The following is a 72089-nucleotide window of genomic DNA, read 5'->3' on the forward strand; positions in this document are numbered from 1 at the left end:
CCAAGTCTTCTTCATTCTTCTTTCTATCTTCAATATCCTTACATAACCTCATAGTCATATCTTGCATTTAATTCTTCATACTAGTGTTCTCTTGCCTTAACTTATTTGCAATGTCTCTAAGAGTTTCCTTTTCATCATCATCATCATCATTCTGCATCTTCTCATGAAGTTATTTTCTTTTATTTTGTGCTATAACAAGGTTTTCTTGAAGTCCTTTAATGAATTCCTTAGCAGTCCTCAGATCATCTTCAAGTTTGATATTCTTTAATTTTTCTGCATCAAAATATTCAAGAGCTCCTTCCAACTATTTTCTTAAGTTCTCCATCTGTACCGGTGTCAAAATCTTCCTCAAGCTGTTAGGCTTTTGAAAATAGAGAACCAGGCTCTGATACCAATTGTTAGATTCAATGACAGTCCCAAATACATTGAGAGGCGGGGGGGTGAATCACTATCTAACCGAATAGTAGTATATTTAAACGTATTTATAACTTTGCAACCCAAAACAGTGTACTGGTAAATAAGAATTATTGCAGTAAACACAAATAATAGAGGCAACATAGAAACACACCATAACACAAGATATTTAACAAGGAAACCCGGTGTGGGAAAAACCTCGGTGGGATTTGTGACCCACAATATTTACTCACTGGCCAATGAATAAATACTACTTACAATAGGGGTCTGCACATGCAAGGAGGCCAATATCCTAGAGCTCACTGCTCAATGAAGAGTCACACTGACTAAAAAATGGATAATTAAATCCAATACAATGTAGTGCTCAAAACAACATCTCTAATGCCAAGTTCAGTAACCGATTTAAGCTTAGATAGATACCTTATCCAAAAACCTTCACTGCCACTAAACACTTATTTTTTACCATACATATCTCTTTTTCACTACTCTCAAAATGACCTATAAGATCTCATACATATATGAGTCTTTTAAAATATACCAAGTCGGCTTACAAAAGATAATTATATTACAATAAACAAAAGTTCATCCCATGTCGGCTAGAGTGCTGGTATGCTTTATTGGCGATGTAATCTAAATGCTAGTGAAGTGCCTGTCAGTGTTGGTGTCTTTCAATGTATGAAGTTTGTGATGCTAGGCACGTAGAAACCGATTGCCGATGAGTTTCCAATTGGTTGCCATCAATGACAACATTAACTATTCTCATAAGAGTGTAGAATACCAACATATATAAAATGGATGTCAAGTCTTCTTTCTTGAATGGTAATCTAGAAGAAGAAGTCTACAAAGAACAACTGGAAGGTTTTCTACTCCATGATGATGAAAATTTTGTATGCTAGTTGAAGAAATAATTGTATGGTTTAAAGACGGCTCCAAGAGCTTGGTATTCAAGGTTGGATAAGTATCTTAAGGATCAAGGTTTCATAAAGGGAAGTACAGATAGTAATCTCTACATAAAAATAGATGAAAATCACTTGGTTATTATTGTTGTATATGTGGATGATATAATTTTTGGAGGCAACAAGGATATTATCTTGTGTAAAGAGTTTGACAATCAAGTGCAATAAGAGTTTGAGATGCCAATGCTTGGAGAGCTGTCATATTTTCTTGGTTTGCAAATTTCTCAATAAGATAAAGGAATATTGATCTCTCAAACAATGTATGCCAAAGATATGTTGAAGAAGTTTCAGATGGAAGACAACAAACCAGTAAGTACCCCCATGGTGACCTGATGCAAGTTGAGCAAGGTTGATGAGTCACCGGAAGTGGATCAAACCTTGAATAGATCCATGATTGGTAGTCTGTTATACCTTACTGCCTCAAGACCGGATATTGTGCATGCAATATGTATGGTGGCAAGATTTAAAGCTCCACCTAAATAGTCACATGAGAATGCAATTAAAAGAATCTTTAGGTACCTACAAGGAACACTTAATTATGGCTTATGGTATCTAAAGAAAGGATATTTCACTTTATAGGACTACACTAATTTTGATTGGGCAGGATGTATTGATGACCAAAATAGAACAAGTGCTGGTGCATTCTTTTTTAGGTGACCAGTTAGTTTCATGGCACATTAAGAAGCAAGATTCAGTCTCCTTAACTACTGCCAAGGCAGAACATATTGTTGCTTCTACATGTTGTTCTTAGGTGTTTTGGATGAAGAAAACTCTCAAGGACATTCAAATAGAAATATTTGACCCTATTTCAATCCGATGTGATAACTCAAGTGCCATCAATATTTCAAAGAATCCGGTTATGCACTCTAGGACAAAGTACATTGCTATCAAACACCACTTTCTCAGAGAGAAGGTTGTAGAGAAATAAGTGAAGGTAGAATATATTCCTACAGGTGAACAAGTTGCTGATATCTTCATAAAACCTCTACCGATAAACACATTTGAATATCTAAGACACAAGTTACGAGTTTTCTCACCGGCTTTATACACTTGAATGTGTATGTAGATCTTTGGTTCAGGGAGAGTTCATAGCCATACATTTTTTACTCTTGGACCATATGCTATACTCAGGGGGAGATACACATCCCCAACTTGTTTGTGATTTTCAAAGTTGTGTCAGGTGTCTCTTCAATTCACAAGACTGGAAGAATTTTTAGTATTAAAAAGGAAATCAGGTTTGGGACTTTGGAAAGTTGTCTATTTAATTTTTATATCTACCAAAATATTAATCAACTTGACCAAGAGAGTAACTTCACAGGGGGTGAATGTGCTCATCAGTCCATGTTTTTGGTTTTTTTTTAGTGTCTATTCAATTTGTACTTCAATAAAATCACAAATTGGACCGTAGGGTGAAAGGGAAAAGTAGTATGGCCTATCAGGAGATACAATATAGTAGTTTATGAATAACCTACAATGGGGGAGACCCCAAAAAGTTTTCCTAGCCCTTTGTCATTGCTGTCAAAGGAAGAGAAAGTTAACAATTGGAGAATGAACTGTAGTTGGAGATGGTTCATATTGTAAGCCTAGGTTGTGGAGGTTAACCCGATAATATGAGTGTTGCCATCAATGCCAAAGGGTGAGATTGTTGGCATTATATTATCATTGATGTCAACTGGTAAGTATGTTCAACCAGTTTACAAGAAATTGTTACCAGCATTGGAGATTGTTCACATGTTGATGTTAATCTAATTGGGATGTCAACCGATAAGTTTGTCAGCCAGTAAAGAAAGAAAACCCAGTAAGTGCAGTCTGATATAACATGATCTAACCAACAGAATAGTGAAATGCAAAATATGAAGGTTAACCAGTTAGTGTATACTAGTAGCATGTTTGGTTGGTGACCAAAGTTGAACCGACACAATCAAGTGAGATGGATGCTCATAGAGATGTCACGTGGACTCTAGGTGGCAAACGTGTAGTGGTTGGTGAATGGTGCGTTAGTGAAGTCGTTGCCAACTAAGTCCATATTAAATGTCAAATGCAAAAATCATGGATCAGTTGCAGAGGATTGTGTCTCAAAGAAGATTGAAGGGCAGAGATTTGATTTTTTGACATCATGATCGAAGCAGGATATTTGATTGTCTTGTTGATCTAGAGAAGAAAACTGCTAGATCATTTATTGTGATCGAAAAAATGAAGACTGATGAATAGAGTCCAGTTTGCTAAATAGAGTAAATGTTTATAGGAAGAATAAAAATAGGACATAGATTTTTTTTGTACTATTTCAAATTGTTGATTCAAGAAATATTCAAGTCGATTCTATATGGATCGAGGTCAGTGAAGAAAGCCCTAAGCACATGAAGTTTGAGTTTTTGTTTTGGCGAGAAAGCATATATGTAAATATGTAGATAAAAAAACTTAAGCATGCAGAGAGAGAGTATGCTTGATGAGAGTTTTATGATGAAGTGAATATATGTGAGGGAAGAGTTGATTAGTCTAAGTGTGATGGAAAATATTGAAGTGACTGAGTGCTGGAGAAGAACTGGTAAGGAAGGTTTAACTGACAAGGGTTAAGGTAATCAGTAAACTATTATAGAGTATAACAGTCTATTAAACCAACAGTGGTTGAACTGGTAAGAGATCAACAAAGAGTGAAGGAGATAAGAGAGAGTTTTAGAGAAGATCCCAAAAGGCTGAAACTGAGTTGTAGAGGGCTAAGAAAGTAAGAACAAAAGATCGATAGAAGCAGTGTGACAAATAAGAGTTTAACTAACCGAGTCAATAGTTTCCAAGTGTTACAAAGCTCATTTGTAACTAAGTGCTTATCATTGTATTGATTTTAAATCTCATTGCATTTCATTGAGTGGGTGCTTGGTGTAGGGGTTGGTGCTCAGAATATAATAGTGGTTGGTGCTCCTTGTGTTGGTGCCCTAAACATTGTAAAACTATTATTTTACTATGAGGTTGGATTGGAGTAGTAGATCTCCAACAACATTTCTTGCCGATGTTTTTCCCACATTGGGTTTTCCTCGTATATCCAGTGTTATGTGATGTTCTCTTGCATGTGATTACTTGTTAGTGCTTTTATTGTTCTACTAGTTGCACACATTGTTTGAAATTGTTTATATCACCGATTCATCCCCCCTCTCAGTGATATCTTGTGTTCTACACTTCATCTATGCCCTCCATCCTCATCATCATCCTCCTTGTCTAATCCTAGTATTGGCTCTCTTGGTTCTATAAGGAATGGTAATGGATGTGCCCTGAAATAAGCTTCATAGTCAGGTGTCATACCCGCATCTACCACATCCCTCTACAAGTCGCAAGGCATAGGAACAAGTGACCAAAACTCGATAACTGCAACATCATATGACAAGGTTGACCCCAAGTGTAACTGCTCATGAATAGTATGGAAAAACTCTCCATAACTCCTTGACATTTGTTGTATTCTACCTAACTATCTAGAAACTCAATCGGGCATATGTCTATCCAAAATATAGGACATCTACCCAATCACTCATCTAGTCCTGAAGCAAAAAGGTAGCTCTATATCATACTCAGGCCAAACCTCACATACTTAGGCCAAACCTCATAGTCCAAGTATGGCCTCCATATAATAGTATCAATGTCATCTATCACTTGGTGCCAATACTCCACCTTCCCTAGCTAAGGTTGAGAAGTGATCATTAAGTAATAATGGAAGAAGGCATTCTCATGACCTTTGAATCTGAAACAAACTAGTTTGGTCATCTCTATATGTTCATATGCCCAAAATTGTAATAGTGTAACCCCGCATCTGAGGTCTAATTCATTGAGATATACAAACTAATTCAACTAATGATATAAATGTGAAAGTACACATGAACCCCATGCAAACCTCATGTTCTATACCATCAACATCTCTAGAGCTCTCCCCATCTAGTAGCCAAACCATGTGTCATCCTGCCTAGACACAGGAATCCATTGATAGTCTCACCAAAAGCTGTCACTTGAATATGTCCACTCATTTACATGTTCTCCCAATTAAGGTGTCCTCCTCTAATCTCTAGATCCAAATCCCAAAAAATGCACCATAGTGTTGGCATATTGGCATAATTGTTGATGATATTGATGAACCAGTATAAGGAATGTTGGTGATGATATAGTTGAGATGTTGTTTGATGACTTGATGATTAGTTTGTGTTACCACTGATGGAAACTATGGTTACATTGTTTTATCATGTTATCTAAGTTGTCTATGATTGACCAGAAAGGTATGGAATGGATTTGAAAATTAATTGGCAAATATGACTTTAATCGGTAAATAGGAAACTGTATTATGCTTAAGTAATTGGATCTTGAGATTGGTGAAGAATTTGGTGTTGCGGTTTGGAATATGTGTTTGTAATATTGTAATGAGGTTATGATCAAAACTACATCATGTTTTGGCTATCAAAAGTCATGTTTGTAATTGACTGATGTATTTTCTGTAGGGTGTAAGAACCAATATTCAAATATTATAACTGGTAATGATTTTGAGTTTGATGGTGTATCACATTATGTTTGTAAGATGGTGATGACATAGTTGTATCCATGTGAAGTGTTTAAATGATGTTTTGGCATGTTCAAAGAGTGAATTTCTTGGGAATGAGTGAAGTTATTAGTAGATTAAGCTAAGGGTTTGAAAGTGTATTAGATCGATGTGCGGTGCTCATTCAATGACTATAATTGATTTCAAATTGATTGTAATGAACCACATGATGATATGTAATGAGTTGTAAAGATCTGTGATGATCCATGATATAAATCTTAGGGTTTTGTAGGGTAAGTATATGATGATTTACTATATCGGTGATCAAAGGAAGAAGTGTGTGGCCAAACCAACGTGTGTGTTTGCAAGAGAGAAGCAGATTGGAGCATAAAAGAATCTATACAAGCAAGAGTGTTATTTTTAGATCATACATCTATTTTTCCCTAATAGTTACAACAGACTCAAAATCCCTTAACCAGGTAGGTCTTGATAATCTTGATTGTATAAATCCCTTCACTGGGTGACTCATTATCTTGGGTTCTAAATAATTTCACAAGGTTACTCCTAACAGAGTAAATCTCCTAACAGGGCCGAGGAAAATCCCTTAACTGGGGGACTCCTAACAGGGTCTTCTCCTAACCGGGCATATTTGTAAGCTCCTAATTAGGCTAGGCTCCTAACAGGGTGCATTCTGAAAGAGTGCAAAATTCTTGTGGGTATCAATTCTCACCGTGGTTTTTCCCATTTGGGTTTCAACGTGAAATTCTTGGTGTTCATGTGTTGACTAATTTCTTATGTGTGGAGTTGATATATTTCTATTACATGCATGTTGATGAACACTTAGAAGAGCAGTTTGATGAATCTAATTAGTAGTGTGATTTTAGTTGTTACCAGTATTGTTTATGAGTTGTTTGAAAGAAGTGTTTGGTGGTTGTTTAAGTTTATTTTTATTACTGATTCACCCACTCTCTCAGTAATAATTGATTCCTCACAAATAAAAATTGGTATTAGAGCCTTGGTCTTTTGTGTGTAGAAGCTTAACCGCTTGAGGAAAGGATCCAGAGGAAAATGATGAAGGAGGGTACAAAGTTTACTAAGGACAACTACACAATATGGAAAGACAGAATGGAGATTTATATTAAAGGTATGGGTTCTCAGTTTTGGCAACATGTTACTACTAAATATGTACCCCCTACCAGTCCTCTAACTCCAAATCAGCTTAAGGAGCAGAAGGAAAATAATCAAGCATTGGAAGCCATTGTAAGTGCATTCTCTGATACTTAATACATTGATGTAAATAGATTAGAAACTGCATCTAAAGTTTGGGAGAAATTAGAACTAATCTATGGTGGTGACAAACATATTAAAAAAGATAAGAGAGTCTTAGAAGTAAATTTGATGATATGAGAATGGTAGAAGGCAAAAATATAGCTCAGTATGGACAAAGGATTAAAAAGGTTGTCGGTGGTATTAAAAGTGTTGGAGGAAAGATTGAAGATGACACTGTTGTAAGTAAGATGTTAAGAACTCTTTTACCTACCTATTCTATAAGAGTATGCTATTCAAGAGTTAAGGTCAGTAAGTAGTGATAAGGTTGATGAATACTAAGAGGGGGGGTGAATTAGTATGCCAAAAATCTTTGCACTTAAACACTTTGCTAGACTAACAATAAACTAGTAAAATAGTTTAGCAGACAAACCAGTTAACACACATGCAAACCAAATAGTAAATAATGCATTTACCCACAGAAGCACAAGCACCATAACACAAGGGATTTTGATGTGGAAACCCAAATGGTAAAAACCACGGTGAGATGGAACTCACAAGTAACTATCTGCAGAATAGGAACCAGACCAGTTAAGGTCTTACAATGTTCTTTACCAGAACAGATCTTGTTAGGAATCTCAATCTCTGTTAGGAGATAAGTCTGATTAAATACTACCTTGCTAGAGGATTTAAGATCCACAGATGTGAACCACCTTGTTAGAGGATTTACAAAAGGCTTTTTGGGCCTACCCCATTAAGGGCTACAGACTTGTCGAAGATGTGAGTAATCAACAAGTGAGTGATCTATCAAATAGCATAGATTGCTTGGTTAGATCCTTGATAACTTGTTCCTAATGCATTCAAGCATTACTTCAGTCTTCAATACTTTCACACTCTCCAAAAACTCATCAACCACCTTAAACCCTAGCAACAACTTCAACCACACAACAACCTAAAACCCTAGACATGATGTCCTTATAAAGGAATCTGATTTCATGTCGGTCCAATAGGATTATAATATAATTTCCTAGGTTCAATGTATCTTGACACATTTGGTAACATGACACAATATGCACCGCCAAAGTGTCAGCACCATCAAACAATAGGTGGATGGTAACTCATCATAAAATGTCGGTTGGTAACTCATCACAGAGTATTACCGGTTCATACAAAATACTAGTTTAACCAAAATGCCAGTTGCCGGTTTAACAAAATGAAGATTGGTAAAATGTGTAGTGCTGCTTCTCTCCTTTGTACCGCTTGAGATCCTCGAATCGCTTGGGGTCTTCATGCCACTTAAGACCGGTGAACATTTCCTACAGAAAACCGATAGTCTAAAGACTATACTACATGATACCGGTTGGAACAAATACCGGTTGAGCTTTAACTCATACAAACAAAATGATCTCAAGACAAGTGTGTGACCATCAATGACAATCACAGCATAAAACATCAAAATTGCCAACAATCTCCCCCTTTGGCATTAATGGTAACACTTAGGAAAATTTTGACATCTAAGTGTTTTACAACAAAATTATGCCATAGACAAAATTACTCCCCCTAAGCATATACACTATCCTTGATGGAATTAATAGTCATTCCTTGTGAGTCACTCATTGAACTAGTGAGCTTGGACATCTCCATTTTATTGAACTTTCTTAGGGCTGGAACTTCCCTTATATTGCAGAAACTAGTGATGACATGAATAGATTGAGGAGTGATATCACATGTTCTCTCCAGGTACATCTTGTCACCATGAACTCTACTCAGAATGATCCTAATATGGTCATCTATGAAATCCTCCAGGAAATAGATGACATTGTGGAGTTTCTTCTTCTCCAAAATACTATACTCTGTTTTTATCTTTTTATCCTTTCCACAAAATAAACCTAGCTATGAATGGATTGCTAAGGACCCTAAGTCTTCAATCTTACAATCTATATAATCTGAAATTCCTTCTTCTACTATAACCCCAGCTGGTACTTGTGATAAAGTATTATATTTCGACTTTCTTTGAATGAAATCCATAGAGTCGACAGTTGCACTAGAACTATCATGAGATGTGGAAGCCATAACAAAATAGAAAGCTCAAAAAATACCTTTCAAAACATGAGAATTTAGGGCTTTGCAAATTCCATTTTGCCTTCCACTTCTTCGGTTGCACAATCACCACTTTGTGTTCTTCTCTTGACCATTTGCAATTTGAATGTGAATCTCCTTCCCAGTTTCTCAATCTCTCAAAATTGCAGCACAAATCACCTTTTCTTCGCTCTGCTCTTTGAAAACTTTCTTCACTTTGAAAAAGATAAGTGAAAAATGATTTCAAAATCCCTTTTAAATAAGTTCCTCACCTACCACAATTAATGCTCCACTATTAGGGCATAAACCCTAATTTGCCTTTTACCATTTTTGGTCGTCCGTCACAATACAGGTATCAAACACCAGTTAAGGTCTTTTACTGGTGTAAACTGGGGGTTCAAGACATTTTTCCATTTGCTCCCCCTAAGCTTTTCTGATGCTTAGTTTGTTGGTTTCGATATTTCCACACCAGGTGCAGAAACCGGTTCTTCTTGTAACACCACTAGTTTCTTCTTCCATGTTTTGTTCATATCCGATTGAACATTGTCAATATCAATATTTCCTTTCAGAGTGACTTGTATATCATCAGATATGTTCTTTCTACTTCTGTAGAATCTGGCAATATGACTTAGTTTGTTGCAATGATAGCAAACTAATCCAAGTGCTCTCCAAGGTCCATTATTCACGTTGCCATTCTTCCTCCTACATGTTGCAGTAGTGTGACCATTACCATGACAAATCCAACAATTTTCTTTCCATCCAATTGCTACTTGATAGCCACTGCTACCTGACTGATGATTATAGGTACTAAACCGATTGGGATTCCAGTTCACAAAAGATTTCGGCCAACTCCTTGATTCCTCTGAGGATACCTTTTGGTGTTGTGCATGACTGACCTACATTCAAATGTTCTATGCCCAAACTTGTTGCATGCATAACAGTTACCATTGAATCTATTGGATCTAGGATTATCATTTAGAAAATAAGGAAAATTATTATAGGCTTTGCTCCTACATACATTGGCAGTATGTCCTTCTTTAAGGTAGTTAAAGCAAACAGATTTGAAGTTTTGCTTACCATTACCTTTGAATGTCGGTTGCTTCTTTGATGCTTCAGCATTTGCACTAGAGGTCTCACCTTCCTCATGACCAGAATAACCAAGTCCATCAGTATTCTTGATAGGTTTGGCAGATTCAAGCTTTTGTTCTAGCTTGACAGTACTCTTGTTGAACTTAGCAAGAATTTCCTTTGACTTAGAGAGCTCCTTGGAAATAGCAGCATTTGTTTCCATCAGGTTTTCATTCTCAGAGATGGCTATGTTCAATTCTCCTTGCATGTCTTCCTTTTCCACTTTTCTCACATGGAGTTGAGTGGTTAGAGCACTGATCTCTTGCTTCAACTTGGAGATCTCATGATCTTTGTCCTTCACTAGATCTTCAGCCTTCCTTCGGGTTTCAAGCTCTTGACACATTCAGATAGTCAGTCCTTCCAACTCTTTTCTCAGGTTGGAGTTTGATTCATTCATCTTTTCTACTTCTTGAATTAGGGCTTCCATATCCGCTTCATCAGAAGAACTATTTTCAGATAGCTCCATTAGTTTCTCACCATGTTCTCTCCTTTTTGCCTAAGAGGCCTTATATTTTACCATAAGCTCATCATAGGCTTTCTCAAACTGAGTGAGCCAATGAGTAAGTTCCCTCAATGTGTATTCCCCCATAGCTCTTTCCAAGTGGTTAAACTTATAGAAAGGTAGGCTCTGATACCAATTGATGAATACTGAGAGGGGGGGTGAATTAGTATGCCAAAAATCTTTGCACTTAAACACTTTGCTAGACTAACAATAAACTGGTAAAACAGTTTAGCAGACAAACTGGATAACACACATGCAAACCAAATAGTAAATAATGCATTTACCCATAGAAGCACAAGCACCATCACACAAGGGATTTTGACATGGAAACCCAAATGGGAAAAACCACGGTGAGATGGAACTCACAAGTAACTATCTGCAGAATAGGAACCAGACCGGTTCAGGTCTTACAATGTTCTTTACTAGAACAGATCCTGTTAGGAATCTCAATCTCTGTTAGGAGATAAGTTCGATTAAAGACTACCTTGCTAGAGGATTTTAGATCCACAGATGTGAACCACCTTGTTAGAGGATTTACAAAAGGCTTTTTGGGCCTACCCAGTTAAGGGCTATAGACTTGTCGAAGATGTGAGTAATCAACAAGTGAGTGATCTATCAAATAGAATAGATTTCTTGGTTAGATCCTTGATAGCTTGTTCCTAATGCATTCAAACATTACTTCAGTCTTCAATACTTTCACACTCTCAAAAAACTCGTCAATCACCTTAAACCCTAGCAACAACTTCAACCACACAACAAGCTAAAAACCTAGACATGATGTCCTTATAAAGGAATCTGATTTCATGTCGGTCCAATAGGATTACAATACAATTTCCTAAGTTCAATCTATCTAGACACATTTGGTAACATGACACAATATGCACCGCCAAAGTGTCGACACCGTCAAACAATCAGTGGATGGTAACTCATCACAAAATGCTAGTTGGTAACTCATCACAAAGTATTACCGGTTCATACAAATTACCGATTTAACCAGAATGCCTGTTGCTGGTTTAACAAAATGAAGACTGGTAAAATGTGTAGTGCTGCTTCTCTCTTTCATACCGCTTGAGATCCTCAAACCACTTGGGGTCTTCATGCCGCTTAAAACCAGTGAACATTTCCTGCAGAACATCGATAGTATAAAGACTATAATACATGATACCATTTGGAACAAATACCGGTTGAGATTTAACTCATACAAACAAAATGATCTCAAGACAAGTGTGTGACCATCAATGAGAATCACAGCATAAAATATTAAAATTGCCAACAAAGGTCATTGTTGATTCTCTTATTGGTAAACTGGCTGTTGGCATTTTTGATGTTTATGTTGTGATTGTCATTGATGGACACACACTTGTATTAAGATCCCCTTTATATGTATGAGCTAGAGCTCAACCAGTATTTGTTCCAACCGGTATGTTGTAGTCTAGTCTTTAGACTAATGATTTTGCAGAATGTGTTTCCCTATCTGAAGTGGCATAACAACCCCAAGTGGTTTGTAGATCTCAACAGGCACAAGGAAGCAAAGTAGCATAACACATTCTTACTAGCCTTCATTTTTACCAAACTGGCAACCAGTATTTTGTATGAACTGGTAATACTCTATGATGAGTTACCAACCGACATTTTGTGATGAGTTACCAAACCCACCGATTAATTGACGGTGCCGACACACTGACGATGCTTTTTGTGTCATGTTACTAAGTATGTCTAGATTCATTAAACCTAGGAAATTGTAATGTAATCCTATTGGACTGACATAAAATCAGATTCCTTTAAAAGGACATCATGTCTAGGGTTTTAAGTTGTTGAAAACTTTAGCTGAAAGGATTTATGTTGTGGCTAGGGTTTAAGGTGGTAGTTGAGTTGTTGAAGAGCGATATTATCTGAGAAGATCAAGTTGTAAACAAAAAGAGATAGAGAAGACTAAAGTAATGCTAGAGTGCATTAGCAGTGAACTATACTTGATCTAATCAAGCAGTTTGTGCTATAAGATAGATCGAACACTTGTTGATTACTCACATCTTTGACAAGTCTATAGCCCTTAACTAGGTAGGCCTCAAAGCCTTTGTAAATCCTCTAACAAGGTGGTTCACTTCTATGAATCTAAAATCCTGTAACAAGGTAGTCTTTAATTGGACTTATCTCCTAATAGAGATTGAGATTCCTAACAGGATCTATTCTGGTGAAGAACATTGTAAGACCTTAACTGGTCTGACCTTAATCGGTCTGGATTCTATTCTGTAGATAGTGACTTGTGAGTTCCATCTCACCGTGGTTTTTCCAAGTTGGGTTTCCATGTCAAATATCTTGTGTTATGGTTGTATTGCTTTTGTGGGTGAATGCTTTATTCGCATTTTGGTTTGCATGTGTGATAACTGTTCTATCTGTTAGACTATTTTACTGGTTTATATTCAGACTATGTAAGTGTTTAAGTACAAAGATTTTTGGTATACTAATTCACCCCCCCCTCTTAGTATTCATCAATTGGTATTAGAGCCAACCTTTCTATAAGCTTAACCACTTGGAAAGAGATATGGGTGAACACACCTTGAGGGAACTTACTCAACAGGTCACTCAGTCTGAGCAAGCCTATGATGATCTTAAGGTCAAATACATGGCATCTCAAGCAAAAAAGAGAGAACATGCAGAGAGGCTAATGGAGCTATCTGAAAGTAGTTATGAAGATGACGCTAATATGGAAGCCATGATTGAAGAAGTAAATAAGCTGAATGATTCAAACTCCAATCTGAGAAAGGAGTTAGAAGGACTAACTATCTAGTTTAGTCAAGAGCTTGAGAACTGAAGGAAAGTTGAAGATCTGGTAAAGGACAGAGATCATGAGATCTCCAAGTTGAAACAAGAGATTAGTGCACTAACTACTCACTTTCATGAGAGCAGACTGGAAAAAGAAGGAGTACAAGATGAACTGAACATAGCCATCTCTGAAAATGCAAGCCTAGTGGAGGCAAATACTGCTATTTCCAAAGAACTCTCTGAGTCAAAGGAAATACTTGCTAAGTTCAGCAAAAGCATTGTCAAGCTAGAGCAAAAGCTTGAGTCATTAGACCAGTAAAGAATACCAATGGTCTTGGTTTCTCTGGACATGAGGAAGGAGAATCCTCAGGAACAAATGCTGAAGCATCAAAGAAGCAATCGACACTCAAAGGAAAAGGTACGCAAAAATTCAAACCTGTTTTCTTTAATTGTCTTAAAGAAGGACACACTGCCAATGTATGTAGGAGCAAAGCCTACAATAATTTTCCTTACTTTATCAACAATGTACCTAGATCCAATAAGTTTAATGGTCATTGTTATGCATGCAACAAGTTTGGGCATAGAGCATTTGAATGCAGGTCTGTGATGAACAACACCGGAAGGTATCCTCAGAGGACCCAAGGAGTTGGTCCTGAACCTTTTGCAAACCGAAACCACAACTAGTTTAATGTCTTCAATCATGAGTCAAGAAGTAGTGGCCATCAAGTGGCAATCAGATGGAGAGAAAATTGTTGGATTTTTCATGGACATGGACACACTGCAACTACAAGCAGAAGGAAGAATGGAAATATGAACAATGGACCTTGGAGAGCACCTGGATTGGTTTGCTATCACTACAACAAACTGGGTCACATTGCAAGATTCTGTAGAAGCAGAAAGAGTATATCTGATGATATACCGGTCACTCAGAAAGGAGAAGTTGATGTTGAAAAATTTTAAGCGGACCTGAACAAAACCTGGAGGAAGAAACCAACAATGTTGGAAGAGGAACCAGTTTCTGCACCTAGTGTGGAAATATCATAACCGACAAACTAAGCTCCAAAAAGGCTTAGGGGGAGCAAATGGCAAAATATTTTGAACCCCCAATTTAAACTTCTAAAAGACCTTAACTGGTATGTGGTACCTATCGCTTGGCAGAAGACTAGAAATGGTAAAAAGGCAAATTAGGGTTTACGCCCTAATAGAGGAGCATTAATGGCGGTAGGTGAGAGACATGTATAAAAGCATATTTCAAATCATTTCTCACTATCTGTTTTTGAGCAAAGAAATTTTTTTCAAGTGTAGAGTGAAGAAAAGGTGATTTGAGCAAAGATTTAAAGAGGTTGATAAAACTTGAAGGAGATTCAAATCCAGTTTGCAAGCGGTCATGAAGAACACAAAGCAGTGATTTGGCAACCGACGGAGAGTGGAGTGAAGCAGAATTAAGAAGCCCTAAATTCACATTGTAAAGGTTATTTTCATGTTCTTGAAAATACTCAACAATGGCTTCCGCATCTCATACCAGTTCTAGCACATCTATTGAGTCGGAAAGTCTTATTCAAAGGAAATCCAAGTATAATGCCCTATCACAAGTTCCGCTTGGAGTGATAGTAGAAGATGGAATTTTTGATAATATTGATTGTAAAATAGAGGACCCAGGGTCTTTAGCCATTCACACCCAATTAGGTTTATTTTTTGGCAAGAACAAAAAGATCAAATCGGAGTTTAGTATCTTAGAAAAGAAGAAACTCCATAATGCAGTATACTTTCTAGAAGATTTTTTGGAGGATCACATCAGGATCATCTTGAGCAGAGTCCACAATGACAAGATGTACCTAGAGAGGACGCATGATATCATGCCTCAGGCAATTCATGCAGTCACCAGTTTTTGCAACACAGGGGAAGTGCTAGCCCTGAGAATGATAGGCAAAATTGAAATGGTCAAGCTCACCGGTTCAACAAGTGACTCACGGGGTATGCCAGTTAATTCTATCAAGGATGATTTGGTGAAATACACCTACATGGTGATAGGCTACAGAACATTTTTAGCCAACAGGATTAATTCTGTATCTACTATAGCAGTAAATGCCACTTATCGGATGATTAAGGAGGATGCATCTTTTGACTTGTGCACCGGCATGTAGAGGCTACTCCTGTTAAATCTAAAGGCGATCAAATAGGACAATGCATTGAGGTTTAAGTTTGGACAACTACTGATAGGGTTGTTCTTCTATTTCCAAGGTTACTTTCCTAGAGTAGGAGATGTCCAATGGTCTCCTGACCAACCGATAACCAAGCAGATCAAGGAAAGTATACAAGTCATTGGAGCCAGTTACCTTGAAGTACTGAACAAATATTTTGATGAGTTCAGAAGAAAGATGAGTCAAAGGGTAAGGATATTAGGTCATATAGTTAAGAAATACGAAGATGACATCTATTTCACCATTTAGGTGGACAAATGCATAATGGAGGTTGTTGAGCCCAAAATGGAGGAAGTGGAGCCAATGGGCTATGAAGTTATGTATGATATGCTAGAAGGGTATGCCTCAACCCTTATTGCCTCGCCTCTTGATCCAAAGGCTAAAAGGACCGGAACCTACTTGGAGAGGATTGCACAGGCTGAAGAACCATCGGTTAAGAAAGGAAAAGAACCGGCAGCAAAGAAAGCCAAAGCAGTGCCTGTAGCATCGACACCAGCTACTACTACAACTCCAAGAGTGACCAAGCGATCACCGGAAAAGAAGAAACTAGAGCTGACACCGGCAAGAGTCTTTTGAAAGAAAAAGGAAGACGAAGACAAATGAACTAGATTTTGAAGAGACCAAGTCTGATGAAAAGTCAAAGAAGGCCAGACAGTCAAAGAAGATGAAGAAGAAGGAACCAGCAACGTCTGCACTGGTAAATATTTATATCTCCTCATATAAACCTTTGACACATTGTCAAAGGATAGTAAAGAATGTTAGGAGAAAATTACATCATGATTTAGTAGATTACTATGATGAGAAGAAAGAAGAAGTATTACAGGAAGTTATTCTTTATTTATGTAAGAATTACTGGTCGCCTTCAGATATTAAATCTCAGACTCCAGATTCGTTATATAAGGCATTAGATAGTAAATGGCACATTGCCATAGAAAAAGAATAGGAGATTAGGGAGAAATTTTTTGCACACTACTTTTCCAACCTCTCAAACTCAGAATTATTTGATGTAATGGATCAAAATAAAGGACTCTTCTTCACAAGGAGAAGAAGACTCTGGCTGTTAGAGGGAAGAATTGATGATGTTGAAAAAGACACTCATCAACCTATGCATCATGCCATTCAAGCTCACAAATTTCGCATGACCAACCTTCAAGCAGAAGAAGAAATGGTCTTATCCAAACCGAATGAAGTTTTTGATGAAGAAGGAAACTCGGTGGTCAAACCAATCGACACAATTGATGTCAAAGCCTTGGACATAGAAGATGTCACTCAGGACATACCTTTTGAGGGAACAAAATAGGGGCAACAAGCCAAACATGGTAGTGAGCAAGCCAAGGACACATAGGAAGTGGCTAAAGAACAAGAAGAGAAGAAGAAGAGGGATGCAGAGGAAGAGAAGAGGAAAGAGGAAGAGAAGAAGAGGGATGAAGATGAGAAAAAGAAAGAAGAAGAGGATAAGGAAGAGAAGAGGAAGAAAGAACAGGAAGAGAAGAGGAAGAAAGAAGAGGAAGAGAAGAAGAAGAAGGAAGAGGAAGAGAAGAAAAAGATGGAAGAAGAAGAAAAGAAGAAGGAAGAAAAGGAGAAAGAAGAGGAGAAAAGGAAAGAAGAAGACAGGAAAAAGAAAGAAGAGCAAGACAAGGAACAAAAGAAAGAAGCAGAGAAAAGGAAGAAGGCAAAAGCAAACAAGGCAACAAAAGCAATGGAGAGCACTCAGATGGAGACTCCAAAGGCAACTGGGAGTCAAGCCAAACTGGCTGATATCTCCAGTCCTATCGATCTCAAGTCCACAAGTGAGTCGAAGCTTATGCAAAGCATCAAGGTTGCTCAAGAGCACCTTGAGATCATTCATAGGAAAAAGGAACAAGACATAATTCAGGCGATTGTAGACACCCTTACTGATTTGATCCCTGGTACCAATCTTCCCACCACTGAATCATCACTAGCATAGCTCAAACTACTATGTACTGTAGTGGATGATCAGGTGCAGAGCCTAGAAGAAGAAGTTGAGGCAAACATCAAGAAAGAGCACCAAAAGGCTCTTAACATTGCTCTGGTGCAAAGGATGAATGAGCTTAGGACTAAACTGCTGAAAGACCAGAAGGACATAAGGAATGCCTTGGATGAGGGAAATTCACTACTAAGCAAAATCTGTCAACCTCATCTATTCTACGATGATGTGCTAGCCAAGAAGCAAGAGCTGCAAATAGACTTACAGTCCTACTTGGGCACATTTAAGACACCTTATGATTCCTTTGCAACATATGGGCAAACCATTCACCGGTTCCAGATCTAGTCAGCCAAAATGGAGCAAGAGATTAGCACACGATCTAGGGATTTGCAGGAGCTTCAACTGGTTTTTACTTTCACGTATGCAAATTCTTCATAAGTGTTATATGAACCTAGATGCCTTGAAAATCATGCAGGAGCTGAGCATAGTTGATGCCATGGAGGAACAGGTATCCCAGATGCAAACAAAGAAAGAAGTGGCAACCTCCCTACTTGAGTCCTGGTCTCTATCCATGAAATAGTTTTTGCAGGACTATACATCAGTTTTTGACAAATATTATTCATTGTTGTCATAAACTTTTATATATATATATCAAATGGAAATAGGGTTGTTCAGCGGTACTTTGTCATTGTTGGCAAAGGGGGAGAAGTATCTGTTTTTGGTTTTAAAATTTTGATCTTCTGATACAGGGGGAGAAGTACTCTATCTATTTTTAAGACAAATAGGGAGATGTATCTGTTTTTGAAATTCTGATATATGCTATATGCTCTGATGTCTCAATGATTATGCTCTATATGCAAAATTGCTATACATTGTGTTGATTAAGGGATAGTGTATATGCTTAGGGGGAGTAATTTTGCTAATGGCAAGTTTTTGTTGTAAAGCACTTAGATGTCAAAATTTTATTTTTCCTAAGTGTTGCCATCAATGCCAAAGGGGAAGATTGTTGGCATTTTTGATGTTTATGTTGTGATTGTCATTGATGGACACACACTTGTATTAAGATCCCCTTTATATGTATGAGCTAGAGCTCAACTGGTATTTGTTCCAATCGGTATGTTGTAGTCTATTCTTTAGACTAATGATTTTGCAGAATGTGTTTCCCGATCTGAAGCGGCATAACAACCCCAAGTGGTTCATAGATCTCAACCGACACAAGGAAGCAAAGTGGCATAACACATTCTTACCAGTCTTCATTTTTGCCAAACCGGAAACCTATGTTTTGTATGAACCGGTAATACTCTATGATGAGTTACCAAACCCACTGATTAATTGACGGTGCCGACACACTGACGGTGCTTTTTGTGTCATGTTACTGTGTGGGAGAAAAAGTGACACTAAGCAAACATGCCCTAATCTCACTTCCAACCACACACTTGTAGAATACGAAAGAGCCTAGAGGTAACACACAATTGGCTACTTCTTCTTGTGGAAGAGAGAGCCATGGGCTACCTATTAGGATTTCTATTCCTTTGTTGCAATTGAAAGATGAAATGATGCAAGTTCAATCCCTAACCCCAAAGTGCAAGTATGAACTAATAACAAGATTGCAGAATTGAAATTAAACAATGGAAAGTTGTAAACACAAGGACAAGACAAGAATGCAAATGCGTACCCGGAGTTAAAATCTGACTGAAAATGTTCGGGACGGGGGCGCGGGCGCCACTGTCCTGATTTTGCCCCTGAAACTGCTCCGGAAACTGCTGTTTTGCAAAGCTGTCAAAAATGCTGAAAACTGCTATCAGAAGGACCAGGGCGCCCAGCGCACCTATCCCAGGGACCAGGGCACCTAGCGCCCCTGTCCTAGCAGGACCAGGGCACCCCAGGCCCCTGTCCTGGTCTTTTGGTCTAAGATTTGGTGTGTTGTTTGGTCTTCGTCTGCTTCTTCCGGATCTGTAACTTGCAGCATCGTCCGAGTCCTGAAACCTGCACTTATATCTGAAAAGGTGTTTGGGTGGCTATATAGGGTTTTGCCTTAGTCAAACCCCCACTTCAGTGATTTCCACCTCCACGAATAGCCAAGTTGTATTGTAAAATGTATTGTGTGTGCAGACCTAGTGTGTGTGCAAGGTCCTTAAATGCAAGAAAGCAAACTAGAGCAACCTAGAAAGTAAACCCTAATTGCTTGTAAATGATAATGTAAATGCTCTAAATCAAGATGCAAGGTGATCTAAAGCATGAATAAAGGATATATTGAAGCTTATGCAAAGACATGAAAACAACATGAAATCATACCCAACCCTCAAGGGAGGAGTACAAGCCAATCTTCAGTCGGTAATCTCCTATTGTTCTTCAATGTCTTCCAAGCCCTAAATGGATGAATGAAATTGATAAATTCTTGATAGAAGGATGTTGAATGTTATTGAAGTCTTCAAAGATCCGCTCTTTTGCTGCATAGAAGGTCCTTCAAAGCCAAAAATCGGATCCTTTCAAATGAAGAAAGAGAGCTCTTATGTATGAAACCCTAGGTCTTAATTTCAACTTTAGGCCGACTTAGAGATTGAATCTCCCGCCAATTTCTTGGGGTTAAGCTTTATTTTATGATTGGATCGCGCTCCTAAAATTTTGAGAAAAATGTCCGGGACCATGTTGCACTCCGGGCGCCATGGTCCTGACAACTTTTCACCAAATTTTCAGGACTGCTAGATATGATGATTTTAGAGAGAATCCCAAAGTTACAGGTGATTTTGAGATGTTTTGACCCCCGAAATCAAGCCCCCAAGTTCAAAATAGGACCTAATTAGGGTTTTTGATTAAATGATGTATTGGAGGAATAAAATGAAAAGGGCACACTTTAATGAAAGGGCCCAACTTTATGATGTGGAGGATGATGAAATGGGACCTTAGACCTAATTAATTTAATTAATTAAGTGCTAAAGGGGAAATGCAATGCAAAATACAAAATGCGCCAAGGCGGGTGCTAAACTAGGTGTGAAATTGTACCACCCTAGCAAGTGCATACAATTTACGACGCTACAGTTACTAAGTATGTCTAGATTCATTGAACCTAGGAAATGTTGGTATTTTGGTATGGTTTTTTAATTGATGTCAACACCTGCTAAATACACCTACTTTGGAGATCCAGCAACATTTACCGGCAAACAGTAAACTGTGCAAACAGTTACCGGTATATGGTTAACCAGTAGGATATAATGTTCACCGGTACCTACAATGACATGGAAGACACTTGGTAATGTTGAAGACATCATGTGGACACTTTATTTTGAAGTAATAATCATTTGTGTCATGTGTTGTGGATGAATTTGTGCTTATGTTTCATGTATTAATTCTTACCGGTATAGCAATTTTCTGTTAACACTGTTTACCAGCATACTTAACTGTCTTACCGGTATTAAGCATTAAGTTAGTTAATAAGATTTTGGTTTGAATTTATTTGACAACTGATTCACCCACCCCTCTTAGTTGTCTCTGGGACCTACAATTGGTATTAGAGCTTAGACCTCTTTTTGCAGAAGTTTAACAACTTGAGGAGATCCAATGTCTACTAATTATTTTAGAAAGGATAGTTCTAAACTTGATGGAACCAACTATGGGATATGGAAAATCAGAATGGAGACACATCTAAATTGCATTGATAAAGACATCTGGGAAGTTACTAAGAATATTTATACTGCTGCTATAGCTGGTAAAGCTGCTCCCATTACTTTAGCTAAAGATGAAGAAAATGATTGCAAAGTAAGAGAAGCACTTTTGAGTGCATTATCAGATCAACAAATCATGGGATTATCAGATAGATCCACTACAAAAGCTATCTGGGATCATTTGGAAACACTGAATGAAGGGGATTCCAAAGTCAAAATTGCAAAACTTGAAATCTTTCAAGTCAGGTATGAACATCTAAAAATGGAAGAAGATGAAAGGATTTCTGCTTTTATGGAAAGAGTAAATGAAATTGTTTTGGGTATCAAATGTTGTGGAGGAACCTTAAGTGAAGATGAGATTGTTTCAAAAATCTTAAGGGGTTTGCCACCGGCATATAAAATGAAGGTTACTACTATAAATGAGTTGAGAACAATGCCTAATACATCAATAACTAGGGATACATTGATTGGAAAACTTTCAGCTTTTGAAATTGAGGAATTTGGCCCTGTTACTACTATAAAAACTGATTTGGTCTTCAAAGCATCAACATCATCTACTCCATCTTTTGACAAATCAGACTGGAGAGCCTTTTATGCAAGAGAACTTGAAGAAACCAAGAAGGAGAATGAAGAGCTTGAAGAACTTGAAGCACTATTTGCAAGAAAAATGCCAAAAGTCCAATTGGAAGTAAGTATGAAGGTAAAGCACCCTTTAAATGTTTCAATTGCAATAAGATTGGTCATATGGCTTCAAGATGCCCTGATAGACATGATAGACTAAGAGAAGAAGCTAGAAGGACATACAAACCTAATGCTAAATATCAGAGATATAGATTTAAGAAAAACAAAGATAAATCTTATTACATTGCTGATGAAGGTGTGACTGATGATTCTGATGAGGATCCAGTAGACAACGGATGGGTCTTTGTTGCTATAATAGAAGATCAACTAGTACCTATTGCTCAACTGGTAGAACAAGCCCTAGCAGCTAAAGTTGAATCAAAGGATGAATGGATTATTGACTCAGGATGCTCACATCACATGACTAGAGACAAAGGTAAATTCTTGAACTTTCAAGAATACAATGGAGGTTTAGTAAGATTCGGAGATGACAAAGCCTATTCAATCAAAGGTAAGGGTTCAATATCTCTTGATGGTAAACATAACACTGACAATGTCTACTATGTTGAAGGATTAAAACATAACCTTTTAAGTGTTGGTCAATTAGTTGAGAAAGGTTTTCAGTTACAATTTAAAAATGGAAAATGCAAAATCATGAATAGAACTAGTTTGGAAATTGCAACCGGTAATCAGACTAGAGGTAATATCTTTCATTTGAATAACAGTGAAAATGCATGCTTAATTGCACATAGAGATGAAAGTTGGCTATGGCATAAAAGACTATGTCATGTAAATTTTGATTGCATGGTAAAAATCAGTACTTCTAAGGCAGTTAGAGATCTACCTAAAATTGTGAAACCTCAAAATATAATTTGCAAGGAATGTCAATTTGGAAAACAAGTTAGAGCTAGTTTCAAAAGTATTCTAGAAAAATCCAATAATGCTCTTGATTTAATTCACACTAATTTATGTGGTCCAGCTAGAACTAAAAGTTTACAAGGTGATAGATATTTCATGCTAATTATTGATGATTATTCTAGAATGTGTTGGGTTACTTTTCTCAGAGAAAAATCAGAAGCACTTGGGAAGTTCAAACTATTCAAAGCAATGGTTGAAAATGAAATTGGTAAGAAAATTAAATGTTTAAGATCAGATCAAGGAGGAGAATTCACATCTAGAGATTTTAATACATTCTATGAAGTAAATGAAATCAAAAGACAATTATCAGCACCTCAGACACCAGAACAGAATGGAGTTGTTGAAAGGAAAAATAGAACTATTTTGGATGCAGCAAGAAGTATGTTATCAGAAGAAAATCTACCACATGTGTACTGGAGAGAGGCACTAAGCACTGCTATCTATACATTCAACAAAGTTCACATCAAAGGTGAAACCGATAAGACCCCTCATGAACTATGGTTTGGTAATACTCCTACTCTTAAGTATTTCAGAATTTTTTGAAGTAAATGTTATATTAGAAGAGATGAGTATATTGGCAAGTTTGATCCTAGAAGTGATGAAGGAATATTTCTTGGTTATTCATCTAAGAGTAAAGCATATAGATGTTTTAATAAAAGATTACAAAAAATTGTTGAGAGTATAAATGTAAAGATTGATGAACAATTCAGAGGAACTTCAAGGTATATAGACTCTGAACCGGTAACAGAAATTATGACAAATGAACCGACAATAAATCAACTGGTACAGAATGATGATCTATTTACTCCGATATCATCAGAAGATTCCATAGTAATTGAAGAACAATAGACTAAGACACCTCGGTATGTAAGATTGAATCATTCTGAAGATCAGATAATTGGAAGCAAATTTAAAGGAGTCATGACAAGAGGAAGATTGGCAAATGAAGAGGTATGTCTTATTTCTCAAATTAAACCATTATCTATGAATGAGGCATGCGAAGATAAATTCTGGATTAAAGCTATGGAAGAAGAATTAGGACAAATTGAGAAAAATAATACTTGGACATTAGTTCCCCATCCTAGAAATAAAAATGTAATTGGAACCAAATGGGTATTTAAAAACAAACTCAATGAAGATGGTAAGGTTGTTAGAAATAAAGGAAGACTAGTGTGTAAGGGATATTTTCAGAAAGAAGGAGTTGATTGCAATGAAACCTTTGCACTGGTAGCTAGAATTGAGGCAGTTAGATTATTCTTGGCCTTTGCAGTTCACAAGGATTACAAAGTTTATCAAATGGATATTAAATGTGCATTTTTTAATGGAGATCTTGAAGAGGAAGTCTATATTGAACAACCTGATGGATTTTCCTTGATAGATGACAATGATATGGTTTGCAGATTAAGAAAAGCTCTATATGGATTAAAACAAGCTCCAAGAGCTTGGTATGCAAGATTGGATAAGTATCTTTTAAAAATTGGTTTTACTAAAGGAAATGCAGATAGCAATTTATATTACAAAGTAACTAATGATGACATCATAATTATGGAAGTATTTGTTGATGATATAATCTTTGGGGGAGAAGATGGACTATGCAAAGAATTTTCTCTTGAAATGCAACATGAATTTGAAATGTCTATGATTGGAGAAATAAAATTCTTTTTTAGGATTGCAGATTTTACAGACTAATAAAGGCATATTTTTGAGTCAATCTAAGTACTTGAAAGAACTACTTAAGAAATTTGGGATGGAAAACTCTAAACCAGTAAGCACACCTATGACTACAAATGAAAAATTATCTCAAAGGGATGAATCTACACCTATTAATCCAACTAAATACAAATCTATGATAGGAGGTTTACTATATTTGACACAAACCAGACCTGATATTATGAATGCAGTATGTATAGTTTCTAGATTTCAGAGTAATCCCAGGGAAAATCATGAATCAACAATAAAAAGGATTTTCTGGTACTTACAAGGCACAACAAATCTTGGATTATGGTATCCTAAAGATGAAAATTTTGATCTATATGCATACAAAGATACAAATTGGGTAGGAGATGTGGATGATAGAAAAAGCACCACTGAAAGAGCATTCTTTCTTGGTTAAGTAAGAAATAGAGTTGTACATCTTTATCAACAGTAGAATCAGAATATGTTGCAGCAACAAAAAACTATACACAGGTACTTTGGCTTAAGAAAATGTTGAAAGACATAAAGGTAAAATGCAAGGAACCTATTACTATATATTGTGATAACACTGTAGCAATTGATATATCTAAGAATCTAGTATTACATTCTAAAACAAAACATGTTTCTATCAAACTGAATTTTCTAAGGGAAAAAGTTGAAGAAAAGGAGATAAAACTAGTTTATGTGAATACTATAGAACAACTTGCAGATATTTTCACAAAACCTTTGCCTAAGGAAACTTTTGAGTATCTTAGAGATCAGCTTGGAGTCTTACCTCCACCGGTAGAGACTTAGATAGTTGATGATTGTCATCAACCGATAGAATTAAATGGACAAATCTTTTATTCTGGTAATTGATGAGGAAGCTACTTCTTAGGGGGAGTAGTTGGTATATTGAATTGGTTGGTATTTTGTATGAACTTGACTTTTTGTGACTTTCGCATTTGATGTCAAAGGGGGAGAGATATATGGAAAAACATTAGGGAAAGATATATGGAAAAATGCATTATCTTTTTGAGGAGAGATTGGTATTAAAAATAAATCTTTGAATAAACACATGTTACTCTCAGGGGAGATATGGAGATTGTTGATTTTTGTACTTGGCATTTCTATTTTGGCACTATGATGGTTTTTCCATCTTGTGTTGCCATCAATGCCAAAGGGGGAGATTGTTGGTATTTTGGTATGGTTTTGTCATTAATGTCAACACCTGCTAAATACACCTACTTTGGAGATCCAGCAACATTCATCGGCAAATAGTAAACTATGGAAACAGTTACTGGTATATGGTTAACCGACAGGATATAATGTTCACCGATACTTGCAATGACATGGAAGACACTCGGTAATGTTGAAGACATCATGTGGACACTTTATTTTGAAGTAATAATCATTGGTGTCATGTGTTTTGGATGACTTTGTGCTTATGTTTCATGTATTAATTCTTACCGGTATAACAATTTTCTGTTAACACTGTTTACTGGCATACTTAACTGTCTTACCGGTATTAAGCATTAAGTTGGTTGATAAGATTTGGTTTGAATTTATTTGACAACTGATTCACCCCCCCCTCTTAGTTGTCTCTGGGACCTATAGGAAATTGTAATGTAATCCTATTGGACCGACCTGAAATCAGATTCCTTTAAAAGGACATCATGTCTAGGGTTTTATGTTGTTGAAAACTATAGCTGAAAGGATTTATGTTGTGGCTAGGGTTTAAGGTGGTAGTCAAGTTGTTGAAGAGTGATCTTATCTGAGAAGATTGAGTTGTAAATAGAAAGAGATAGAGAAGACTGAAGTAATGCTAGAGTGCATTAGCAGTGAACTATACTAGATCTAATCAAGCAGTTTGTGCTATAAGATAGATCGAACACTTGTTGATTACATAAATCTTTGACAAGTCTATAGCCCTTAACTGGGTAGGCCTCAAAGCCTTTGTGAATCCTCTAACAAGGTGGTTCACTTTTGTGAATCTAAAATGCTCTAACAAGGTAGTCTTTAATCAGACTTATCTCCTAACAGAGATTGAGATTCCTAACAGGATCTGTTCTGGTGAAGAACATTGTAAGACCTTAACCAGTTTGGTTTCTATTCTGCAGATAGTGACTTGTGAGGTCCATCTCATAGTGGTTTTTTCCAGTTGGGTTTCCACGTCAAATATCTTGTGTTATGGTTGTATTGCTTTTGTGGGTGAATGCTTTATTCACATTTTGGTTTGCATGTGTGATAATTGTTCTACCTGTTAGACTGTTTTACCAGTTTATATTAAGACTATGTAAGTATTTAAGTACAGACATTTTTGGCATGCTAATTCACCCCCCCTCTTAGTATTCATCATTGGCTACATTTGAATTAAATAGTTTTGATAAAAGTATTTCTAAGACATCTGAATCAAATTTTAAAGCATCTATAATTGGTATACTTGTGAGAAAAGGGAAAGATGTATGTCATAGTTATGACTGCAGATCTAGTCATGGCAGTAGCAGAGGATATAATAATGATGAAGACCATCTGATGGAGTTTGAAGGTCTTCTGGCTAAGAGACTTCTAAGAGGCACTGGTAAATATAAAGGTAAATTACCTCTTAAGTATTTCTCTTTCAATAAGATTAGACATATTACTGCAAATTGCCCTAACAGTGATAGTAAGGAGAAGTTTAGGAAATATAAAGGAAAATGGAAGAAATAATGCTATGTTGCAGTTGATGAAGGTGTGATAGATGAGCAATATGAAGATGATGACAATGAGGAGATTGTCTTTGTTGTTGCGAAGGAAGATCTGACTAATGAAAAGGCTTTGGTATCTCAGTTTTACTCTAGTGATGAGTGGATAATAGATAGTGGTTGTTCACATCACATGAATGATGATAAGAACAAATTTATATCCCTTGAAGAGTTTAATGGTTGCATGTTAAGATTTTGCAATAACTCACCCTACATGGTAAAAGGTAAAGGATCTATTTCACTGAATGGTAAGAGTAATGTAGATGTTGTTTATTTGGTTGAAGGTTTAAAACATAACTTGCTGAGTGTTGGACAACTAAATGATAAAGGGTATCACCTTGAGTTTAAAAAAGGAGTGTGTAGGATCATGAGATGCAATGGAGATATGATTACTACTGGTAAATAGACTAGAGGTAATCTTTTTCATCTGAATGCTAATGTGAATAGTTGTTTGGTGGTTAAAGTTGAAGATAGCTGGTTGTGGTACAAAAGGTTTTGTCATGTCAACTTTGATAATTTGATAAAGCTCAGAAATTCAAGTAAGGTGAGAGGTATGCTCCAACTTGTTAAACCAAATAATGTGTTCTGCAAGGATTGTTAGATGGGTATGATGACTTTGACATCTTTTAAGAGAATTTTTTTTTCTTTAGAGCATATTCTTGATTTAGTGTATATTGATCTATGTGGTCCTATGAGGACTAGAATTTTTTATGGTGATAAGTGTTTTATGATTTTCACTAATGATTTTTCAAGGATGATGTGGGTAACCTTTTTGAAGGAGAAATCAAAGGCTTTTAGCAAATTCAAGATCTTTAAAGCCCTAGTTGAAAAGGAAACCGACAAGAATCTGAAGTGTTTAAGATCTGTTTGGAGTGGAGAATTTACTTCTGATGAGTTTACTAGGTATTGTGAAGAACATGGAATAAAGAGACATATGTCAACACCTAGGACTCCACAACAAAATGACATTGCAAAGTGGAGAAATACAACAATAGTGGAAGCTGCTAGAACAATGTTGATATAAGGAGATGTTCCAAAAATGTTTTGGAGAGAAGTAGTTAGCATTGTTGTTTATACTTTGAACTGGGTTTTGTGAAGAAATGTAATGATAAAACACCTTATGAACTTTGAAATGGTAAGATTCCTACTATCAGCTACTTTAAAGTTTTTGGTAGTAGATGTTTTATTAAGAGAGACGATTTTACTGGAAAGTTTGATCCTAAGAGTGATGAAGGGATATTTCTTGGATATTCTACCAAGAGTAAAGAATTCAAATATTATAATAAAAGGACAAAGAAAATTGTTGAGAGTGTTAATGTTAAAATTGATGAATTTTCTGACAAACCTGATTAGTCCAGCAGATTTGACCCTACTGATGATAAGGAAAAACTTGTGTATATTGAACCGAAAGTACAAAAGGAAGATGAACAAAACAATGCAGAAATAGGAGCTCAATTGGTAAGCGATGAAGAAGATGATGAACATGAAGCAAAAATAATTGCACCAGAAATGGTATTCCCAAGATATGTAAGGCTAAATCATTCAGAAGACTAGCTTACAGGTGACAAGAATGCTAGTGTGTAGACAAGAAGAAAAATCAGAGATAATTTCTGTCTGATTTCAACTATTGAGCCGAAGAATGTTAGAGAAGCTTTGAAAGATGAAGACTGGTTGAATGTAATGAATGAATAACTTGAGTAGATCAAGAAGAACAATACATGGTCTCTTACTCCTAGACCAGAAGACAAAAATGTTATTGGGATAAAATGGGTGTTCAGAAACAAACTCAATAAGGATGGTGAGGTTGTTAGAAACAAGGCAAGGTTGGTTTGCAAAGGGTATGCACAAGAAGAACATGAAGACTATGGTGAAACCTTTGCATTGGTGTCAAGCCTTGAAGGTGTTAGAATGTTGCTTGCCTTTACTTCTTTTAAAGGATTTAAGGTATATCAGATGGACGTTAAATCAACTTTTTTGAATGGTATCTTGGAAAAAGTATATATAGAACAACCAGATGATTTTACATTGGGTGAAGATGAAAATATGGTTTACAAACTACACAAGGAACTATATAGATTGAAGCAAGCTCCCTGAGCATGGTTTGAAAGAGTGCATACATATCTAATCAAGATAGGATTCCATAGAACTAGTGAAGACATTAACATATATTTGAAGACTGATGGAGACAAAATGTTACTTTCTAAAGTTTTTGTTGATGATATAATATTTGGTGGAAATGATGACATGTGTATGTCTTTTGCAGATGAAATGAAGAGAGAATTTGAGATGTCTCTTATTAGTGAGATAAAATTATTTATTAGTTTATAGATTTAATAATTGGAGAATGGAATATTTATCTATCAGACTAAGTATGTAAAAGAAGTCTTGAAGACTTTTGGCATGAAAGATTGTAAATTGGTTGGTACTCTGATGGTGACAGGTTGTAAATTGTCAAAACAAGATGATTCACTATATGTGGATGAGAAATAATACAGGTCTATGATTGGAAAGAAGCATTATGTTGTTCATAGTAGACCGGATATTGCACATGTTGTTGGATTGGTTGCAAGATTTTAGAAAGATTCCAAGGAGACACACATGGTAACAGTAAAAAGGATATTTAGGTATTTGAAAGGAAAAGTTGATTATAGTTTATGGTATCCTTACAATAATAATTTTTCTTTAAAAGTTTTCATAGATGCAGTCTGGGTTGGAAATGTTGATGACTGAAAAAACACAACTGGTGGAGCTTTCTTTTTAGGAGAAAGATTGGCATCCTAGATAAGCAAGAAACAATCTTGTATTTTACAATCTACAACTGAAGCAAAATTTGTGGCAACATCAATGAAATAAGGCTATATGGATGAGACATATTTTGGAAGGTTTTAAGGATGACTTGTCTAAATCGGTGACTATTCATTGTGATAACACTAGTGCTATTAATATTTCAAAAAATACTATGTTACATCCAAGAACAAAGAACATTGAGTTGAAGTATCACTTTCTAAGGGAAAGAGTATAGGAGAAGAAAGTAAAAATAGAGTATGTGTCTACCAAAGAGAAGTTAGTAGATAGATTCACTAAACCTTTTCTTAAGACAACCTTTGAATATCTTAGAGGTAGATTAGGGGTTGTAGCCCTACACAAGATCAACTAAGATTTTGGTGATGTGTCAATCTAATGAATTCATTGAATATGTTTCAGTTTTGGATTGATGTGAAGTGGGATACTCCTTAGGGGAGTAGCTATGATGAAGACAACAAAGGTACTTGAACCTTTGGCATTGTTGTCATAGGGGGAGAAGAATTAGTTGAAGATCAACTATGAGAAGAAGAACTTGATAACCATCATAAGAAATACAAAGGAGAAGAGCATGCACAACACAAATTAGTTCAGTTCAGCATGATGAGGTTTTTCAGTGTTACCATCAATGCCAAAGGGGGATATTGTTGGCATATTGGCATAACTGTTGATGATATTGATGAACCAGTATAAGGGTTGTTGGTGAATATATACTTGAGATGTTGTTTGATGACTTGATGATCAATTTGTGTTGTTATTGATGGCAACTATGGTTACATTGTTTTATCATGTTATCTAAGTCATCCATGATTGATCGGAAACTAATGGAATGGATTTGATAGTTAACTAGCAAATAGGACTTTAACTAGTAAATGTGAAACTATGCTATGCTTAAGTAATTGGATCTTGAGATTGGTGAAGAATTTGGTGTTGTGGTTTGGAATATGTATTTGTACATTGTAACGAAGTTAAGAATGGAACCACATCATGTTTTGGCTACCGAAAGTCATGTTTGTAATTGACTGATGTATTTTCTATAGGGTTTTAGTAGGGTTTAAGAACCAGTATTCAAATCGTATAACCCCTAATGATTTTGAGTTTGACGGTGTATTATGTCATTGTATTTTTAAGATGGTGATGATGCGTCTATATCTATGTGAAGTATTTAAATTATGTTTTGGCATGTTCAAAGAGAGAATTTATTGGGAATGAGTGAAGTTCTTTGTAGAATGAGCTAAGGGTTTGAAAGTGTATCAGATCGATGTGCAGTCATCATTCAACAACTGTATTTGATTGTAATGAACCATATGATGATCTGTAATAAGTTTTAAAGATTTGTGATGATCTATGATGCAAATCTTAGGGTTTTGTAACTGACTAAGTTGTAAAGTCTATTTAGGGTAAGTCTGTGATGATTTACTATGTTGGTGATCAAAGGAAGAAGTGTGTGGCCAAACTAGTGTGCATGTCTGCAAGAGAGAAGAAGATTGGAACATAAAAGGATCTATACAAGCAAGAGTGCTATTTTTAGATCATACATCTGTTGTTCCCTAACAGTTGTAGCAAACTCAAAATCCCTTAACCTGGTATGTCTTGATAGACCTGATTATATAAATCCCTTCACCGAGTGACTCATTTGCTTGGGTTCTAAATCCTTTCACAAGGTTACTCCTAATAGAGTAAAGCTCATAATGAGGTTGAGGCAAATCCCTTAACCAAGGGACTCCTAATAGGGTCTTCTCCTTACCAGGAATATGTGTAAGCTCCTAACAGTGCACATTCCAAAAGAGTCAAAAAATCTTGTGGGTACCAATTACCACCATGGTTTTTCAGGTTTGGGTTTCCACATGAAATCCTGGTGTTCATGTGTTGATTGATTTCTTATGTATTGAGTTGATATATTTCTATTGCATGCATGTTGATGAACACTTAGAAGAGAATTTTGATGAATCTGATTAGCAGTATGATTTCATTTGTTACTGGTATTGTTTATGAGTTGTTTTGAAAGAAGTGTTTAGCAGTTGTTAAAGTTTTAAAGTTTATTGTTATTACTAATTCACCCTCACTCTCAGTAATAATTGGTTCCTCATAAATAACACACAAAGCCTCTAAATATCCATTTCAATCATAGACAACCAACTCTCTCATGATCAATATCCTTGGAATCCTATAAACATCCTCTAGAGTTACATCTTGCTAGTTGGTACATGAAAAGAGCAAGTATCCGAGTGCCATCTCTCTATAAGAGCAGTTAGTAGTCCTGTTTTCACCTAAATCTCAGGTATGAACATGATATGTCACAATCCCATAACTGCTATCATTGCATGGCCATCCTCAGTTATATTTGTTCATAGCCCCTGTGTCATAGGGAATCTCTCTTGGGACTTTAATGGAGCCAACAATGCCTACAATTATATTAAGCAAAGTGCATTAGTTAGATATCAGTCCTAGTAGTACTTATGTTCATCACATGGTGTTGCTTATCCTATCTTACTCTAGTAGTTCTTATGTTTATCATGTGGTGTTGCTTGTCTATCCTATGTTTACAGTGCTTATGTTTATCACATGGCATCATGCAGTTAGGTTTATCCTAGTAGTACTTATGTCTATCACATGGTGTTGCTTATCGCCTAGCCTTATCTTAATAGTGCTTATGTTTATCACATGATGCTATTGATTTCAGTGCATATGTTTATCACATTGCACTTAATCCTATCCTTGCTAGGGGCACTTGTCTGAGTTTATCATCTTGACAGTTTATCCAATTGGCTACACATGTTTATCACATTGCCGCTAATTCCTGAGTTAACCTTATCTTTGTTGGGGCACCTATTTGATTTCATCATCTTGATAGTTTATCCAATCTGCAACATATGTTTATCACATTACTGTTGATTTCTCCCTAATTTTTTCTTGCTTGACATATACGCATTATGGGACTTCTTATATGTGCAAAAATTGCATATACATACTTTTGTCTAACACATACATGTTTTGACTCACATATGTACCATTGTTTAACATAGACATGATTCTAGCACCTATATGCATCTTTATGTGGCATATATGTGTTTTCACACATATACGCACCATTGTCTGATGCAAATGCGATTTTGCAACATATATGTGACATAATGCCTATACATGGGTTTTGATGACACATACACTATTACAAGAACATACATAGATTTACCTAACCTATACACGCTGTCACATCACATACATGCTCATACCCTACACAAACACATTCAAACCTAAAAACTATCCTACCATATTTTTTATTTTTCCTACATTCTAGAAGAATAAATGTGCAATGAATGCAAAATTAACAAGCAAGTTTGAGGTACATACTAGCTCACCCATGTCTGCAAGTTGCTCAAAGCATCAAACTCAAATAAACTGGTGCAATCTGACCACCATCGCTCTCCAACTACTGACTACTCTCCTAAGCCCTCTAGATGGTCTGTGCTCTAGTCTCTAAAATGCTATGGATGCAAATGACGGAGTTTCTCCCCACGGTTGTATATGTAGGCTATGGAACCCTAATTGGTTGTGCTTGTCTCCTGCTATCTTTTTCCTTGCCAGTTGATCTCTTTTGAGTCTAGTTTCCACCCACTTGACCCTGTCATCTTATCCTTGTCTCTTCTTGCCTTTCTTTCTTTTTGAGAGATTGTTTGCAATTTTTTGAAATTTTTTCACCCAATCTCTTGAGGGGGCATGACATATTCCTTACCTAGGATAGATGTTGTATCAGTTAATCTTACTTTCTTTGAGCCAATGCGACAAGCTGCATTATCTCAAATAGGGGCAAAATGTAGACACCTAAAATTGTCCTAGCCTAAATAGATAAAATTTATTTAATTAATTATTTTATCTTAATCCTTCTATCTATAAATTTTAATTTTCCATAGGTGTTTCTAAATTGTTCTCATTTTGGGAGCTTTTGGGGCTCTATTTAAGCTCATATAGACTCCTTTTCATGTGCATTTTTTTTATAAAGTGCATATTTTTTCATGTACTTCATAATAGTGCTATCATTTAATAGTCATTAGGATAAAAAATGTACTTTTAGCATATAGACTCATTTTTGCAATTGTAATGCATTGAGATCAAAAGAGAACTTAGATTTTATAAATTCTTGCAAGTGGTAATTGTAACCATACAAAGTATAAACTGCCAAGTAATATTTTCTTTGGGGGTTCTTTGATTGAATAATTTGGAGGGGTTGTATTGTGTGATTATGGTTCTAGTTCTCTCTTGTGCTCTCAAATTTTATTCATGGTTCATCCTAGGTTTTCACTTTTAACTCCACATAACTATGCAACATGAAAGTCACATGATTTGAGTACAGTAATGGGAAATGATTGATACACTACATTCATGGATCTATTCTAAAACTAATAGATCCTAAATAAAAAATAGATTATCTCATTAAAATTACTATGGCTCTTGGAGAAAAAAAAATTCTTTTGACCTCATCTTTCACAGTGATAAGTGTAAAATAGTTAAGGAGGCTTAGATTAAACTTTCTCATTTGTATGGTCAAATTGACGAGATTAGGGGTACAAAATTGATAATAATCTTACTAATGTAGATCCAAAATATTTTGACACTATCTAAGACTATGTAACTAAGGATTTAATTAATTAAGAGCACAAATCAAAGATTGTGGTATTAATAATAAGGACGCACAACTGGTATTCAATTTGTTAGACAATCTTACTTTAGAATATGTAGCTCTTTTTTCTAGTTTCAAGACTCACTAGTTGACTATGGGCACATGAGATTCACTAGCTAGGCAATATTATATCATGTGCATTCATATTAGGGGGTTCAATATCCCAAAAATGAGGGTACAATATATTGCCTATTGGTGAAAATAGGGGGTTTTTTAATTCCAACTATATTAAAAGATACAATATTTGGTGAAAATAGGGGGGATTTTAATTTGGGTTGTGTATTGGGAGGGGTTGACAAAAAAGGAGTTTAGGGAAATATTTTTTGAAAACAGGGGGATTCTTTAGTATGCTATGAACACATGTGCTATAATCCAAGTTCACTAAGTGAATCCCCCGTGACTATGGGAAGTTTATATGCTACATCACTTGATTAATTTACATAAATGTTGATGTTGGAAAAAAGTTGAACACCATGGGTTTTCTCAATTTATCCAAGTCACAAGCTTTGGTGGTACGACATGGGATAGGATCTAGTAAGAAACATAAGAAATCAAAGGAAAGGCCACACAAAGATAGAGACCAATCTTATTCTCCTACACAATGAGACTCTTCATCCTCTTCTAATAAGGGAAATTCATAAAATAAGGAGAGACCAACTTGTTCATACTACAAGAAAGCTTTTCATGAAGAGCATTGTTTTCATATTAATAAAACTAATAAGTTGACAAAAATTATAAAAAAAATCACATCAATTTTCCATCTTCCTACAAATAAGAATCATCTCCTTTCATGTCTTCAATATGTAGGAAAGGGAAATGAAAAGCACTTGTTACAACCACAAAATCTTCACAATAATAGATACTTGACTTAGGTGCTATACATCACATGGGTTCTACTAGAGAACAATTTTCTTTGTTGAAGACTTATACAATACCACACATTCTTATTCATTTTACATGGATAATGGGTCATTGAGATTTTTCTTTATGTTCTTGGCTTGTGTGCCAACCTTCTTTTAATCTTCCAAATAACTCATCTCAGGAATGATACTAAAGTTGATTTTTCTTTTAATGTAGTTGTGATCAAAGATCTTAAGGGTGATTCCTTGTTTATAGTGGGAAAGGCCAATCATAATACTTAGTTATATCCATTCTCTCACTTTGTGCCATGGTATTCTATAAAATTACTCTCTCATTTAGATTCAGTGAGTAAGCTATGACATGAGTGGTTTAGCCATTTCAACTACCTCTATCTTTAATAACTTAGCTCACAGGATATGGTCATAGGTATCCCTCAAATCAAATTTTTAAATAGAGTGTATCCAATTTGTGTTATGGGTAAGCATCCAAAAGAGATATTTCATAAAGGGGATTCTTAGAGGGACTCAAAAGTCTTTCAATTGGTTCATAATGATCTAGTGGGTCCATTTCTAAAGTTTTCTATTAGTAAAGATCACTATATCCTCACCTTAATTGATGACTATTGTAGAGACACCTGGGTCTATTTTATTCATCATAAGAATGAAGTATTTAATAAGTTAAAATAACCCAAGGCTCATGTTGAAAAGCAACTTGGAAAGTATGTCAATATATTAAATTATATACTAATAATGGTTGAGAATATGCGAACCATCATCTTGTTTAATTTTATACTCTTTAAGGGATAGATCTTCAACACTTAGTTTCATATACACCATAGTATAATGGTGTTTCCAAAAGGAATAACATGCACCTCAAGGAAATGGCTAGCTACATGATTCATGCTCATTCTCTTGATCCATAATATTGGACTGAAGATATTAATTATGCCACACACATTCAAAATCTAGTTCCCACAAGGCATTGAAAGGTATGACTCCTCTTGAATCTTGGTGTGATAGGAAACTAGTTGTGATTTATTTTAACTAGTTGTGATGTATTTTTGTTTTTTTGGCTATCCTAATTGAGCACACATTCCTCCAAACAAATTCAAGGTTTTGAAACCTCAAAGTAGGCCTTACATCTTTGCTAGAATAGATTATGTCAAGTGGTATTGACTCTTGTATCTAGAGATAAATGAGCTATTCATTGAGAGGAGTGTTTACTTTGAGAAAATATATCCTAGCTTGGCTTCTAACAATCCTCATCCTTCCTCCATAGTGGAATTATATGATGGAAACTCAGATGATTCTAGCTCACATCTAACTCACGTGATATTACCTCCATAGGGTTCAAATTCTAATGTTGGGGATCCTCATCTTCATCCTCATCTTCTTCAAGGACTCATTCGGTTTGAATAACTCTACAATCTATAGGCATTCTTGTTGAGGATCCTTTAAACACTCTTAGAGCTTGGTTGCAACATCATTATCTTCCACATGTCTACGATGCTTTTGATTTTGATCTATAGTCATTTATGGAAGCATTGAGAACTATTCAGTCTGATTCAACAATGGAGAAAGAGTATAGTTCCATGATGAGTAACCAATTTTGGGATCTTGTCACTCTCTTAAAGGAAGAAAAATTGTTTGATGTAAATAGATTCTATCAGGCCAAATATGAAATGGTGGAATCGTGGACAAGTTCAAAGAATGACTCTTGGACAAATATTTCTCATAGGTTCCTAGTTTTCATTACACAAATACCTTTTCCCTTGTTTCTAAGATGAACTCCATTTGCTTGAATCTTTCCATTATTGTATCTTGGTTGGGCTATACATTTGATGAATGTGAAAATTGCATATTTCCATCAATATTTTTAGGAGGATATTAACATAGAGCATTTTCTTTGGTTTGTAGGTTGAGGAACTCTATTTATGGCCTCAAGTAGGCCCCTAGGGTATGATATGCCAAGATGGATTCCTTTCTTCTCTTAACAAGATTATTTATATGCCACTAAGATCTAAATATATACATTTTCTAATATGATGATTATAATTTTCTTTTTGTTCTCTATGTTGATGAATTGATCATTAAAAAAATCACATCATCCATCACTAATAGAGTAAATTCTTCTATGCATGATAAAGTATTTATGATTGACTTGGGCCCTTTACATTAGTATTTCAAGATTGAGATCACACCATATTCTTTTAGTATCACTCTTTCTCATTGCATGTATGCTCTTGATCTTTTAGCTCTATTCCACATGACTGATTGTAAGCCTACACAAATTCCCTTTCTATTTGTTGTCATGCTTGAGCCCAACTATTATACTACATTAGTTGTGTTAGCAACAAAAAAGAAGGAAAAATGAGAGGGGGGAATGAATCAGTTTTCACCAAATATAATAAATTAAGCACAATCTAAAATCTGATCAACTTCATCAAAAATAAAGATAACAACAATATTTTGATGTGGAAAAACCAGTTAAGGGAAAAACCATGGTGGGAAACTACCCACAATGAGATGATACTTTGCAGTAGTATGTCTAAATATTACAATGGGGAATGCACATGCATTAAAGCACACTGCCTAGAGATCACTACTCAAATTACAGTGACCCAAAAGGCTACAACCCTCAAGAAAGGTTCACTACCTTAAAAAAAGATCGAACTACAACCCGAAAAGAATGAACTGCAAATTATAGTATCTACTAATGTCTGATGATAGTTCGGGTTAAGCTCAAATGTATGCCCTTCACCAATCTCTGCTCAACACACCACACCAAAAGATGAATTCACTTGATTTCACATACACCACTCTTTGATAATGTAGACTTGACAACCACCTCCAAATTACATGAATATTACACCCATTTATACAAATCATCAACCTTGACTACAAGGTAAACCAAACCCTTAGCACCTAATTATATAATTACATCACACGATACATAAATCAACCACCAGACTAATACAATGTCATAGACATCATAACATGGACCTAAATACACTCCTCAAACATGCACCACCACCAGAAATCTTGCCAAGATCAACCGCAACATGTTACACCACCAAAAATATTGCATAACACAAATAATATCACCTGAACAAGAAGATCATCAAGAACTCATACAATGATCAATGTAGACCATAAAAAAAAAAAAGGAAATGATTAGAAAGCATGAATAATCATGTTAGAATCATCCACAATAGCTGCACAACCACTTATTCAAATCTTCATCGATCAACACACTAACACTCAAGAACACTTGATAACAACAACTTGGACAAGAAAGATAGCTTCTAGAGCATCAAATCATGAAGCATTTAAAATGAAGATACAAATAAACATCCCCAAAACTCTCCCAAATCCACAACACAAGATATGATCATACCGAAGCATATTGGATCAAATACCAGAACACTACAACACTGAATCACTGAAAAAATAATCTCCATACCAGAATCCATAACTTGAAAAAATCAATGATAAACTTATAAGGCACTGAAGGGGGGGCGGGGGTGAATCAGTGCAAGCAAAAATAGTATGAATCTAATCACCAACTTAAACAATTTAAAACTTAACAAGAATATGAGGAATATCACCACATAAGCTAATGCCCAATAAAACAAATTCCATATAACACAAGAGATTTATATGTGGAAACTCAAAAGGGAAAAACCACAGTGGGAGTTAACACCCACAAGATTCACTATCTATAGAATAGAAATCTTGACTGGTTAAGGTCTTACAAATATGCCCTGTTAGGAGTAGACTCGGTTAGTAGTCACCCGATTAAGGGATTTAAATGATAAGCCTTGTTAGGAGCTTTGACATGTTAGGATCAACCTTGTAAGAGGATTTGAGACTCTGATATAGAGCTACCCAGTTAAGGGATTTACAATGTAAGGCCTATTAGGACCTACCCGGTTAAGGGATTTTGTTGTTGTAACTGTTAGGATAACAAGAATTCAAATGATCTTCATATCAAACCTTTGTGTCTGATAAGATCTGCTTCAGATCCTCAAAACTTCAATAACACATCGATACAAAGCTTCACAAATCACTGCACAATCAGAATCTCAATGTTCACCTTCAATCTCATCAACATACGCATGTCTATCTCATAACTCAGCACACTTTTTATAGACATCAACGTAGCCGGCTAACAACCTTGGAGCAATTTCCTAGGTTTAATGAATCTAGAAAAAATAACATTGCACGTCGAGCTTATGTCGGCCACTGACATAAGAAACCAAAAATAAAACAAAAAATGTGTTGTTTTACCAATTTAAGTGGCTTTATCACTATCGATTAAGTGTTTATCATAATGCCTACTTTGTACATCAAATCTCACTTGTCTGGTTGAATCTGCCAATGCGGTCATGAACATAGCTCCGAATACCTATCTCCATCACTCCTATAAAACCATATCATTCAAATCTTCACCAATCACTTGTATCAGTTGCATGAATGCAACTCTGTCTTTGTTTACTAGTTAAGAACCTATTTGCCAGTTCATTGGTAAAATATAATCTGTACCAATTATACCTTACCGATTGGCTTCCAAGGCTTAGATGACTACAAAATTTTTTTTGCCATCAATGACAACACAAGACTTAATAATCAAACATGAATCTAAATCTCTTCATCACATTCACCAATCAATCCTTTACTAGTTCAGTCAAATATCAACATTCTCCCCCTTTGACATTGATGCCAACACTTAGGAAAAAAAAATGTCAACTAAGTGTGCAAAAACAAAATTGACTTCATGACATATACTCCCCCTTAGAAATTGTGTTCTATTAAAAAAAAATGACTCTCTACTAATTCTCCCTTTACTTTTACATACAAAATTTTGACCGACTCTTCAACTATTAATCCCCCTTTGACAACAATGCCAAACAAAGAACTAAAAACATGAAAGATAAATACATGTTACATCAAAGTTGCATCAAAAATTGCATAGCATATATATAGATGTAGGAGTTCAAAATGTTTTTACAATGCAATTTTAGAAAAAAGCATCACTAAAATGTCATTTCAACCGCATTAGATCATTATGCCAGGTCTCCAAAATAGTGTCAGTTATCTCCACATGTGTCTTTTTCTGTCCAACAAACTCCTCCATGACATCTATGGTACTGATCTCCGATGTTGCAAGGATAGCTTCAGATTATTTATAAGCTCTCTGAAATATTTCCACCTTCGATATCAGCTATGTTTGTAATTCCTATAGTGATCTGATCCTCTTAACCTATTCATTTTCATAAGCTCTCAGCTTATGCTAAAGTTCTACAACCGATTTTCTAAAACTTATTGCAGAGTCATTCAGGGGCATAAATGACTCACTAAGAACTTTAAGTTCCTACTCATCTTCCTCCTTCTTCAAATCAACACAAAACAATGAAAATTTGGAAACTGTTGAGAGTATTTTACCTCTAGTCTCAAGTCCTTCTATCAAATAGTCCTTATTGATAGTATGAGAAACTTTCCCTTTATCAATTTCAGTCATCAATTGCATAGTTCTTTTCTTCTTGTAATCCTTCTCAACACTAATATAAGTTGCATCCTCAAAATATTTCATTTATTCTCTAACATCATTAACAAGTTGACCAAGCTTGTCAATAGGAATAACAAAATTATCTGTATCAATCTTCGATAGGAGACTAGACAAAATCTTAACAACATTCTTTATTGTTTCTGCCTCCTGCTTCTCTTTCATCCTCTTCTTCTTGGCCCAAGATTTCATGGCAGTTGCAATCTCCATCAACTTAGTTGAGCTTAAATTGTCCATGTCTGGGGGTCCTTTGATGCTAATAGCATCATCATCATCTTCATCAACAATTTTCTTTTTAGAATCAAGTGACAAAGGAGTCACTTTATGTTCAATCTTCTCTGACTTCTTCTCCTCTATTTCCTCTTTATCTTTAGTTTTCTCCTCTTCCTTTTCCTTTTCTTTTTCTTTTGTCTTCTTCTCTACATCTTTAAGCTTATCTTTTGTCACTTCCTCTTTCTTTTCACTTTCCTTATCCTTTTCAGTTTCCTGTATCGGTGGGGGTTGTGTATCAATAGTTTGACTTACTACCGGTGGCTCCTCATATTTCTTTTCTTCTTCATCTTTCTTTTCTTCCTATCCATGTTCTTGTTCATGTTTCTCTAACATTTCAACATCTTTTACATTTATATTGTCAGTAGCTTCAGCATCATCATTATTACCGGTATCATCAACATGAGGGTTATTCATAGTTTCAGTTTGTGTGCTCACTGGTTGATCATCCATCACTATTTCATCAGGCTCAAAATAGGTTATCTTAACACCTTTTGAAAGATCTTCATCCTCAAACATTTCCGGTTCATCTTCCTTAACTTCTTCCTCTTCATCCGAAATCAGACCTAGTACCTTCTTTAAAATTTATTCAGTCTCCTCATGGACTGATTGGGTCTCGCCAATTAACATTCTTATCAACCTTTTCTTTGACCTGAAAGATGACTTTACCTTAGGAAATATTTCATCTAGCTCGTCCCTAGTAGCTTCAAGTTTCAAGTTTTTCAGAAAACATTCAATAAATTCTCTATCTTGTCTCATGGTTTCTTTCCATCTAGCATCAATTATATTATACAATGAATTTGGAATTTTCCCTTGCAATTCAATTAGGGCTTGTTGTATTTATTCATCATGTAAACAACTGCATCCTAAATCTGCCTTTGTTAATCTTTACTAAACTTATCAAAGAGTTTCTTCACACTAGTCAATACACCATACTCTTTAATATTTATTATTAAATTTTCAAGAGGTGTGAGCCTAGTTTCTGGTTTCTTTGAATATTTCATAGTTGGAGTACCATCACCCTTTGAAATTTTTCTACTAGCTCTTAGGGCTTTCTTTTCTCCTTTGGACTCAATCTCTTCTTCATCAACATCTACCGGTTTTTATGCTTGTTGCTTTTTCCTTTTACCAGTCTTAACTGGTGTAGTAGGTGGTTCAACAATCTTACCTTTTCTCTAGAACTAAATCTTTGAGGGTTTCTCCTTCTTAACAACTACTGGTTTTTCTTTCTCCACAACTTTCTCCCTTCCCTCTCTTGTCTTTACACTGATGGGGGTACCAGTTGGTGCACTTGATGTTCTGGCCTGTTGATCAACATGTCCTCCTGTTTCTTCTACAATGGATTCCTTTGTTCCTTCTTGCTCTGCAAATGATTCAACTTATTTTCTAACTTTCTTTGCTATTACCGGTTTGTTAAATTCTAAATGCACTTGAAGAGATTTCTTCTTGTAAGTTCCAAAACATCCTGCTGTTGTATCTATCAGCTGGGCAAGAAAATGATTAGCATATGCAATTTTAGAAGATCTTTGTCCACTTCATATCCCATGGGCATCACCCAAGTAGTTCGGGGCACAACTACCTCCATCATGCAAGTATCTATATCAACCATAAAGAAAATTATGTTTTCATACCGATTGACAATCTCTACCGGTATCATTTCCCTTGCATGCATTTTCTTCTAAAAGTATTTAAAATATCCCCATGCAATCTTGTAAAAACCATTACCTAAAATTCTAATGTCGTTCTTCATTTGCACCAATGCTGGAGTGTCGTCTATCATTGGATATCACCAATACTGGGGAAATAATTATGAAAGTAAAAGAATAGACCAAGAATTAGTTTTCCAAACTTAAACCTTAACCTCTTATCCTTCTTGATGGATTCTAGGTTCAACATCAATTGACATCTCAACTCCTCCAACAAGTCATAATCAACATCCTCTTTTATCATCTGGTGGGTAGTGTGAATAGTAGCAATAGGGATGTTGTTCATCCTGCTAGAGTAATAGATCTGGTAACCAATAACCATAGAAGCATACTTCACTGCCAGATCATTGATATTATTCTCTGTCATTTCTCTTCCATCCCATTTATATCCTATTAAATTTTCTACATCATTCTTAGGAATGGATATGAGTACAGGAACCTCATCGATGGCACATAATCTAGTGACTACGTGAATAGCTTCCTTAGAAATCTTATGTGCTCGGTCGAGCCACATAAACTAGTCATGAATTCTGCTAAGCACATATCTCACAAGTTCATCATCAAAATCATTAATGAAATTCAAGGCATGGTGAAACTTTTCTCGGTAACCCTTTTGAATTGTTCCTTTATCACTCTATTCTTATCACACAATGCTTTATACTGATAAAAAATAACAACAATACCAAGATCCTCCAGTTTTTAATGATAAAACAAATCTAACATCTTCAACATGTAAGATACCATAAGAAACTTCGGATAGGGCTCTAGCTAGATCAATTGCCTCAAACTTAAATGGGTGCCTCTTAAATTCAAGATGAGGTCTATCAGTAACATCAACAAGATGTAGGGTGTCCATCTTTAATGATTCATAAAGATAAGCAAATAACAAGATATCTAGATAAATACCTCCTACCACTTCTGCACTAGGGTTCCAAACACCAACAAATCTTTCTCATCGATTGCTGATCGCAAATCACACCAGATCACTTTAAATCTCTGTCAATGCTGCAATCACAAACTCTTTTCTACTCTATTCACTCTCTGTGTGCTCACAAGAATCCAATGTGATAAATAAAATTAAAAAGTTCCTTTTATTTCCCCATTATCTACTGCATTAAATACCATTACTGGTAAAACCCTAAAATATCTTATAACACATTACCAGTTCTCATAACACATCAAACCTATCGGTTTGATCACAAAATCATTTCACAATATCATAATACAACAAAGTATATAGATTTAACATACCTTATGGTCCTTTAGCATATCCTGAAATAGATCTAACATTAACCTCCCCCTAAGATTTTTAACAGCTTAGTTTTCCAGTGAAGGGTTCTCCACACTAGGTGAAGAAATAGGATCGTCAGATGGTTTGTCTTTGGTTTTCCCATCATCCTTCTTTTTCTATATTTTATTCATTTCAACTCTGGTCTCCTCCACATCAACTTTCATCTTCCCTTTTCAGTTAGTAGATTGATTTACCAATTGGTTCTCCTTAGCTCTACAAAACTTTGCAATATGTCTTGGTTTATGACAATGATAACAAGCCATACCAGATGCTCTCCAAGGTCCAGCATTGGCTCTACCAGTCCTTCTTCTACAGTTCATAGCTACATGACCATAGGTATGATAGATTGTGCAAACCACATTCATCCTTTTTTCCATCTCATAGGGACTAGACTGGTTTGGATAGGGTCTCTGCCAGTTACAACTTCTTTGGTCATTAAAGGTTCTTTTCCAACCACTACCGAACCTCTAACTTGTGAGGTGCTATATTATTTGCTCCATACCTACACTCAAAAACTCTATGCCCATGCATGTTTCAAGTGAAAAAATAACCATTAAAGGTTCTAGGCTTATATCCTTGATAAGTATTGGGTCTATAACCATTAGCAACATTAGATATGCTTCTACAAACATTAGCAGTATGTCCTGGCTTATGACAATTGAAACAAACAGGCTTATAGGATTTCTAAATCTTAGGCACAAATTTACCTTCATGCATGTCGTCCTTTGTACCAAAATGCTCACCTTTTCTCAAATGTATTGTAACCCAATCCAATTGTATCACCGTTCATCCTTTGAGATTGGATCTGTTCATCAAGCATGGTAGAACTTTTGTTAAACTTTGCAAGCTTCTCATTAGCATCAACAAGTTCTTGTGTAAGGTCTTCAATCCTTTTCATAAGAGTCTCTCTAAGAGACATTTCCATATCCATTTCTAACTTTATTTCTTCTTTTTCTTCTTTTTCCTCATGCCAATGTGCATATAGAGTGCCATTTTCCTAATTTATCTTGAAGATCTCATATTCTTTCTCTTTGATCTTGTCTTCTACTACCCTCCTTGCTTCAAGTTCCTGACTCATCTAGATGGTTAGGGCTTCTAGCTCTCTCCTCAAGTTCATCTTCTCATCATTTATTTTCTCCACTTCATCAACCAATGCACCTATGTTTGCTTCATCAGAACAACTTCTCTCAGAAACTTCCAACACTTGTTCGGTTAGCTCTCTTCTCTTAGCAAGTGAAGCTATATACTTGCCTCTCAATGTTTCTAGGGATTCCTTAGTTTCTGCAAGTTTATTAGACATCTATCTATAAATCATATCCCCCATGTCTGCCTTAGGAATCCTTCTCAAGTGGTTAAGCCTCAAAGAAGGTTGGCTCTAATACCAATTGATAAAATTATAAGGAACTGAGATGGGGGGTGAATCAATGCAAGCAAAAACAATATGAATTTGATCACGAACTTAAACAACTTAAAACTTAACAATCATAAGAGGAATATCACCACATAAGATAATTACCAATAAAACAAATTCCACACAAGACAAGAGATTTATACGTAGAAACCCAAAAGGGAAAAACCATGGCGGGAGTTAATACCCACAAGATTCACTATCTACAGAATAGAAATCTTGACTAGTTAAGGTCTTAAAAATATGCCATGTTAGGAGTAGACCTAGTTAGGAGTCACCCAGTTAAGGGATTTAAATGATAAGCCCTGTTAGCAGATTTGATATGTTAGGATCAACCTTGCAAGAGGATTTAAGACTTTGATATAGAGTTAACCGATTAAGGGATTTACAAAGTAAGGCTTGTTAGGACCTACCCGGTTAAGGGATTTTGTTGTTGTAACTGTTAGGATAGCAACAATTCAAATGATCTTCATATAAAACCTCTATTTCTAATAAGATCCACTTCAAATAAACAAAACTTCAATAACACATTAATACAAAGCTTCACAAATCACCGCACAATTAGAATCTCAATATTCACCTTCGATCTCATCAACATACGCATGTCTATCTCATAACTCATCACACTTTTTATAGACATCAACTTAGTTGGCTAACAACCTTGGAACAATTTCCTAGGTTTAATGAATCTAGACAATCAACATTGCATACCAAACTTATGTTGGCCACTGACATAACAAACCAAAAATAAAACAAAACTTGTGTCGTTTTATCGATTTAAGTGACTTTATCACTGTCGGTTAAGTGTTTATCAGAATGCCTCCTCTGTACATCAAATCTTGCTTATCCAGTTGAACCTTCCAATGGGGTCATGAACATAGCTCCAAATACCTATCTCCATCACTCCTGTAAAACTGCATCAGTCAAATCTTCACCAATCACCTATATCGGTTACATGAATGCAACTCTATCTTTGTTTCCAGTTAAGAACCTATTTGTTGGTTCACTAGTAAACTATCATCTGTACCGATTATACCTTACCAATTGGATTCCTAGGCTTAGATGACTACAAAAATATTGTTTCCATCAATGACAACACAAGACTTAGTCGTCAAATATGAATCTCAATCTCTTCATCACATATAGCAATTAATCCTTTACCGATTTAGTCAAATGCCAACAATCAACACATAGCATCATGAAACCAACACTGAATCAAGTAGAGATACTTCATTACTAAAATCAAAAATTCTCACAAGCACATCAGCAACACACCAAGCAAACCAACTATCTGCAACACCAAAACACAGGAATACGTTGACATCAATGACAACAACATATCCTAGTAACAACAATATCCAATAATCTCCCCCTTTGGTATTGATGGCAACATATCAATGTGAAAAATAATCAATACAAATGAATAAATCAAAACTAGCAAACTTTAACAAACTCTCCCTAATATCATGCACACAAAGCTCCAAAGATAGGTTAATTTTTCACATGCTTCTCTCCCCATTTGACAACAATGCCAAAGATATAAACTGATCAATCTTCTATCCCACAAATGACAATCTCTCCCCCTTAGAATAAACTCACAACTTTGAACAACACACTAACTACTTTGATAGAGTAGCAGCACCATCTCATCAACCTGGATAAAGAGATAAGACTGTGAAGTCCACCGGATTGATGCATCTCAATGCACCTAGTTCTCATTAGGAGGGTAAGAGACCCCTAACTTGTCTCTCAAGTACACAAATGTATCTATAGGCAAAGGCTTAGTGAAAATATCTGCAATCTGATCTTTTGTAGACACATACTCCAATTTTACTTCTTCCTCACCGACTTTCTCCCTCAATAAATGATAGTTGATTGATATATGTTTTGTTTTAGAGTGCAGTATTGGATTCTTGGAAATATTAATAGAACTTGAATTGTCACAATAAATAATAGTAGGTTCATCATACACAACTCACTAATATATTTGGCCTCAAATTCTGATGGAGGTTTCTGATAGACAAGACATTTTGTGATCAAATTTGATTTTTTTAAAAAAAATGCTTGATAACATCGAAATACCAATGATGATGCCGACAACGTTTTCCGACGAAGCCCGTGTTAGTCAAAATTCCAACAACTAGAGGCATTATTAAAAAAAAAAGAAAAGCATGGGTTCATTTGAAAACCACATGCGACGGATTGAATTAACTCTCGACTTCCTCTGCCAATTCCTTTGTTTCTTTTGCCTCTTCCTCTGCAAATCAGGTTCGACATTTTCTTTGTCTCTTTTTCCTTTGCCTCTTCCTCTGCCTCTGCCTCTATAAATTGGGTTGTCTAGCAGGTGAAAACGAAGTATTGATTTTGTAGTTTGGAGGGTATCAAACTATTGGAGATGGCAAAATTCTTGTAGATTTTTGCATGCTGTTAAATTCCCGTAGAGTTGTAGGTTGTGTGTTTGAATCATGTAAAGTTGGTTGTAGACAAGTTCATTTCAGAGTGTGTCTCATAAATTTGAGCTTGTCATCCTACTGGTATGTTCTCATTTATATGTTTTTCTTTACTTTCCTAATGTTGCAATTCCTAGTTATTGAAAAGTCTTCCAATTATTGATTATGTTAGATAAAGACTAAAAGTATTGTATAAAAATTAAAAAATAAGTAAACCCTATTTACTATACCAGAATCAATCTACTTGCTTGCTTGTAAATGAATGTTTTCCATCCTTATTTATTGAAAAGTATTCCAATTATCGATTATGTTAGATAAAGGCTAAAAGCATTGTATAAAAATTAAAAAATAAGTAAACCCTATTTACTATACCAGAATCAATCTGCTTGCTTGCTTGTAAATGAATGTTTATAAAGTAGTGATTGTATGAATTAGAAATATGATTCCTTAATGAAACTTGATTTGGAAATACTTGATTCAAATATATAAAATCAATAAAAGACCAGTGCCTTGATTCCTTATTGGTTTCATATCATTTCAAATGAAAAACCCTATGTTTAACCTTAGAGACAGTTTTAATAACTTGTTAATGTAACAACACCATCATCTCAAAGGCTTCCATATGAATTACAATTAAAATGTTCTTACTGAATTTAACTTTACTTTGAAAGACCAATAAGACAATTCGAAGTTTGCCAACCAATCCTTCAAACTGAAAATCAATCTTAATTACAACAACATAAGATTGTACAATGAAACAATCTATGTAAATAGATTTATCCAAGGAACTGATCAATCCATTAAAAAGATAGATACCATCATGCTTAAGAAACACTTGAATCTCTCTATTGAAAATAAAATACTTAAACTAGTTGATTTCAGTGCATATCCTCCATCAACTTGGTACTTCTAGAGAACGAGTTCATAAGAAAATGCATAGAGATTATCTTGATAAAAAAACTATAAACTTGTGATATATGTCTCTCCTAAAAGATCATCCACATATAAATGAGGATTTGGTTTGAAAAATGAAAGGCCATACCCTTTCATTAAACTAAAATTAACAAAAAACTAACTAGAAACTAACTACCTATAAACTACCCTAATAAACTAAAACTATAAAATACAAAGTCACATCTTTAAACATCTTTTGATATCTATGACTGGTCTCTAAGAATCTGATTGCACTTCTAAATGTGCTTCAAATATCCCTGTAATTTGTTACAAGTATCTACATCATAGATAATATCTCTGACAACAATCTCCAAAGTGATGAAGTTTTCCATCTGCTTGATTGTGTCTGTCATGTCAAGTACATCAGACCATGCAATGTTAAGGGAAGCATTGAGAAGACTTTGTCACTCCACAATCCATTTATCCTTATGCTTAATCTATCCATTCTAATCTTCAATTTTTGGAAAACCATGTTGTACTATTTCCTTACATTCATTAAATTCATTTTGCAATTCTATGTCAAAGTCTTCATGCTTTTTCAACAGCTTTTGTATTCCTTTAATGACTTCAACATCTATATTGGCCATTATCTTGTCATGCAACATAGTTCCTAGTCTGTTATAAATCCGGTTGTGAGATATTGCATTATCCATATTCTTTTGATAAACAACCCATAAATCTTCAAGGAAACCCTGCAATTTTTAAAATCTCTTAGTCAATAAGGCCGCGTCAGCCCTCACACTCTACATTTACCTTTTCAACTTTTTATTTTCCTGTTGCACTTCCTTACATTTCTTTTTCCATTGAGACCTATTATGGATTTGTGGCACAGACTATCCTCCTCATTTTAGCAATTCTTCATAAAATCCCTTGTACTGATCTCTTTCTTTGATCACTTTGACCAATTTTGCTTTATTAAATTTTGAAATATCAATACCCATATTAGCAGCAATAATGGGATCTACTTCACCAACTTTCAATTTCATCATGTGACCAAAGGCTTTATCCACATAAATGATTTTTGGCCTCTTATTTGGAGGGTAAAGAGCCCATAAAAGAAAAGCCTCTTCATTCTGGTAAAATCTAGAGCTGACATACACATCATTTACCCCCTGAATATCCAATTAAAAATCCTTATTCTCCGAATGTAACATGTTATCAAAAATAAATGATGCACTCATGTCCCATCCTAGAAAGACGATGATGCTTGCTTCACTAAGAAGCTGTCTTCCCCTTTGAGGGGTTATAGTGGTCAGCTCTAAACTAATTTCTTCCTGTAGTTTCCCCAACAATTCTGATTCTTTTTCAGGGGTTACTATAGATAGGAATCTGGAAATCATCAAAGCAAATATAGACATTAGCCTAGCTCAATCACGAAAACTAAATTGCAATGATAAATCCTAATTACATTCAATAGAGATACATGAAAAACAAGACATTCAATTCAAATGCAAACCATCACAAATGTGAAATGTCTCCTCAAGAATTCTCCATTGTCCTTCTTTCTCCTTCAAATGGCTTTGTTTTGTGGATCTCACCTACAAGTGCATAAGCATAATATGAAAGCAAGATTGACAAGATAGAATGACAGCATAAGGGTACTAGAAGCATGATTGATTCGGCCTTTTGATTGAAGAAATTCATCCAATTTATAGAATTTGGAGAGAGATGAGACAAGAATTCGATGGATGATATTGATTCAATCTGACGGTCAACATCGCATGCAAAGGGGACTCTCTTGGGAAATTGCCATTTTGATGGCAAGTGGAAGATGAGTTAGAAGGACAATTCCATTTTCGACACTTGGTCGAAAATGGAAACTTTGCCTTTGAGAGAGGAGACAAGTGATTCACTTTTTAGAAAGTGAATCACTTAATTGAAGACATCTGAGTGAGGTGGAAATTAATAATTAATAATTATTAATTTCTCTCATAAAATCAAATTAGCCAATTAATATTAAAAAAAATATTAATTGTGACATGGACAAAAATATGGTGAATAAATAAATATATATTTATTTATTCAAAAAGGGACATGTTAGTAAGAAAGGGGATTAATTAATTATTTAATTAATTAACCTAGGGGAAATGATTTGAATAAATTAAGATACCAACCCAAATGATGAATTAAGTCCCAATAGTGATGATTGATTGGCTAATAATTGATGAAAATTAATGACAATTGACTGAATTTGACAACAAAATAGGACAAAGGATCGAAAAAGACCCAAAATTGATAATGATTTTGATAAGAGACTGATAAGATTGATTGATAATGACTCGATAATATTAATTGATATTGAGGTTGATAATTAATGACTGATTAATTATCAACAAAGAGGGAATTAAGTCTAATTGTCAAGATGATACCAATTTGAATGATTTAAAAATGCCAATTATAATGATTTAGGACCAAATGTGATTGAACGAGATTGATGAGGGTTGGATTTGAAATGAATTGAAACCAGAGGAATGACAGAACGAGATTGATGAGGGTTGGATTTGAAATGAATTGAAACCAGAGGAATGACACAATGCCAACATATGATGAAAATCAAATGTGACATAGAAGACATGCTAAGAATTAGGTTAGCAATGTAAGAGTGATGACCAATTTTGAGTGACTACAGTTACATTTGGGATAGACTCTCTCAGTTTTTTCCCTTTGAAATTATATAAAAAAGATTTAAATTCTTTTGACTTAATAAAAACATCATTAGACACAAAGGAAAAATACTCATCGTATCTTGCATCACTATGGATGTTTAGCATGGCAACAATTTTCTCTTTCAAGTCTAGATATTCTGCTTGTCTGGTTCTTGATGCTTGGATACCACCTCAACTTCTTCGAAATCCCCTTCACTCACTCTCTTCTTCTTCAGTTTCCATTTCTTGCAATCTCTTTTTCTTTTCTTCCAATTTCTTATTTAATTCATCAATGGTCGTCTGGCCCTCTTCCTCCTCCATGTTTCTAAACATGTCCTCTGCTTCCAAGTAAACATGAATATAATCTCCCATATTTTGACTTTTCTTGCGATTGTGAATATATCCCTTAGGGTAATAATTGACCCTAGCAACATATTTGAATAAATTATATTCTTCAATTAGTTTCCTATCAATGGCTTCATAAGCCTTTGTTGATACAATGGTAAAATCCCCAAAACTAAGAGTCCCAAGCAGGAAAGTCTTCTTATGCATACCTCCAAAATGTTTGGCATTCAAAACACTTAACGTCTCACAATCTCCAAATAAGCAATTCTATTTGGTACGAGTTTTGGCAACAGATATGGGGTTCCTTCGAAACCATATTCCTGAAGTAACTAAAATCCTTGTGAACAAACTAATCCCCCCAGTTGTGATTGACAATACCTCTTTCATAAAAAACAACAGGTCTAAGAAATATTTTAACTTTAGTAGAAATAGATCCTTCACATGGGACCATACATCTAGTATAATGGCTTTATTATTAGCTCTTCAAACTTGATGTAGTTTTATTTCACATATCGTGAATCCCAAACTGATGTCCACATCTATACTAGTAGTTCTTTACCTACTCTAACCATTGTGTTCAATTTTAAATTCATTGGCCACATACCCATAAAATAAAATCAAATGCATTAACAACGAGTAAAACTTGAAAGTGAGCTCCCTATTATCTTTGAGGTTCAAGATACCTTCATGTAATTTTTCTACAACATAAGTAGCATAATCAAAGGGTTTTTGGTTCATACATTTGTACATTTCCTACTAACACTAGAAACCCAATATTAGCTACATCAGGCACCTCTATACCTCCAACCTATCCGCATGACATATAGGTGTGTTGTAAGTAGTGTCTGAAAATGTCCATGTTGAATGAGGGACCATCCTCTTCAGTTAGAATGCCCTTCTCAAACCTGTGGAAAGCTAAGTTCCACGCTTTATAAGTAGAATCCATTTTGACAAATTCCTCCTCTAGTTCTTCAAACGACAAGGGTACATCGGGGTTAGGGTCTAAGCTAAAAACTTCATCTATGGTGCCACGACTAAATCTAATAAACACTTCGCCATTCGGAAACTAAATGCATCTCCTCACAGAATTGTAATTTTTGACCAAGAATTCCATCAATCTGATATTTATGGAAACATCTGGAACAACTAGTTTACCTAAGTTGGTTATCCACGGGTTGAAAATTGGTACTTCTCTATCCTTTCTCAGAAAATGAAATAGGAAGAGTTCATAACTTCTCACCTTTGTCCACACATCTCCAACCCCTTTAGACTTGTCCTCAAGCTGGTCTTTTCTAGGCATATATTGTTTCAACCTCCTTGATTTTGGGCCTGGGGACTGCAATTGATCAATGATATCTTGATTCAGTTTTCGTGTAGGAGGGACTTTCATTATTTTGGATTTTTTAGACGTGGATTTAGATCCCTTAGCATTCCTCTTTCTTCCTAATGAACTTGCAGCCTCCATGATGCGTGATCAATTGTGAGAAATAATTCTCACCTTGTGTGTTTTTTACTAAGATGCAACCTACATTTGGTTCTTAATTTGCCTCATGTGATCCATTAATCTACTCAATTGCATGCATTAAATATAGGTTTCTTTGGTTTCAATTTTGAATTGTATCTATAATGGCTCATTGGTATATGCTTTCCCAAGGAATTAATCCCTTGGCGCCATCAGCAATATTTCATTCCTTAACTCATTTTGTTTTTTTATCGGTGTGTATCTTCCCAAGCTATCCATCGGCTATCGACATAACCTTAAACAACCTCTACCGATAGTTACTTTTTCCCTGATGAATATCCTACTATAATGTTTCCATCGGGCATCAGGATAGCTTGAAATATTACACCTGTTAGGTCCTTGAGACAACTGAGAGGGGGGGGCGAATCAGTTGTCAAATGAATTTAAACCAAAATTAATTTAACTAAAAATCAATCCTTAATATCGGTAAACCAAAATTAATGCCAGTAGATAGTTTATTAGTTAATTGCAGTACCAATAAAGAGTAATGCATGAAACAAAAAGACAACAACATTCACAAAACATAACACCAATGTTTGTACGTGGAAACCCTATAAGGGGAAAAACCATGGCGGGAAACCTTACCCACAATCAGATGATACTACTACAGATAGTATGTGTATACAATAAGGGGTCTGCACATACAGAAAGGCCAAGCACCTAGAGCTCACTGCTCAAACACAAATAGGAGTCACATTGACTACAATTGGATGGTTAAATCCAATAATGATGTACTGCTTAAAATAGAATCTTCATATGCTGGATTCAGTACCGGTTCAATTCTGATATGTCTTCACAAAACCTTCCTTTAACCTTCAAATGATGTCTGCATGTATAGCTCTGCTTATTCTTGCATATACCTTATTACAATCCTTTTTGCATTCACATTCCTCCTTTTTTTTTCGATCAAATAAGATCTTACATATATGCCGAAGCCTAGGACCAAAATGTATAGGTCGGCTTTACAAAAGATATTACAATAAAAATAATTTACAAGTAAAATAATAACCGATGCAATATTCGATTCAACATGTCAGCTTAATGCATTTACAACAATAATAAATCATCTCCATAGCGTGTCATGCTGATCTGAAATAGATAAGCCTGTCACTGCTTATCCTGGACCTATTTGCCGGTAACAACAAATATGCAAACACGTATATACCAATGAACAAATCTCAAAGAAAAAGTTCCAAATGATGTCTTCGACATAACCAAGTATTTTCCATGTCATTCCAAGTGTCGGTGAACAATATATCCTGTCGGTGAATCAGATACCAGTGACTGTGCATAAGTCACTTGCTTGCCGATTAACATTACCAATTCAGTAGGCTGACTAGAGTTGATAAGTATTGACATCAATGACAAAACCATATCAACATATCCAAAATACCAACAATCTCCCCCTTTGACATTGATGGCAACACAAGATGGAAAAACCATCAAAGTGCCAAAATAGAAATGCCAAATACAAAAAACCAACAATCTCCCAAAAGAGACAAAATTCAGGTACAAAGAGTAATCAATCTCTCCCAAAATAACAATCTCTCCCCAAGGGATAAAGTCTCTCCCCCTAGGAGTAACATGTGTTTTTCCATATCAATCTCTCCCCCTTTGACATCAAATGCCAAAGAAATACAAAAACCAAGTTTAAATACAAAATACCAACTTATTCAGTATACCAACTACTCCCCTTGAGAAATAGCTCTCCTCATCAAAGCCACAGTAAAAGATTTCTCTGTTAGTTCTGCCGGTTGATGGCAAACATCAACTGTTTAAGTCTCTACCGGTGGGGGTATGACCCCAAGCTGATCTCTAAGATATTCAAAAGTCTCCTTAGGCAAAGGCTTAGTGAAAATATCTGCAATTTGCTCTTTAGTATTCACATAAACCAGTTTTACTTCTTTTTCTTCAACATTCTCTTTCAGAAAATTCAGTTTGATAGAGACATGTTTAGTTTTAGAATGTAGTACTGGATTCTTAGATATATCAATTGCTGCTATGTTATCACAATAGATAGTTATAGGTTCTTTGCATTTTACCTTTATATCCTTCAACATTTGCTTAAGCCATAATACCTTTGTACAGTTAGTTGCTGCTACAACATATTCTGATTCGATTGTTGATAAAGATGTTCAACTTTGTTTTTTACTCAACCAAGAAATTAATCTGCTTCCAAGAAAAAATGCTTCGCCAGTGGTGCTTTTTTCTATCATCTACATCTCCTACCCAATTTGCTTCTATGTATGCACATAATTCAAAGTTTTCATCTCTGGGATACCATAAGCCAAGATTTGTAGTACCTTGTAAGTACCGTAAAATTCTTTTTACTATTGATTCATGATTTTCTTTAGGATTACTCTGAAATCTTGAAACAATACATACTGCATTCATAATATCAGGTCTTGTTTGTGTCAAATACAATAGTCCTCCTATCATAGACTTGTACCTAGTCAGATTAATAGGTGTTGATTCATCCCTTAGTGATAATTTGTCATTTGTAGTCATAGGTGTGCTTACCAGTTTAGAGTTTTCCATCCCAAATTTCTTTAGTAACTCCTTCAAGTACTTAGATTGACTCAAGAATATACCTTTATCAGTCTATGAAATCTGTACTCCTAAAAATAATTTTATCACTCCAATCATAGACATTTCAAATTCTTGCTGCATTTCAATAGAAAAGTCTTTACATAATCCATCTTCTCCTCCAAAGATTATATCATCAACAAAAACTTCTATAACCAAAATATCATCATTAGTCACTTTATAGAATAACTTGTTGTCAGCCTTACCTTTAGAAAAACCAATCTTCAAAAGATATTTATCCAATCTAGCATACCAAGCTCTTGGAGCTTGCTTCAACCCATACAAAACTTTCCTTAACCTGCAAACCATATCTTTGTTATCTATCAAAGAAAATCCACTAGGTTGCTCAATCTAAACTTCTTCTTCAACATCTCCATTTAGAAATGCACATTTAATATCCAATTGATATACTTTGTAGTTCTTGTGTGCTGCAAAAGCCAAGAATAATCTGACTGCCTCAATTCTAGCTATTGGTGCAAAGCTTTCATTGTAATCAATTCCTTCTTAAAGTGAATATCCCTTACACACTAGTCTTGCTTTATTTCTAATTACCTTACCATCTTCATTAAGTTTGTTTATGAATACCCATTTTGTTCCAATTATATTTTTGTCTTTAGGCCAAGGAACTAATGTTCATGTGTTATTCTTTTCAATTTGTTCTAATTCTTCTTCCATAGCTTTAATCCAGTGTTTATCTTCACATGCCTCATTAATTGATGATAGTTCAATTTGACAAATAAGACATACCTCTTCATTTGCCAGTCTTCTTCTTGTCATAACTCCTTGATACTTGTTCCCAATTATCTGATCTTCTGAGTGGTTCAATCTTACATATCGGGGTGTCTTCGTTTGTTGCTATTCTTCAGTTACAGTGGAATTTTCAGATGATACCGGTGTAACTGGATCTTCATTTTGTATCAGTGAGTTCAATGTAGGTTCATTTGTCAGTATCTCTATTGCCGGTTCAGAGTCTATATACCTTGAAGTTCCTCTAAACTGTTCATCAATTTTCACATTTGTACTCTCAACAATTTTCGGCAATCTCTTGTTAAAACATCTATATGCTTTTCTCTTAGATGAATAACCAAGAAATATTCCTTCATCACTTCTAGGATCAAATTTGCCAATATCCTCATCTCTTCTAATATAGCATTTACTTCCAAATATTCTGAAATATTTAAGAGTAGGAGTAATACCAAACCATAGTTCATGAGGGGTCTTACCAGTTTCACCTTTGATGTAAACTTTTTTGAATGTGTAGATTGTTGTGCTTATTGCCTCTCTCCAATATACATGTGGTATATTTCCTTCTGATAACATACTTCTAGCTACATCCAAGATAGTTCTATTTTTCCTTTCTACAACTCTATCCTCCTGGGGTGTCTGGGGTGCTGATAACTCTCTTCTGATTCTATTTACTTCATAGAATGTATTAAATTCCTTAGATGTGAATTCACCTCCTTGATTTGATCTCAAACATTTGATTTTCTTACCAGTTTCATTCTCTACCATCAGCTTGAATAGCTTGAATTTCCCAAGTGCTTTTGATTTTTCTCTGAGAAAAGTAATCCAACACATTCTAGAATAGTCATCAATGATTAGCATGAAATATCTATCACCTTGTAAGCTTTTAGTTCTAGTTGGACCACATAAATCAATATGAATTAAGTCAAGAGCATTATTGGATTTTTCTGGAATACTTTTAAAAGATGCTCTAACTTGTTTTCCAAATTGACACTCCTTACATACCAAATTGTGAGGTTTAACAATCTTAGGTAAATCTCTAACTACCTTAGTAGTCCTGATTTTCACAATGCAATCAAAATTTACATGACAGAGTCTCTTATGCCATAGCCAAGTTTAATCAATATGTGCAATCAAGCATGTCTTCTCACTATTATTCAAATGAAAGATATTACCTCTAGTTTGATTACCGGTTGCAATTTCCAAACCAGTTCTGTTCATAATTTTGCATTTCCCATTCTTGAATTGTAACTAAAATCCTTTTTCAACTAATTGACCAACACTCAAAAGATTATGCTTTAAACCTTCAACATAGTAAACATTGTCAGTATTATTCTTACCATCAAGAGATATAGTACCTTTTCCTTTGATCAAACAAGCTTTATCATCTCCAAATCTTACTAGACATCCATTATATTCCTGAAAAAGTCAAGAATTTACTTTTATCACCAGTCATATGATGTGAACATCCTGAATCAATGATCCATTCATCCTTAACTTCAATTTTAGCTACCAGGGCTTGCTCTACCAGTTGAATAGTAGGTGCCGGTTGATATTATGTTATAGCAACAAAGACCCATCCATTTTCTACTGGATCCTCATCAGAATCATCAATGACTCCTTCATTAGCAAGATAACAAGACTTGTCTTTATTCTTCTTAAATCTGTATCTCTGATATTCAGGGTTAGGCTTGTATTTCTTCTATCTTCTTCTTTCAATCTTCTATGTCTATCAGGGCATCTTGCAACCATATGACAAATCTTATTATAGTTAAAACATTTAAAGGGTGCTTTACCTTCATACTTACTTCCAACTGGACCTTTAGACATTTTCCTTGCAAATAATGCTTCAAGTTCTTCAAGTTCTTCATTTTCTCTCCTTCTTTCTTCAAGTTCTCTTGTATAAAAGGCCTTCCAATTAGACTTGTCAAATGATGATGATGCAAATGATGTTGATGCCTTAAAAGCTAAATCTATCTTTATAGTAGCAACAGGACCAAATTCCTCAATTTCAAAAGCTGAAATTTTTCCAATCAATGTATCTCTAGTTACTGATGTATTAGGCATTGTTCTTAACTCATTTATAGCAGTAACTTTCATTTTGTATGCCAGTGGAAATCCTCTTAAAACTTTTGAAACAATTTCATCTTCACTTAAGGTTCCTCCACAACATTTAATACCCAAAATAATTTCATTTACTCTTTCCATAAAAGCAAAATTCCTTTCATCTTCTTCCATTTTCATATTTTCATACCTGACTCAGAAGCTCTCAAGTTTTGTAATTTTGACTGTGGAATCTCCTTCATTCAATCTTTCCAAATGGTCCCAAATAGATTTAGTAGTAGATCTATTTGATAATCCCATGACTTGTTGATCTGATAATGTGCTCAAAAGTGCTTCTCTTGCTTTGCAATCATTTTCTTCATCTTTACCCAAGTTAGGTGGATTAGGCTGACCTTGAGTAGGAGCAGTATAGCCATTCTTTGTAACTTCCCAAATGTCCTTTCCAATGCAATTTAGATGTGTCTCCATCCTGACCTTCCATATGCCATAGTTGGTTACATCAAGTTTAGGACTGTCCTTCCTGAAAATGTTAGAAGAAATTGGATCTCCTCAAGCTGTTAAACTTTTGCAAAAAGAGGACTATGCTCTGATACCAATTGCTAGGTCCCAAAGATGATTGAGAGGGGGGGGGAGTGAATCAGTTGTCAAATGAATTTAAACCAAAATTAATTTAACCAAAACTCAATGCTTAATACCAATAAACAAAACTTAATGTCGGTAGACAGTTTATCAGTTAATTACAATACTGGTAAAGATTAATGCATGAAATAGAAAGAAAATAAAATCCACAACACATAACACCAATGTTTATACGTGGAAAACCTATAAGGGGAAAAACCACGGTGGGAAACCTTACCCACAATCAGATGATAGTACTGCAAATAGTATGTATATACAATAAGCGGTCTATACCTGCAGAAAGGCCAAGCACTTAGAGCTCACTGCTCAAACACAAATAGGAGTCACACTAACTACAATTGGATGGTTAAATCCAATAATGATGTACTGCTCAAAATAACATCTTCATATGCTGGATTAAGTATCTGTTCAGTTCTGATATGTCTTCACAAATACTTACTTCAACCTTCAAATGATGTCTATGTGTATAGCTATGCTTATTCTTGCATATAACTTATTACAATCCTTTTTGCATTCACATTCCTCCTTTTTTTTTTTATCAAATAAGATCTTACATATATACTGAAGCCTAGGACCAAAATGTATAGGTTGGCTTTACAAAAGATATTACAATAAAAAAAATTTACAAGTAAAACAATAACCAATGCAATATCTGATTCAACATGTTGGCTTAATGCATTTACAACAATATTAAATTGTCTCCATAGCGTGTTGTGCTGATCTGGAATATATAAGCCTGTTGGTGCTTATCCTGGACCTATTTGTCAGTAACAACAAATATTCAAACACGAATATACCAATGAATAAATCTCAAAGACAAAGTGTCCAAATGATTTCCTCCACATAACCAAGTATTTTACATGTCATTCCAAGTGCTGGTGAACAATATATCCTATCGGTGAACCAGATATTGGTGACTATGCATAAGTCACTTGCTTGCCGGTTAACATTGCCAATTTAGTAGGCTGACTAGAGTTGATAAGTATTGACATCAATGACAAAACCATATCAACATATCCAAAATAACAACAACACCCCAATCTCTTTAATTTGTACCAATGACTAAGGCTTCTCTCCCTGTCAGTGTAAGTATTACTGATAGGCTATCGCCAAGATAACAATTCACATGTTCTGATAGCGAAAGTCACACCGATGATACTTTAGTAATGACTCAGTCAGTGTATATCCTCCTGATGTATCTATCAGGTATTGGGATAACTCCTATCCCTTCCTCAATGACCTTTGGATTTTCTAGCATTCTTTCTTTGGGGTAGGCTACCCCGATGGTTTTATTTGTAGACTAGTGTAGTTCTAATGGATTTCTTCCATTTCTCTTCCACTTCTAGACATCCATACTTAAAGACATCCATACTCTCTTATTTCTTAAAGAAAATGGAGAACTAAATGGTACTAATATTAAGAAGCTACATACTCATCATGAGTAATGAGCAATAAACAAACTTGTCAAGCTTGAAATCAATGTGTAAGGCTAACTGTGCCATTTTGTCAAAAGTTGTCAAAAAGTCCTATTCATGCCTTGATTGTTCAAATAATGTAAATGTACCCATGGAAGGGTAATAAAGGTTTAATATGTTGTTTTGAGTCCATTATAAGGTGTTCAAAGTATCTAAGTAATGTTTAGTGGTCATTCATGTCAAAAGGCAAAAGTTGTCAAGGTGTCACTAAAAAGTTGTAATGCAACAATGCATAAAATGTTGTCAAATTGTACATTTCAGTCTTAGGGGCAGTTGGAACAGTTATAGAACCATGAGAGGCTATAAAATCCATCATTTATTTGGATTAAGTGTGCGTGACAGAGTTGGAGGAAAGTATTGTAAGGCTAGATCAAATAAAGCCTCTGACTGTCACTAAATTTTGCAGGGCTGTGACAATTATAGGGTTGTATATCAGTTTGAAATTAAAACTTCCATGTAATTATTTGTTGGATAAATAGGAAGGAAGTGTATTGCTATAAAGTATGTATTGGAAAATGTTTTTGATGAAGATTCAATGAGAAAATTGATATTTTGTTCAATATCTTTAATTCAAGTCAGGTTTGAAGGTCATCCATGGATTATAAAGAAAGTTCTAATGGTTTTTGTCAAAACTATCATAAAAACCTTGTTGACAGGGTTGCAACAAAAGAATTGATTATAACTCTTAATGTAACCGCTCAAGTTTCTTCATATTTTGGATTCTAATAGTCAATTAAATTCTCTTTCATGTGAAGATGGTTTCATGTTGACTTCTTCATAAATTCAGTAGATATCGAATAGATCAAATAACAAAAAAGGTGCCTCGCAAGGTTCTTTGTTATATTCCCATTATTCCACATATGCAATGATTATTCAGGTGAACTAGCTTGGCACAATTTATGGATTACCATACATGCAATAGAAGTTGAGATGACATTATTTGAATGTATATGGATGGTTCAATATTTATGGACATAGAGGAAAAGTGGCCACACTTTAAAGAAGAACCTTGTAATCTCAAGCTTTCATTGGCAGCGGATGGTGTCAATCCATTTGGAGAGATGAGACCTGTTTACTCGGTGTGGCCTATTTTTGTTATCAACAATAACATTCCTCTATGGATGTTAATAAAGAGGGAGCACATATTGTTGGTAATGATTGTTCTAGGTATTTTATCATTTAATAGTCATCTACATTTAATTATAAATATTGCAGTAAAATGGTCATAATAATTATGTAATGTTTTTGTTCATTCAACTAGGTAAGTACCAAGTTAAAGATATGAATGTGTATATTGAGCCTCTTATCGACGAGTTGTTGGAGTTATGGAATGGTGTCACTATGTATGATGTCTCTAGACCAATAGGACAAAGACAATTTCAATTCCATGCAATGCTTGTATGGACAATACATGATGCCCCAGGGCTAACACATTTTTGTGGTATGTTACAGTGTTCAAGTTGTGCATTATAATTATAATTATAAAAATTTACATATTTAATCCAATTATACATTATCTTGTAGGTCTTCAAACAAAGGGAAAATTTGCATGTCCAGTTTGTGGTCCAAAGATGAAATCCCATCATTCAAAAAGTTTAGGAAAGTAGGTGTTTGATGAGTATAGACACTTCCTCCACATAAATCATAAGTATCGAAATACTGAAAAACATCTTTTTAATGGGAAAGAAGAGACTACATCAAATCCATGAAGAATGACACCTTTCCTATGGAAGTTGGAATATAATATAATTAATCATCAAGGTAATGTCATTCCATCTAATGGTTTATGTTTGGAATTTGTATTTTTCTATTGTGTTTTGTTTACTGATGATGTAATTGGTGATCGTAAAGATCATCAAGGCATTAATGACCACCTTCCAAAGGGACTAAAAAGTTATCCGAGACAATTTAGTAGGCCACCCTACTACAAGTAGCTACAAATTGTGTATTTGTTTGATACTATGCATATTGGAAAGAATATAACAGAGACATTATGGAAGATATTGGAGGGAAGGTGTGACAAAGAAAAAATTGTCAAAATTTGTAGTGACATTCAAGAATCCAATCATGAAATGAAAAATGTCATTCAATCAAATAGAAATGGAGACCAGATTAATATAAGTGCCCTTCCTTGGTTATTAACGGACCAGCAAAGTAATGCTATAAAATGGGCCAAGGATGAAAACACACGATTGGCATACCTTCATTAAGGTAATTTATGTCCTTGTGTATTTACTAAATATTTGTATACTACACATGTACTTTTCATTGTATTATGTTAGAAAACAATGAAAAGATCATTTGATAATTGTTGTAGTACATTCTACCTCTATCTATCCTAGACAACTTTGACAATAATGTCAAGCAAGTCATATATGATCTTGGAAAATACATGAGGTAAGTAGTGATCTTTGTTCAATTTGTTGTATAGATAATATATTTGCGATTTGTTTTAATTGTTATGTAATATATTGTATATTATTTTGTAAAGTCATGTTTATATATTTTTGCATCTTGAATCTCTTCTAGGTGGTTGCCATCTAAAGAAATCCATAAAGAAGATATAAAATATTGGAAGAAAGAAATTTCTCATTTAATGTGTGAAATGCAAAAGTGTCTACCTTCAAATGTTTTCAATACACAAGAACACTACCTCATACACCAAGTTGAGGAGATTGAATTGTGTGGACCTGTACACACTAGGTCAATGTGGATGGTTGAGAGACACTTAAAATTTTTGAAGGCTTTGGTTTAAGAAAGAGCACATCTTGAGGGTTCTATGGTGGAGGGATATATGGTATACCAGACTATGGTGTACATTGATGAATATCTTCCTAAGTTTGTAGTAGACATCCACATAGATCACATTTGGGATCCCAACCCCATTAACAAATTTGAAGGGGAGTACTTGATGGGGAAAGGTAGATTGAGGAAAGTGAGAGGTAATTATAAGATGTTATTGTAGTTAATTAATTCTTAATCTTCTAAATAAATTGGTTCTAAGTCGTCTATTAATTATTTGTACTGTTGGTTGAGAGTGGGATGCGCTACATTTATATATTGCAAACAATCTTGATTGGATGACAGTGTGGATTGAATGATGTCAATATTCTGGTAGCACATTAACATGGGAAGATGTGGCTTCATTGGTTAAAGAAGCTCATCGTAATGGAGATTCCAATGTTACGCAATGGGAAATTGATTTAGCATATGGTTTAAGAGATAAATAGGTACGTATAATTTTATTAATCACTCGTATATTTATCAACTCACGATGCAATAATTTTAACATGTTAGACATATTGTAGGTCAAACACCACAAGGCTATGTGCTACAATGGTCATAAATTTCGCATCAAAAAGTTGGATGACATGAAAAAAACTTGTGATTCTAGGATAACTGCAGTCTTTGAGGTGACCAATATTTCATCTAGAAACAACATACATCCTCAAGAGTCTCAAAATTGATACCATGGAATTTTGGATGATATACTTGAGTGTGACTTTAATTCCTTCAAATTAGTTTTGTTCATCATCAAATGGTATAGGTTACAACTGAATAAAAATGATCCCGATAGAACTGTTATTGAACATGACAATGGATTTACAATGGTTAATACAAGGTTGTTTGAGCCAGTTGGGGATGAGCCCTATGTTCTTTCAAGCCAATGTGAGCAGGTATTTTACTCAGAGGTTCCACATAAACCGGGTTGGTCATTTGTTGTTAGACATGATCCAAGATGAAGGCCGACAAAATATAATGAGATGGAAGAAGAAGATACTGAAGAAGTAGAAGATGATGATGATGATGATGATGATGATGATGATGATGATGATGATGCTGTTGTTTTTGTTTTTGTTGTTGTTGTTGTTGTTGTTGTTGATGATGATGATGATGATGATGATGATGATGATGATGGTGATGATGATGATGATGATAATGATGACGACGATGATGATGATGATGATGATGATGATGATGATGGTGATGACAATGACGATGATAATGATGATGATGATGATGATGATGATGATGATGATGATGGTCATGATGATGAGTTGGATGAAGAAGAAGATCAATGACATGAATGAAATGTATGACATTTTTTTAGCTTTGTGTTTATTTATGGAATTTGGACTGTTTATTAGCTATGTGATGGATGGTGATTTAAAATACATATGTGATGGATTACATGTTTATGATGATACATTTGATATTTTTTGAACTTTGTGTTTATTTATGGAATGTGGACTGTCTATTATCTATGTGATGGATGGTGATTTATGATACATATGTGATGCTTATGATGCTCAATTACATATATGATGATACATATGTGATGCTTATGATGCTCATGATACATATGTATTTATTGTTTATCAAATTATAAATGTAATGCCTATGATGCTCAATTGTTGGTGTTGATTTCATGTATATATTTTGTGTGATGCTGCCACCCTTGGTGTAAATAGGTAATTGACTATAAACATCATCAACCCTTTAGTTGAGGATCCTGCACAGTCTACATAAAGTAAAGGTAAGGAATAAAAAAATATACAATGATTATGATGATTGCATATTATTCATGTTATGTACTATGTAATTTTTAGTATACTTATCATGTAATTTTTAGCTAACATAAGATAATTGAATTACATATGCAGGAACTTGAACCCCTTTGACGAGGATCCTGAATAGTCTCATGGATCGACAGGTATAAGTCAATACACCCTATAGAAATAGTTTATTTTAAAAAAAATACTAGGAAAACAAACTTTCTCAGTTCTTCGAACCTTGACATTAGTAGCAAATCTAATACAATTATCAATACTTGAGGCCCCAGTTGGACTTATTCAATTTTCAATCTCAATGTCAACTTTAGGGCCGACCTATTCATCAAAATTACCCTCATTTGCAAAATATGTCTCTCATTACCAACTAACTCTCTCATTTGATGGAGTGCAGGTACCACCAAATAGGTATTTGTCAGATGTGTCATCCTCGAGTGAGGGAAATGTAGGAATAGTTGATGAAAGTGAGACATATAGTAGGTCTAAAATAGGGAGATCAACTAGAGGTCAAAAGATTAGAAGAAAATTTAGTAAACACGTGGAATTTTTCCTTGCTCAAGGGGGGTCATGTTCTTATGATGATGAAACCAAAGATGACATTGAGGTGCCCTTGAGGTACAAACATCTAGAGAAACAATGGGTACCCGAGGAACTTCCTCCAATAAACATTGATTTTTGTGTTAACGAGAGGATATATCACATAGCATCTTCATCGTTACATGGTTTGGGCCTATTTTCCATGGAAGGCATAAAGGTCTATTACAACAAAGTTGCTGAATTGATGGAGTATGTTGGACCTTGTTACAATTACAAAAATTGGATGCAAATTGTTTGATATAAAAAAGGTATGTGTAGGTATGCACTGTCAGTAAATTATATACAATAGAAAGATAATGATCAAAGTAAACGAGTGGCTGTATACATTGATGGAAGGCCAAAAGCAACATGAAATATTGCAGGTTTTATAAATAGTATGTGATCTGGGTCAACTAATAAGCAACCTAATTGCATATTTGAGACGCCAGAGGGAAATCATGTATTCGTATGTGCGATAAAATCAATAAGTGTAGGGGAAGAGCTACTAATCAATTGCAATTTGAATTGTATAGATAAAAATGAAGTTACTAACATGGGGGTGGTATGTACTATATACCATTTAAACCAACCTCCAATTAATGACTCCAATATACCATCTTATTATTAATTTTTTTTTAAGTCTATTGGTTTCATTTCGCTAACATGTTTATATTTTTTCTTTGTCACAGGGTGACCTGGATCCATCACATAACACAAACAGGGATGTAGGTCCTGACACTTCTACCAAGAAGGTAAACCTCATTGTAATTGTACAAATTAGATAGAAGCAAACTGTTACATTATTATTTTATTTTCTTGAGTGTTTTTGAGTAATTTTGATAGTGTTAATAATATTCTTGTCATAGATGGATGTTTAGGGAAAGGGAAAGGAACCTCCCTTACATTAGAACCTCAGCATAGTATTAAGCGACGAGGACTACACAATTTCCACAAACCCTGTAGAAGTGATAAAAATGTCTATCATAAAAATTAATAAAGAGATTATTGCTTTGGTATGCACGACCCCTCAAACTGATGAGATAAAAGATAGGCCGAATCAATTGATGCAAGCAATAAAAAACATGCGAGTAAGCAATAATGAAAGCTTTAACTATAACAAAAGTTCAATAATGGTTTATATTTTATACTCTTTTATGTCACTAACTAAAATATGTACATGTTGTTTTTATAGAATTTCATGTGTGATCATCAACCTAGTGGACATGATCACGGTATTGTAGGTAGTGTAGGTGATGACCATGTTCTATACATTAAAACTACTCCTTCTTTGGACTTGTGAACTTGCTTTTTTAATGCTAGTGTTATTTACATAGGCCTTTCCCTGTCTGTACTATTTCTCTCTCTTTAGAATGAATAATAATAAGTTCCGTGTGTATATATGATTGTAATAGTAGTTTGTTAAACTGTTAATAAAGTATTTAGTTGTACAATTATAAGTTCTCATTTCATCTGATCTGATCACTTGTATTTTGATTTACTATTATTAAATTATTTTTTTAAGTAGGGACATTACAAAGACCAATAAGATAGCATGAAGTTTTACAACATGAGATAGCACATTGAAGCAATCTAAATAAATAGATTCCATGGACTATCTTTTGTAAGGACTATACTAGTTTATCACTTACACTGCCCTCTTGTCACAAATTTACATACGTTTGTCTTGCATCAAAACATACCTTTCTTATTCTCCTTCATACTATTGTATCATTAAGATTAGTATCAAACACTTAATAAAGTTTCATATTTCTTTACAACTCTTAATAAAGGTTCATCCTTGTTTACAATTCTTGCAGTTTTCATATATTTAATGTATTATTCTTCAGGTCCTGCCAATGTTCCTATGGAAAGGCTACCTCATTTGAGGTTATTACCGACTGCAATGTCAACAATAGGAAACATGCATACGTCCTCTACTACTCATCATGCTGACCCACCCACTGCTGGTAGATCCCTCTTTTGCTCTCTCTTTTATTATGTGTTTATTTCCCTTGAAGTGTTCCTTGTTGGGGGCATTTCATAGTGGATTCATTTTTTGTAGCAGAAGATCCACATGAGGATGTGCCAAAGGTGAATACTAGTGATACCTTACCATCATTTCCTGGATCTTCCCATATTGCTAGTACGAGAACTTTGCAGACCACATTGGTGGTGAGTGACGAAGAATTGATTCCCTTGAAGATACAAAAGGTTTCAGGTACTTTAAAATTATTATTATATATAATGTAACTATAATTTACTTACTGATCACTTGTTTTGGACTAATTATCCCATGATTTTTTTTTGCAGAAAATGATATTTTTAATAAAAATATTAATGACATTGCATTGCAGATGTTTGGGCCCACCATACATAAAAGGTGGAACATCATATGTGAACTAACCCTAATCCACTATTTTTATTTCACATCATTTCTAGAATAGTTTTCCTTTGATCCATTTCTTGAACTATATTAAAGGTAGCTTCAGTTCATTTTTGAATCTAATAGGTTTTTTTTTGCTTAAAAGGTGGAATGACCAAGAAAACAGGTTAAAAGATGAACTCACAAACCGTATGGTTGAGTTGTTTGGTAATGACACATTCAAAAAAAACCAAGCTCCTTGAAAAATTTGGCACATCTCTAAAGTATGTGAGGGACTAGTACATGACTCATTTAGAGAATAATGTAAAGTACGAGCATCCCCCCTTGATTCCAGAGAGGGGGTGGAAGGACTTGATTTTGGATGCAAAGGAGAGAATTGAAAGGAAAAAAGGAAATCCACCACTAGACACTAGAAGAAGGTATGTGATAATATTGAGAATATAATTATGTACTAATTAGTCTTTATATTTATATAATCTAACATATTTCAAACTTTTCATAGACTGAGTGACACATCAAAGGCAACCAAGGCAAGACAAGAAAAGCATGGGCAACACAAACTTGGCTCTAGTGGTTATATGAAACTTGCCACATGAATTATAAGAATCAGTAAATAAAATATCACATCAAAATATTTATAAATGGCAAACAATTCTCTTTTGATCAAACAATACAAGAAAAGTTCACGACAATAAGAAAAAATGTAGGGCTTTGAATTCAATAGAGCACCCATAGAAGATGGAAAGAGAATTGCCTACCAGCAAGGCTATATAGCTGTGGCTGAATGGCTATGAGAATTGAGTGGGCAAACATGAGATTCTGGTGCATCCATCACACAGGTAAATAAGTTATATGAAAATAATTTCAAATTGAATACCTTACCAATAATCTATTTGATGTTAAGTTCCAACATAAAGTGAATTTATTTGTTTTAATCAAGCAAGCAATTATAATAATGTGCATGACATTGGAATGTACCCTGATAATCATGGAACACAACCTCCACATGAAGGTTTGGATGTGCATCCCAGTAGTGGAGGTATTCATTTGCTATTCAATTTTTTTTTACGTAATTATTATTATTTTTTTGGGGTAGGTAATAGGCCGAAGCCGCAATATTTTGAATTATTATTATTATTATTTTTATTAATATTATGTTTTGATTAGATTGATCCTAGACCTTCCCCATTTTTATGGAAGGCCAAGAGTCACAACTTAGAATTCCATTTTAGATGTCCCTATTGGAAATTGAACTTGGGTCTCCACAGTGAGAACCCAGTGTTTTAACCAGTTAAGCTCAACCCCTTGGACTTTTTTATGTAATTATTAATATAGATAAACATCTTAAATTGTAATTGGTGTAGAAATTAATGTAACTTTTTTTGTTAATATTTTAGAGCATGTAGTCGGTGGTGACCAAGTGGAGCATGACCTAGGTAGAAAACATCAAGAATGTGATGTTCCCTAGTCAGGTAAAGAGGACCATTGTTATTCATTTAAACATATTTAATTGCAATTGGTGTATTGATTAATGTAACCTTTCATATTTCAACTCCAGAGGATCTAGAGGGTGTTCAACATGTTGAGGTTGAGGCTAGACAAAATGATTTTGAAGATGATGTGGCCCCATCAGGTACCGAGCACCATGGTTATGTTCTTTAAATTAATGAAATACTTGTAACAAAAATTAAAAAATGATTTGAATTTAACCCAGAGGACCCCCCTTTGCATCAGTGTCCTCATCCTCAGAAGAGGACTAGGCATAGATCAAGATCACGATCAAAGGGTAGAACAACTAAAGAGGAGGGAAGTGATGAAGAAAACGATGGTCCACTTAGACTTTTCATAGCTTAAAAAAAAAGAAAAAGGAAATGATTGCAATCTACATTATTTGATAATGATTGTTTTTTATTTGTTAATGAATGTTCATGAATGATATGAGTTAATTAATATTGATGAATGTTGCGTGTTAATGAGTGTTAATGAATGTTATGTATTATTGACTGTTATGTGATAATGAATGAATGTTATATTTTATTAATAGATGAAACAATAAATGAATTTTAGATGTTAATGGGGAATTTAGAGTGATGTTAGGGGGGGGGGGGAATGAGCTTCCACCTTCACGTGGTTGGCCCTATTAAGTAGAGAATATTAAACTATTCTTGAAACCAAGCGAAGCTCAATAAGATAACACATTTTTCAATATTTCATTATGTTGCACAATTAATCTTATTGAATAATGTATATTGAATCTTAATTGTAGGGTCCAACAGAGCCAACACAAACAACAACACCACAAGTAAGTGGTTTGTTTTTTAAGTTTTTTTTTCATGATATTCTGGGAAGGTTCATCTGCAATGTTATGTGTAACTATGAAGGTGAGAAGTTTATATTTTTTGTGATTCTGATATTTATTTTTTGTTCTAGGTGGATGACTTGGAAGAGGCCAGTGATTACTATAAAAATAGGGGTTGCTTTGATGAACTCATATCTGTGTTTGTGATGAGTAGCAACACTGGAAGGAACTTACATAATTATATATTCAAGATGATGAATATGATAATGTTGCCACTGCTATCATGAACCATTCTCGAGAGGCATGGGATCATATACAATTCAAAGATGCTGTAGTTAAAGTGGCCAATGTTGAATTGTACTACAAAGATATACACTTTTATTTGCAAGAACACCCAGATCTTATTAATGACCTCTTGAATGTCCTTTCCCTTAGGGTAGACCACACAGGAGTGGTTGACATCATGTGTATGGTATGGATCTAAACTCTTTTTTTCTATTACTATTTTTAGGATTACCAAGATGTCTTTCACTTGGGTATTAAGTTTTTCTAGATGTTCTCTTTAGCAGCTATTTGGTTTGGAAAAATTTCATGACTATCTTTTGTTCTGTTGTATTTGTTATCCACGCTGGACATCTCTGTCTTGCGAAGCTGTACATGGTTGCAGTAAAGAGAAACAATGTAGCTGTTGTTAATGAGGCTTTGAATGAAATTTATGTAGAAGAGGAAGATTATGATAGGCTTCAAGAATCTATAGATATGCATGATAAATTTGATCAAATAGGGCTTGCTTAGAGGGTGAGAGGAACTTCTCTATTGGTTCTTTCATTTAAGTTAAAGTGGGATGTAATTTAGCATTTGAATAGTTT

This window comes from Cryptomeria japonica, chromosome 11 (genome assembly GCF_030272615.1).
Source record: "Cryptomeria japonica chromosome 11, Sugi_1.0, whole genome shotgun sequence".
Classification (NCBI taxonomy): Eukaryota; Viridiplantae; Streptophyta; class Pinopsida; order Cupressales; family Cupressaceae; genus Cryptomeria; species Cryptomeria japonica.